Here is a 72,089-nt window from a genome sequence, read left to right on the forward strand (position 1 = left end):
ATTCAGACTGGCTCCTCCTCTGATGACTGAAGGTGAGTCTAAAGATCCAGATTATCACTAAATAAGCTCACTGGAGGTTTGACAGTGTTTTGTAAGATACTATAATAATTGCTGATTGATGGCTTTGCAACTGGGTTAAATCACATTTTAATTTTAGGATATTGTACACAAAATATATTATTTTTTGCAGTTTTGAATGTGTAAATCTTAAGGATTATTTCTTGACTCTCCTCTTCATGATGATCAAGCAGACCAAGCAAGCACTTCTATGAAGCCAAATTTGTAGCACATACAGATAGAGGCCTGGCATTTTCTGTCTGAAATAACCATGAACTTACTGTGAAAAGATGGTTTTTCATTCATTAGAGTCAGAAAAGACAGTCCTTCGCAGAGCGTGATACTCATACCCCTATGAACACTTGAGTTGACAATCCACCTCCTCACAAAAGCTCCTCAGAGAGCACTGTATTTAAAACTTGGCTGTGTCTGAAAAGACTGGAATGCTGTAAACACCGGTAGTATTTTGCGGGAGGAAGGTTAATATTTTTATAAAATGCTGTTTTTGAAATAGAGTACTGTGACTCAGTTGTAAACACATTCATTTCAAAATGCTGCCTTGTGAGACAAGAGCACAAAGTATTTTTTGCTTCAGACAGCACCAGAGTGTGAGAAACTCCCACCAGCTCTCAGGATGTAGCATTTCAGGAGAAAATCCCACAAGGTTTTGAGGAGCAGAGCTGTGCACAATTGAAAAGTGTGTGGTGGGTTCCATTCAGAATGAATCATGTAATGTGGGGACTTTAGGACTAACAATGATAAAGCACCAAAAAAATATCTATGTGGGATGTCTTGTGTCTCATTCAACAGCGGTTTGGGTTTTTTTTAAATCCTGCAATGTGAGTTAGGCTTTAGAGAGGTCACCATCAAGATGTTTACTTACCCTGAGGAGTTCATGGTTATTTTATTAAAACAACACTATGCCTGTTTCATTCATACCACACATCACAGATTCTTGTAGTTACATTTGACAAAATCTCACCATTTTCAGATATGAAAATGTACAAATTTTAAACAATAAGATGACAGCTCAGTTTTACAGCCAACTCCAGAAAAAAAAAAAACTCCTAGCTGGTTATAGAAAACAACATTTATTTGAACCTTGGTAGCAAATTGACTCACCCTAATGATTAAAAAAAAAATCAATAAATATCAGCCTTACCGCCTTGGTCATATTGCTCCAGGGAAGGATTACAAACAAAAACCTGTAAATCAAACGTTAGCAGAACAACACAGCCAAACCAAGACAAAAAGTCAAACAAAAGAAAGGATGAGCCACTTTTTAAATAACTAAGTATACATACTGATAATAAGTAAACATACTGATATGGAATACATACTTCATTCATTCATTATCTGTAACCACTTATCCAGTTCAGGTTCATGGTGGGTCCCTCCTGGAGGGGGCGCCAGTCCTTCACAGGGCGACACGCACATTCACTCACACCTACGGACATTTTTGAGTCGCCAATCAACCTACCAACGTGTGTTTTGAAAAAAGTACTTACACCTAAACCAAATGGCACTCACCCCTAACCTGTAATATTTCTAACAGTACAAATACTAAATAGAGTAACATGGCTGAGAGATTCACCATGACAGAATTGAACCAAAACCCTTCTATCAGGATTATTCTATCTCTACAAAACAGTAATCCACAGAGCATTCAAAAAAAAAAAAAAAACTTTCAAAATAAATCTGCCACATGGTGGCAGGCAACACCATGAGACAGGCCACAGGCCACTGCATCTCTGTATGGTACGGCTTTGAACATATAATTTACAAAATGTGATGCTGAAGGGGCCTGGAGGTTGTGGGTTTGTTACCTGCTATGGGTGACTGTCTGTGAGGAGTTGGTGTGTTCTCCCCGTGTCCGCGTGGGTTTCCTGTGGGTGCTCCGGTTTCCTCCCACAGTCCAAAAACACACGTTGGTAGGTGGATTAGTGACTCAAAAGTGTCCGTAGGTGTGAATGTGTGTGTGTCTGTGTTGCCCTGTGAAGGACTGGTGCTCCCTCCAGGGTGTATTCCCGCCTTGCGCCCAATGATTCCAGGTAGGCTCTGGACCCTGAATTGGATGAGCGGTTACAGATAATGAATGATGTGTGTTCTTTTGCACTTCAAAACAGATTGTCTGCTCTGATATGTCTGTGGCCCATGAAAGGTCTGACACAAACTGCATTCATTCATATAAATTTGCTTAAAGCTGTATTGTGCTTAAACCAGTCAATGTCCCTGTTTAACTAGCTAGTAAACTATTGTGGATACAGAATGGACCAGCTATAACCTAAACGTGATAACTGAAGCAGCTATATGACTTAGCACGATCAAACTGCATGGTCTTGAAATCAACCTGTCAATAAATCATATTGCTGCTTCAGTTATCATGTTTATGCAATAGCTGTGTCATTCTGTGTCCGCAGTGGGTCACTAACTGCATGTATAGCCACTGTCTCATTGGGTCTGTGTCTGACTCTTGTATTCAAACCCTGACCGGTGTTGCTCTGTACTGTCTCTGCCCTGTCTGAACCAACATTGTGGCAGCTATGACGATTGCGGTGTCAAAACAGGAAATAATATACAACTATTTCATGCAGATTACAAATTACAACACGAGTGAGTGACACACTAAACCCCGTTGTTCTGTCTAGTTGTGCTACCTTGCCTTAGCAGGCACCTAAATAAAACAATAGGTAGGATATTTCAACAGGCTAAAAGAAGCATATCAAGAATGTTCCCAACAAAAGTACAAGCAGGAGATATGCACAGCCTAAATTCCCATGAGGGAAAATTTAAGGTCATTAGGTGATGATAAATTGTTTATATACTTATCTTTTTTTTTTCATTTAATTCAGCGTGTAGAGTTTTAGAATGCTGAAGCAAATAACCATAATCTAAGATTATATAATGCACCAGAGGAAAACTGATTTATCATGAAAACATGGAAACATTAAAAACTGTGGAGCTCCTATAGGATAGGTATCACAACTAGTCAGAGCAACTGTTTACAAAGTACTTGTAAGCAGTGGGCACCCTCAGGCATCTCATTGAGTACCACCACAGCCAATACTCTGCTGTACATTAATGAAGTAAGTAAAAACTTCATTTTATGTTACTGGAGGTTATGGGGAAATATAAAGATGCTATTTAATGTAGCCTGGAATTTATGTTGCTTGATCTGTCATTTTTTCAGGTTTCCAAATGTCAGGACACCCACAGGATCACCACATGCTCTATGGTGGTCGTATGTGGGTGCTGACCTTTGAAGATCAGGGTCAAAGGGGACAAAAAAAAAATGCAGAACATCAGATGGTCTACAGTCTGTAATAGTAGAATTACAAAGTGCCCCTGTGTAATAGGAGAAACAGCACCCTCTTCCTGTCAGTTCACACACTATACACTATATCACAGCACCAGTGATAACGTTACACTGCATTACACACACTAGTCAAATTGTAGTAAAAAAAAAACAAATAACTTTTTTACACGTGAAGGTACAAACATTTCTTCTAATGCACGTTTCTGTAAAAGATATTTTATTCAAATTTATTCTGGAACATTACTATTCATCTGTTCTTCTGAGATTTCTACAAAGGGAACAATACAGCTGCTGCGTTCAAAGTCAATAACATGCAAATTATGAAAAAAATACAATTATTTATTCACTCCCTCATCCTCAGCAACATTTACATTCAAGGTCATGATGGGTCTAGAACACAACCAGAAGCACATGGCTCAAGGCAGGAACACACCCACTATCCAAGTATTTTCCAAAGAAGGTGGGGTGTGCATGGTTGAGCACTCTGCTATCCTTGTGTATTGGAGGCAGGGGGCTTGAACATATAATTTACAAAATGTGATGCTGAAGGGGCCTGGAGGTTGTGGGTTTGTTACCTGCTATGAGTGACTGTCTGTGAGGAGTTGGTGTGTTCTCCCCGTGTCCGCGTGGGTTTCCTGTGGGTGCTCCGGTTTCCTCCCACAGTCCAAAAACACACGTTGGTAGGTGGATTAGTGACTCAAAAATGTCCGTGTGTGTGTGTGTGTGTGTTGCCCTGTGAAGGACTGGCGTCCCCTCCGGGGTGTATTCCTTCCTTGCGCCTCAAGACAGACAGTGGCCACATGAAGCTCGGGCAGATGCATCATAATTAAGAGTAAATAACCTTAAACTATGAGAGCACAATAAATTAAGATCATGTTTATATTTTATCTCATAAATTATTAGACAGGCTGAATGTGTTCCTATCTGTACTATATGACTAAAATGCTACAGTTCCAAATAGGCACATTTGTTCAACAGTATGAAAACATCACAAGTTCACCTTTCTAAAAATAAGGCATTAATAATCTCAGGATTCTACCAAATATTTTAAATGTCAATCGAATTACTGAAGCTTAGAAACATAGTACATCCATTACATAAATACCAGAGCCACAGATACAGGCGAGGTTATCTCACTAACAGCTTTAAACTGAAGTCATTTGGGAAAAGTTGAAACATGTTTAGTGATGCTACATAACAATTTAAGAGTTAATGAAAAAAATATATTAAAATTCAATAACATGGCTGAAATATACCTGTACTGAGATTTTCAACCTAAATAAACACACCATTTATTTAATGGATGAATGAGTTTCTCAGATTTAACCGAAAAAAAAAAAAAAAAAAAAAAAAAACTACTTGAGCACTGGATTTGTACCTCTGCTGCTTCACACAATAATTAGCTTCTAATCAATGCACAAGTCAACAAAATATGCTGTATAAAATACATAACACAGTACTCACATGTGAGTTAAACCGATGAGACAGAAGACAGGACGAAACCGCAAAAGACAATAGCCACGCAGCCAGCACCTTATCTGTAAGTGACAGAATTAACTCATTCTCTTAAATAACAATAAAATAAACAACTGTAACATTGTGGGCATCACATATGCACTAACAAAACACATAATTAACTTACGAGTAAAATACTGCATTTAAGAGGTTGATCTAATATTAATTTTTTAATATTTCATTGCTCAACCACTGCAGTTAGCACAAGAAGAACACATTTACTCCTGCAACTTCAACTGAAAACAGAAGTAAATTTGCTTAGAATGACGTTTGCAGAAGCAGGAATATGAAGCTATGAGAGTTTAACCCTGTATGCCCCAGTGTGCTCTAATAAATAACAGTTAGCCCTTTACTGTAGTGAGTAGTTTTACTAGAGTTGTAAAATATTGTTCCCTCTTTGTGTACAGAGTGATATTACAATATAAGTAATACAGTTTTGGAAAGTAATGAATGTTGTACACAAGCTGAACGAAATCAGACACAGATCAGCTATAATATTATCATCAGTGCCTTGTTTCTACTCACTGTTACAGACTGACCTTCAGTGGTCAGGATCTCCACAGGACCTCCACTGAACAGGTGTAACTTGGTTAGTGTGTGTTTTTGGTTGGTGGAGATGTTTTAGCAGCACTGCTGTGTATGATTCACTTGTAACAGCACTGCAGCCCTGAGAATGTCCAACCACCCTGCTTTGTGGTCATCCTGACAGTCGAGGAAAAGTGTGAAATGTGGTAAACAAAGTATGTAGAGCAAACAGATGTACTATAGTCTGTAAATGTTGAAATAAAAAGTGCTGATATTCAGTGAGCATAGAGACAAGGAGGGGGTTGTAATGTTATGGTAGAATGGTGTAAGGTAAGCTTTTAAAATGCAGTGTTGTGATTTTCTGTATTTTTATTGCAAAATCATTTCTCTTGAACTTGATCTTTCTTCTGGGATGAGACGCTGCCAGTTTTGCAGCAGTGGAGGCGGCAGAGAGGTGGAGGGATTCCTGTTATTCACACACACGTGCCCAGTTCCTCATTTTTAAAATACAGGATTTAATCCCATAGTCACATTCATGAACTGTTTCTGAATTACATTTCACTTTTTCCATTTCTCAGATTGTCAAATGTACAGTTGATTTAGCCCTACGTATAAAGTCAATGTTGTTACAGGGTTATGATCTGATTTAGGGCTTTATTAATATTCTCGTATGCCTTCTCTGAAGGTAAATCTGGAAATACCAGTGAAGAGGAGGTGTTGTTCCCCTCCACTGCTGGAGTCTGCCCTGAGCCCACATCCAGGAACCATCCTTCACCTTCAAGAGCATCTGGGATGACAAAACACATGGTGCGATATGGCATTATTCCACATCAGTTCAATACCTTGTCCTATGCTAGGGGCACAAATGAACTGAGTCTAATGTCTAATGACTGAGTGAAAAAACTGGTATTTTACAGTGCCAACGTTGCTCATCTCTGTGGATGGCTTGTGTTCCAATGGGGTGATATTCATATGTTTTAAGCTTTTTGGTTAAAAGAGGGGAATTTGACCAGAATTCCTCAAAAGTCATTAGAAAAAAAAAACAAAAAAACATCTGTTTTGGTTACAATCTATTTTCTGCTGTGGTCTACACTAATACCATCTTCATAAGCATTCAGCCATGTGAGCAGATAAAAAATATTTCTGTCCATAACTAATGATGCCACTCAAGCCAGTAAGAATTTAGATTAACATTAACTCCACCAATAAAATAAATATCTGCTCAAGGGTCCACCCCCCAGACGTGTTTAAAAATGGGCAAAAATCAGTCTGACTTCATCGTTCTGCAATGTCCAAAGTCCTGTGATTTGAGGTAAGCTTCTGTAAATTTTGTTACCTGCTTTGCACATCCTCTGTTTTAGCTGTTTGAGCTTTTTCTGTCTCTTCACCTCATAAATCTGTACAGCATTGTGGTGTATGTTTGTACAGTCCTTTTGTACAGCTTTGTGTTGGCGCAGGTTTTGCTCCCCCTATTTATACAGGGACAAAAAGAATTTTGAGTAAAATAAATGTCTTAAAAGGTAAATACATACTAATTTTTACAACATCTAAAAGTGTGAGTGTATATATATATATATATAGACTGGAGTGAATCTAATGGATAAAAGAAGAAAGGCATTCATCATCAAACTGAGGGGCAATCCAAAATCACAAACCAGAAAACAGTCCAAAGTCAAGCCAAATACACAAACCAAACAGATCCAAAGGGCAAATCCAGAACAGAGATAAAGAAAGTATAAACAGGCAAAGCAATTACAAAGCTTATCAAATAACCTATATGCTAGAATAATAATAACAATCATAACTAACCCAGATATATTATACTATTTTATATTTTATACTCTCTATACTGAGTAGGAAATGAGAGACTGAGAAAGAGAGAGAGAGAGTCTGCTATATTTCATTTATAGTTAAATATTGTTGAACTTTGTTGTATTTGGTAGTGAAGTGTATCTACTTTTAATCATATATATATATATATATATATATATATATATATATATATATATATATATATATATAACATTGCTAAAATGAATCAGAAATTTCTCTCTCTCTCTCTCTCTCTCTCTCTCTCTCTCTGTTTCACACTCCAGTCTTTTTTGAAGCTCTTTATCACTTCATGCGACTGAGATTGTTTCACATTTGAAATATTGTCCATTGTCAATATTCTCATTTACAGACTGCTGTGGTGATGGCATTCGCTTTTCCTCCACTTCTTCCTCTGATCTTTCTGCTGATGATAGTAGGTGAGTCACCAGTTTGATTGATTCTACTTTCACCACTATTATTATTATTATTATTATTATTATTATTAATATTATATACCACAATTAATTCCATCACATTTACATAAATATTATAATATACCTTAACTGTATCATATTTTTTTATATATATATATGATACTGTTAATTTCAAATAGTAGTTTGCTCAGGGGAGGATGGGTCCCCTTGGGCTGTGTTTGAAATGATCCACTTGTTCACTCATTCATGGATCACTATATAGATTGTACTATGTAGAAAACTATATAGGTAAGCAGTGAGCAACACAAAAGTGGGAATTCAGACAACATTTATTCCGGAAACAAATTATCTTGATCTTTTGTCAAAAGAGAAATGTAGTTTGGCAATGTTTTTATTAATGTATCCTGTAAATAATTTTTAAAATATTTAAATATCTACTGTTTTTGTTTGTTTTTTATTACATGTAATAAAAATGTTATAAATAAAATAAATGTACGTGTCTTATTTCGGTGCTCAAGCTCTGTTTATTCAATAATCTTCATTCACACACTTTTGTATATATTATTAAACAAACATCCATTATACTTGCAGTTATGATGGTTTTAGTAAAGATTTTAGCCCTAAGATAGAGACATAGACCTGCTCTGACAAGCACTAGGGACCTAAGACAAGCTGTGTTTGTTCATCAGCGAATTCAAATGGTAAGCTGTAACTTACCGCTGTGGCCATAAGGCGATGGTCTTATTCAGAGAGGCTACAAAAGGGCTTGTCATTACAGGGGTTGGACAATGAAACTGAAACTTATTAGTATGGTGTAGGGCCACCTTTTGTGGCCAATACAGCGTCAATTCGTCTTGGGAATGACATATACAAGTCCTGCACAGTGGTCAGAGGGATTTTAAGCCATTCTTCTTGCAGGATAGTGGCCAGTTCACTACATGATGCTGGTGGAGGAAAACATTTCCTGACTCGCTCCTCCAAAACACCCCAAAGTGGCTCAATAATATTTAGATCTGGTGACTGTGCAGGCCATGGGAGATGTTCAACTTCTCTTTCATATTCATCAAACCAATCTTTCACCAGTCTTGCTGTGTGTATCTGTGCATTGTCATCCTGATACACGGCACCACCTTCAGGATACAATGTTTGAACCATTGGATGCAGATGGTCTTACTGGTGCAATGTGCAATTAATGAAGATTGGCCACCAGGCTGGTCCAATTTATCCATGAAACCCCCCACACTAAAATGACAGGTGTATCAGTTTCATTGTCCAACCCCTGTACTTCAAAACACCCAACGCTGTATATTAGCTTTATAGTTACCAAATTTGAATAAATAAAATACACTGCCTGTTTTTATCAAGTACAAATATATCTAGAATTGTGTATACTATTTTAGATACAATCTTTTGGAAAACCTATAACCTGAATGCATTTTTATTTTATTTATACTCATTTTACAGTAAGCAACAATTATTAGCTAATGTTTTATACTCAAACTAATTTAATCTCATTTACTATTACTAAAACTGTATACATACTGTTAACCTACCTTTTAAAAATAAAACTCATATCACTGTACCACAAGACAGACAGACAAACTAGAAATCTTTATATTATTAAACTGCTATGCATTTTGGGATATTAGTACAAAAGTAGTGTACATCGGTTTTCACTGGATTTACAGTGCATAGTGGGTAACTATCTAGTGTACTATATATGGAATCAGATCGCTCACTGAGAATTTGGACAACACTATAAATGGCAGACACACTAAATAGTACACTAACCAGTGAATAGGGAGTGATTTCAGGCACAGCCCAAGTTCCTCCCAAGTTTGCTCCTTCCAGCCTCGAGGGAGATTTTCCTTGCCACTGTCACCTTAGGCTCACATTGATCTGTTCTGATACTAATTCTGTAAAGCTGCTTTGTAAAAACATCAGATCTGCAATGCACTTAAATGTATAAATGCATTTTGGTTTGATTTGATCTCCACTACAGCAGAACTCTGGAGTTAGAATGTTCTGCTCACTGAATTTTGCATTAAAGATTTTTGGATAAATAACCAAACATCTTGAAGATTTTAAAGAATGAAATAGGATAACTATAGATTGTATTAATTTGAAAGAAGCCAATGTCTGCTGGTTTGAATGGAACTATTTGGACAACTGTCTAATTTTTTGTTTAACTTAAAAGTTGAGGTATAACTAGCTAAAGTATTGTGGTTTAAATTTGTGTTATTGAATGACTAAGTGCTGTTGTTGGATAATCAAGTTACTTTTTAATTATTTACAGTATTTATATGTGCAAATAAGCTATTGGAGTTTAGCTCAGGTTATGTAGTTTAAATGTTAGTTGGATAATGTTAATGGGGTGGAATTTGTTGGATAACTAGCTACATCATTATAGATTTAATTGCATTTATGGACTAACTAAACATTTGTAGTTTCAATAAAAGTTACTGGATGATTATTCAGTCTTAAAGTTTTAATTAAATTGATTGTCTAACCAACTAGATCTCATAATTTAAATTTAAGTTATTAAATATATATTTAGCCCTACAGCTTAAATAAAATGCATTTGAAAACTAAGTAAATTCTTACATTAATTATGTGCGTTATTTGAATATATATCCAGTGTATTGCTACTGAAATGAAATGTACTGTATAACTTGCAAATGTCATGTAATTGGATTAGAATTCAGAGGAACATGAACAAGAGGTATTATGATACTGTTTTAATATATTTTCTAATTCTTCCTCTTTAAATTAGTTAAATTTTAAATAAAAGAAATATTTAATAACTAGCTACAACCTTGTAGTTTGTATGGATGATAAAGGATGACCAAATGAAATTTTGAATTTTGAAAGGATTATTATTGTATAACTAGCTAATCTTACATTTATAACTTAAAACTACATACATTTTTATGATTTAAGTAGATGTAATTAGATTCCTAGCTAAAGCACTTTAGTTTGAATAGAATCTATTTGATGACTATCTTGAATCTTGTGTTTTAAATGAAAGTTATTGGATGACTATGTATTAATTTCAATACATTTTTAATTAATTAATTTTAATTGATTTTTAATGTTACATTAAATTCAACTAGCTAAATTATTGGGGAATAAATTCAAATTATTAGAGGTAAAATCATTTAGTTTGAATAAATGTTATTGAAAAACTAGCTATAAAACTATATGTTTTATAGTTTGAAATAATATATTGTATAACTAGCAAATATCAAGAACTTTGTATTAAATTAATTGAATGTCTAGATATTGTTTTGAAAGTTTTTTTAGAAATGCATTGATTAAATTGCTGAAGTACAGAATTTGGAAACACAGGCATTAAATAACTAGTTAAAACATTTTTTTAATAAAAGTTATTTATATCTATACAGTCTTGTAGTTTAAATAAAACTTAATAGTATATAATAGTAATGAAATTTTTTTGAAAACTAGATCAAATTTTGCAGTTTAAAAAAAAAGTTACATAACTAAATAATGTTCAATTTAAGAGTTCAAGAGTCTTTATTGTCATATAATCATATGTATACTATATACAGAGTACACAGTGAAAAAAAATAATGTTCCTCCAGGACCATGGTGCAACACAAAACATGAATGCAGACAGAAACACAATGTGATGTGATTTGAAAGAATATAATCTATTTGAAAAAAAAAAAAAAACTTTTAGTTTTTAGTTGTTGGATTACTATTACTCTTGTAGTTAATGAACATGATAATATAATTATTTAATATATTTTAATTCAAATGAATATGACATTTTGATTAGTTAAAATAATTCATTCATTCATTCATTCATTCATTCATTCATTCACACCAATTACCAGTCATGCCACCCCACTTCACTGTAGAATTTTGATCATCATGATAATAATCAATAAAGGGCATTCAATTTACTCAACCTAATGCTATTCCTCTACCAACTCACATGGTGCTCAGTCATGCAACAGTTTATTAAAGGCAGTTAATACATGGACCTACTAACCTCTTTTCACTCACCTAATCACGATCCAGGACCAAACCCTACACCAAACTACTTCTCAACCTGACCATTCTGTTACACTGTATGACTAGCATTCCTGTAATTATTGGGCTACGGCTTCATATGGATTTCATATGGACTTCCGAGTCCACCTCCTCATTTCAGCCTTTACAGACATGGTCTGTACTAGCAAATTAAAGTTATGTAATAACATTTTAATAAATTTATTAAAATTTTGGGAGTAGGACCATGCCCAAACTCCTCACTCCAGCTCTACATACAACCCAACTCCACCCTTTACTTGCATTTATCTATCCAACAGGGTGGTAAGGCATCATACACATTCATAAGCCATCCCGATGTCCTTCCAAAACACATCACCTCCCCGTTTCAGCATTTACGGGTGTGGACTGTACTAGCAGAATATACAATAGTGGATAAGTACAAACTTGCAGAAAAATTAAGGGTTAAGTTTTTCAAAATCATTAGTCTTCTAATGTCTAATGCTAATGTCTTATGATTTAAAAGTTAGTTATTAGATAAATATGCAAAGTGTATTTTTTGTTTAATTAAACTTATTTGATAAATAGCTAATTATAGTGATTTAAATTAAAGCTATTTGGATAGATAACTAAATGATTACAATTCAAATTGAATGTGTTGAAAAATATCTAAGTTATTTCAGTTTGAATTAAATATATATGATAATTTTCTAAAAGATGTATGGTTAAAAAACAACTACAAATTTATACTTTAACTAGTTAACATAAAGGTATTTTCACATAACATAAAATAAATAACAATGTTATTTTAGATGACAATGTTATATTTTAAATGCCATGTTAAATACTATGTTTGGATTTCAGTCTGTAATGAACTCTTTCACCAATCATGTGTTTCAGGAGCTTCTGGAATAAAGTGGAGTGTGACTTACAATCAACATGGCATATGCGCCTTACAAGGGTCCACGGTTTCTATGAACGGATCTTACAATTACCCAAGACATGTTACAGTTACAAAGGCTTATTGGACTACAGACCCAGATAAGGAATTAAATGACATGTCAAAAGAGTCTGATTTCTCAGGAAGAGTGGAGTATTTTACTGATGAGCAGAAACATTTTTCCCTCAAACTGAGTAATGTACAGAAAATGGATGAAAAGAAGTATTATTTCAGAATCATAACAAATATACACAAAGAAAGATGGGTAGGTAGACCTGGAGTTCAGCTCAAAGTTACAGGTAAGTAAAATCATCATGTTTCTGAACTCAGACAGGGTCATAATTTCATTCATAATCTATAACCACTTATCCAGTTCAGGGGTGGTGGGTCCAGAGCCTACCTGGCATCACTGGACACAAGGCATGGACACACCTTGAAATGGTTGCCAGTCCTTTGCAGGGCAACACTCACTCACATATTCATTCACATTTATGGACACTATTAAATCACCAATCCACCTGCAAACATGTCTTTTTGGACTATAGGAGGAAACCGGAGCACCCGGAGGAAATCCATGCAGACATGAGGAGAACACACCAAACTCTCAGGCAGAATCCATGGTTTCAAATTATAGGCACAGCACATTCAATGATATAAACCACCAGGAATTTCTTGCACCACCAATTTCCTTCTCTGTTATTTTACTGAGATTTCTTATCCAGTGTGAATCTACCATAAACATTACTGATGTCTTGTGGAAAAATTACATTACCCCAGCTCCCTACATAAAACTAATCCCGTCCAAATAGAGCTTTAAACATGTCTCCCCTCCCAAAGAAATTTGATTTATATATTTTCAGTAAAGATTTTGAGTTGTTTTGAATTTTAACATATTTAGCACTCACATCATTAGTACTGAAAAAGTGATATAAATTTAAAACATTTCAATAAATCTTTTTTAATAGTTCTACCAATCTTGTAGATCTTAAGGTTGTAATGCCTAAAGAAGTGATAGTGGGAGGAAGAGCAATTCTGAAATGTGAAACCACCTGCCGACTATTTCTCCCAACATTCATCTGGTACAAAAATGGACATCTGTTAACCACAAAGACCACCAACAACCAGCTCCACCTGCAGCCAGTCAGCAGTGAGGATGCAGGCCATTATAGCTGTGCTATAAATGGATATCAACACCTCCCTTCCCCTAATCAAACTCTTGTTATCAGATGTGAGTTTACAATATTTTTGAAACACACCATATACATCATGCAGAAATAGCACTTTTTTCTTTGCTCCTCATTCCCATATCAAAGTGGCTATAGTTTGTAAACAGCTCTTTCATGAATCATATATTTCAGGGGCTTTTGGAGCAGAGTGGGGTGTGAATTACAACCAACAGGAAATATGTGCTTTAAAAGGGTCCACAGTGTTTATGAATGGCTCTTACACTCGTCCAGAAAATGTTACAGTGACTGAGGCTGTTTGGATCATAGACCCAGATGCAGGTGGTGAAAATCCTGATCTGAGTAAAAAGCCAGATTACTCAGGAAGAGTGGAGTATTTTACTGATGAAAAGAATAAACACTTCTCCCTCAAACTGAGTAAAGTAGCCAAGAAGGATGAAAATGAGTATTACTTTAAGATCAGAACAAATTTAGAGAATCAGAGATGGCTGGGTAAACCTGGAGTACAGCTCAGTGTTACAGGTAAGATCATTCACCTTGTTTCTCGACTGTTGCAGAGTTCATTATTTTAAATGTGTCTTTAACCTTTTATACCAGTATTTTATCACATTAGTATTCTATATCCTTTGCTGATTAAAACTGACTGGGATTGAAGAATGTAATAGAGAAAAAAAATAAAGATAACACAATTTTATTAAAACTTAATAATAATTCTCAAATTATTTAGATCTTCAGCTAGAAGTTACCGATATAGTAATGGAAGGAGGAATAGCACTTCTAATTTGTGAAACCACGTGCAGTCTGACTGACCCAACATTCATCTGGTACAAAAATGGACGTCATTTAACCACAAAGACCACCATCAACAACCAGCTCCACCTGCAGGCAGTCAGCAGTGAGGATGCAGGCAGTTATAGCTGTGCTGTAAACGGATATCAACACCTCCCTTCCCCTAATCACACACTCATTGTCAGACGTGAGTTTACATTAAATGTTAATTTTATTCATGAAACACATTATACTCACTATGGACTTGGAAATTTCACTTATTTCTAACACCCCCTCTCCCTGCTTCATGGTTCAGTGTTGTACAGTAGCTGTGGAGTTGGAGAGAAGTGAAGCTGTAAACTATAGGAACTCTGATTGTCTTATGGGCTCCAGTCTGTAATCAGCTCTGTAATTGATCATGTGTTTCAGGGGCTTCTCTAGCAGAGTGGCGTGTGAGATACATCCAGCAGAAAATTTGTGCTTTAAAAGGGTCCACAGTGGTTATGCACGGCGATTTCACTCACCCGGGACATGCTATAGTGACAGAGGCTTATTGGACCATAGACCCAGATAATGAATTAAATGATATATCTCAGGAACCACATTATTCAGGAAGAGTGTTGATTACTATTTTAGCACAGAGAGACTTCTTCCTCAGACTGAGTAATGTAGAGAAGAGAGATGAAAAGGAGTATTTCTTCAGAATAATAACTGATATAGAAACAGAAAGATGGGTGGGTAGACCTGGAATTCACCTCCAAGTTACAGGTAAGTTAACTTACTTAACCTTAGACCCAATAATTCATGTTCATCAGGATATTATTTCACTGCTGATCTATATTCCCTAGAAATCTCCCTTCTGAAATGCATTGACATTGTTCAGCACTTGGAAAATTTATGTCTAATAAAGAATTCAGTAAAGAATAACATCAAAGGTTAAAAAGTTCCAATGTTTACACAGATTTCTTCTGTTGCTTTAGATCTTCATGTAGAATCTCCAGACAGGGTGATAGAGGGAGGAACAGCACTTATGATATGTAAAACCACCTGCAGTTTGATTGGTGCAATATTCATCTGGTACAAAAATGGACATCTTTTAACAACAAATCCTGCCACCAACAACCAGCTCCACCTGCAGCCAGTCAGCATTGAGGATGCAGGCAGTTATAGCTGTGCTTTATATGGATATCAACACGTCTCTTCCCCTAATCACACTCTCACAGTGAGATGTAAGTGTAATATTTCCAGACAATAGTACAACCCCAAATTCTTGTCAGGGATGTATAATGTACATGTGCCCATAGGTAATCAAATATGTAATCAGAGATATAAATCCTTTCACTACAGAAAAAATACAAACATATTCTACACTGTAAACTTGAATTTCTAATGAGCTAAGATGTTTACTGACATTTATATTAAATGTGGCTCCCAAAATTTGTATATCTTATATTTCTGCAGCTCCTCCATCATTTAAGTAGCAGCTGTATCTTTGACTTTAAAATCAGTAGCTCTAGATATTATAGTTTAGTTTTTTTGCAGATCCCCCAAATGCTGTGTCCATTGGTCCCTCTGGTGAAATAGTAGAGGACAGTTCAGTGACTCTGACTTGCAGCAGTGATGCTTATCCACCTGTGGAGAACTACACCTGGTTTATAGAAGGTGGAGTCTCACCTGTAGGATCTGGACACAGTTACAGTCCTCTACAGAGTGGATCCTACTACTGCGAGGCTCGTAACGAACATGGAGCTCAGAGATCAGCTCCATTCCTTTTCAGAGGTAGGAGACATAATTGTAGCTGTTGACATGGTCTTTATTGTGCTTGATTCCTAACACATTACTGAATATTGCTTGTTCTTGTGTTGTTTTTAGCCAAAGGCTCTGTTACTGTGTATGTAGTTGTAGCTGTTGTAGCTGGAATTATTGCGGTTCTTCTTGTCCTTGTCTGGATGAGGTGAGAATATTTATGTTGACTAAATTAATGCAGCACTACATTACATCTCACTAGTACCTATAGGAATAAACTATCTTTCCCTAACGCCTGTAAATAATTACATAACAGCATTGTTACTGATCATGTCCACTTTGGATTACACTTGACTCTTTGTTATTTCTTGGTAGAAGAAGAAAGAAGCAACAGAGAAATACAGATGAAGGCTATGTGGTAAGCTCTAACAGAACTGTATATATCAGTCAGTCAGTGTTGGGGCCTGTATTTTCTCATGTTGATGGTTGAGAGAATTTTTTAACAGGTTCTATTCTGGTAAATCTCTCTTCCACAGAATATTTATGTCAGTCAACGTTTTTCTGAAGATGATACATCCAATCCTCCTGACTACAAAAATCTAGAAGTACCTGTTTTAATGTTGTATTAGAATTGTGTAAGGTTTAAACTAGCAAACAAGAAGGCCTTTTCAAACAAGAAGCTCTTTCTGCAGCAATATGACAACAGAGGGAGTATTATATTATAGTGTAATGTAGTACAGTATTGTAGTGCATATTACAATTTTTATTTTTGTTTGTGTATTTGTTACCTTTGCTAACTAACATAGCTAACCCATATTCTAACTCTCTGTTCTTGAGGACAATAACGTCCATCCTCTTGATGATGATGGTGATGATGATGCTGGTGTTGTTCCTTTCTATGAAGATTAAGCAGTGTGTATGAATAAGCCTTTAACATTCTTAATCCAGCCCACAAAAATCCAGTACTGAAACAGATCTTAAGATAAACTCAATTATTACCTTGTTCTGGTCATTTCTTTACTAGCTGCAGGAACTCACCAAATCTCACAATAAATATAATACTGCAAACCCATTTCATTAATTATAATTTGTAATTATTTTGAAGTTTTTTTTTTTTTTTAAACAAAATTACAAAAAATCCCAATGTTTTCACTAACCAAATTGACTGTGTTTTATTGTATACAGTTGTCTTAAAATTATCTGGTTCTGGGGTTGTGGGTTCAAGCACTGCTCTGGGTGACTGTCCATGAGGTGTATTCTCTCTGTGTACCGGTCCCCGTGTCCTATGCTCTGGTTTCCACTCACGGTCCAAAAACACACGTTGGTACACTGTCAGAAAATGTGTCATTGGCATGGTACCCTCAAGGATGTTGATAAGCCTGAATAAATATTTGAGTGTGTGTCGCTCCAGACCCACTGTTGCCCTGAACTAAATAAGCGGTTACATATAATGAATGAATATTTCCACACATGATACTGATAAAAAGGAAATAAAGATGTGTCATTATCAGATTACTATTTCTGCTATAAAACTTAAATCTAACGAGAAGTCAGTGTTTATGAGCGTAAATGAATTATCAGATAACAGCTGAAATCTGAAAAAAGATGGTATTAATGTTGTGAATTTTAACACACTACAGTGACTGCACGTACAGAGGTGAATCAGAAGTGTGTCAGTTTAATGGAGTGAGAGAGAGAGAGAGAGAGAGAGAGAGAGAGAGAGAAATAGATTGAGAACAGATTCTGTTGATGTCACTTACTTTTTTGAGGTGTTCTTCATTCCCTGTTGCTGTGTTGTCTTTTTATTGTCTAAACCATTTAATGGGTCTGTGAAGAGGGTCCTGCACCCCTCCTCCAGTGAAAGTGTATATAATAAAATAAATCAAAAACCTAAAACTCTGCAGATTTGAAAAAGGACAGCTGTTGGTCCCCACCATGTGAATGTGATTGTGAACAGACTGGTCCCACAATATGATACATTTCTGGGGTATACACATATTTAAAAAAAAGTGCTCTGTGTTTCTTTGTTCATTTTCTACTATCTTGGCAAGTATTTGCATGACATGTTAAAATGTTTCTTTGAGGTTTTATGGCATTAGGCCACATAACCAACAACAATACAAGGTTGGGTGAACAAGGAACACAGTTCCTCTGCTTCAGAGGTTAATGTTGTCAGGCTTTACCTTCCTCTAATCCAGTGGGTCTTAAACTGGGAAAAATGTTATCTTAACAAAACCCATTTAATACATGTACTATATGACAGTAAATCTGTGTCGCAGTCACACAGCTCCAGGGGCCTGGAGGTTGTGGGTTCGATTCCCGCTTCGGGTGACTGTCTGTGAGGAGTTGGTGTGTTCTCCCCGTGTCCATGTGGGTTTCCTCCGGGTGCTCCGGTATCCATCCAAGGTTATTACAGTGACACAAGGAGCCAGGCATTTCTCCCATGTACCGGTCCTAGAAGCATAGAGGATCAGAATAGCAAAACAATAGTAAAAACTAAACAGCGACTGGTGACAAAGTAACCTAGAGCAATGGGGGGAAAAAAAACAAGACAAGGTTAGCCTATATCCCATTGCTTCTCCGATGCAGAGTTAGGCTCTCACACATGCTCACAAACCCCTCCATTACCTTCGACCACTCAGAGGTAAACCTACAAAGTTTTCACTGGGGCTGGTCTGCTATGCATCCCTCCGCAAAATCCCTGAATCTACTAAAAACACAAATCATACTGACATAAATAACCCTACACTTTACCACAATTAAGTGCTTAAAATTTCCAAGTACTAATTAAAATAACTCCTGGACCAGACTTCAGCTTTATTATTATTGCACAATAAACATCCATTAAAACATTAAACCATTACTACAACACTGACCCAGTCTTTAAAGTCCCACGTCACTATTTGGGCTCCTCAGCACACAATACCTCTTGCTGTCACACCACACCAACCACACGCCGTACATCTGAAGGTCACAGGCACTACCTTGGATCTATAAAGTGTTAAACTCGTGGGTCAGATACCTATGCATAACTTCAATATGCTACGAAATCACTAAGCTTACACTTACACCGCGGAAATCCCAACGCGCTGCCCGACCTATGCAACTGGTGTCCACGATACCAAACAAACACCAGTGTGCAAGACCGGTTAAATATGATTACCCAGCCAATCGGTGCGTTACACCACCATCGCTATACTACACAAACCCAAATCAATGATGTCGCCTTAGCGGTGAGCACTTCACTCTGCCTCACTGGTGCCACCATAATAAAGGGTCAGACAGGAAACCAAACAGGGGTCAACAGGTCCTACCTGTCACATCAGGAAAACAATAAAACATTATGTAGTTTACACATTAATATTTTTCAGTTTCAGATTTGTAGTTAGGGGCGGCACGGTGGCGCAGCAGGTAGTGTCGCAGTCACACAGCTCCAGGGGCCTGGAGGTTGTGGGTTCGATTCCCGCTCCGGGTGACTGTCTGTGAGGAGTTGGTGTGTTCTCCCCGTGTCCGCGTGGGTTTCCTCCGGGTGCTCCGGTTTCCTCCCACAGTCCAAAAACACACGTTGCAGGTGGATTGGCGACTCGAAAGTGTCCGTAGGTGTGAGTGTGTGAGTGAATGTGAATGTGTGTGTGTGTCTGTGTTGCCCTGTGAAGGACTGGCGTCCCCTCCAGGGTGTATTCCTGCCTTGCGCCCGATGATTCCAGGTAGGCTCTGGACCCCCCGCGACCCTAAATTGGATAAGCGGTTACAGATAATGGATGGATGGATGGATTTGTAGTTATTAATTATTATTATTTTAATTAAGTAGTCATTTTTATGAGGTCACCTGGCATACCACCACTTGCTGCTTCATGTACCACTAGTGGCACTCATACCACAGTTTGAGAACCACTGATTTAATTGATTAAATATAGAGGAGTTTAGCACAATTACACTTAACTGAAAAAAAAACAAAAAAAAAAAAAAAAACATTGAGATCTGGACCTGTACGTCTACCTTCTCACACAATACCAGCCTCTACTCAGTGCACAAGTCAACAAAAATTGCTTCATGAAGTACTTAACAAAGTACTCACATGTACAACGCAGTTAAAATGATATGACGACAATGATGAGACAGAAGACTCCTGCAACTTCAACTGAAAACAGAAGTAAATTTGCTTCGAATGATGTTTGCAGAAGCAGGAATATGAAGCTATGAGAGTTTAACCCTGTATGCCCCAGTGTGCTCTAATACATAACAGTTAGCCCTTTATGAATGAATGTTGTATACAAGCTGAGCAAAATCAGACACAAATCAGCTATAATATTATCATCAGTGCCTTGTTTCTACTCACTGTCCATGTTACAGACTGACCTTCAGTGGTCAGGATCTCCACAGGACCTCCACTGAGCAGATGTAACTTGGTTAGTGTGTGTTTTTGGTTGGTGGAGATGTTTTAGCAGCACTGCTGTGTATGATCCACCCTGCTTTGTGGTCATCCTGACAGTCGAGGAAAAGGGTGAAATGTGGTAAACAAAGTATGTAGAGCAAACAGATGTACTATAGTCTGTAAATGTTGAAATAAAAAGTGCTGATATTCAGTGATAGAGACAAGGAGGGGGTTGTAATGTTATGGTAGAATGGTGTAAGGTAAGCTTTTAAAATGCAGTGTTGAGATTTTCTGTATTTTTATTGCAAAATCATTTCTCTTGAACTTGATCTTTCTTCTGGGATGAGACGCTGCCAGTTTTGCAGCAGTGGAGGGGGCAGAGAGGTGGAGGGATTCCTGTTATTCACTCACACGTGCCCAGTTCCTCATTTTTAAAATACAGGATTTAATCCCATAGTCACATTCATGAACTGTTTCTGAATTACATTTCACTTTTTCCATTTCTCAGATTGTCAAATGTACAGTTGATTTAGTCCTATGTATAAAGTCAATGTTGTTACAGGGTTATGATCTGATTTAGGGCTTTTTTAATCTTCTCGTATGTCTTTTATATCTCTGAAAGCAAATCTGGCAATACAACCTTGGGATGCCCAGTGAAGGGAAGATGTTTTCCCCACCCCCCACTGCTGCAGTCTGCCCTGGGCCCACATCCAGGAACCATCCTTCACCTACAAGAGCATCTGGGATGACAAATCACATGGTGCGATATGGCATTAATCCACATCAGTTTAATACATTGTTCTATACTAGGGGCACAAATGAAATGTCTAATGACTGAGTGAAGAAATTATGGTATTTTTATGGTAATTTTAATTGTGGTATTTTTCAATGCCAATGTTGCTCAAGGAGGGATCAAGTTGGGTAGGAGGGGGTTCAGGCATAACCAGTGTGGTGTCCTCTCTGACAGGACAATCCTAGAGAGATGGACTTCTGTTGGGTTAGATGAACATAGCCGAGGCCTAGTCTCTGAGGATGGATTGAGTTCCATTGGGGTGGTATTCATACGTTTCAAACTTTTTGGAGAAAAGAGAAGAAGAATTCCTCAAAAGTCATTTGATGATCTTCATTTACAGTTAAAAAAAATAAATAAATAAAAAATAAACAAAAAACTCACAGAACTGCAGCTGTTTTGGTTAACATATTTTCTGCTGTGGTTAGCATAAATCTACACACATTCAATCTTTATTCAGCTATGTCAGCAGATAAAAATGTTTCTGTCCATAAGAAATGATGCCACTCAAGCCAATAAGAAATAAGATTAACATTAACTCCACCTATTAAATCATCAATCTGCTGAAGGGTCCACCCACAGACGTGTTTAAAAATGGGCAAGAATCAGTGACTTCAGCTTCCTGCAATATCCAACCCCCTGTGACTTGAGGTAAGTCATTAAAACTGTGTTACCTACTAAGTCTTGTTTATTCGATATATATATATATATATATATATATATATATATATGTGTGTGTGTGTGTGTGTGTGTGTGTGTGTGTGTGTGTGTGATTTTAGCATGAACTCGTATACAATAAATCAACGTCAAATATTTGTTGGCATAATATATGAAACTCTGTTATACCACGTAACAGCTTCATGCATGACAGATTCATTCTCCATGCCATCAGAGGGAGATTAAGTGACCAGTCAGTAATAAGTGGCAACTGGCTCGATGTGCGTTATAACTGTATAAATATTAAACTTGGGGGTTATTAGTTTTTATGCTTTGTTTTGTATAATGTGATTTTTTTTTTAATCAACTGATGTGGGCAAAGCATTACGCACTGTCAGGAAGACTGGGGTGATGGCACATAAGGGCTCTGCCAATTTTTATTTAATTTTATTTAATTTTTATAAACTAGTCCCAAATACTTCATGTTTTGGCATGTAAGGTGAGGGAAAAGTTAAACCAATATAGGGGATTATCCTTTCATCGCACAATACTGGGAACAAGAAATATTATTGCCCAACCACACACTCACTTAAGCACCCAAAAAGATGGTGAATTACTCAAATACAACCAAAACAATTCAAAATACTCAACTAAAAGCTACAAATTAATTATACATAAAATCCAATCAACAATAATTAGCAACAAAATAACGTCAATTGATTTGGATTTCCACAATGCTCCAAACGTGACACTAGAACTCAAGGTGCTGTCTTCACATAATATACACAATATATATATATATATATATATATATATATATATATATATATATATATATATATATATATATATATTAATAAGGGTGCACTTATTTCCCACCCTAGTTTCTAAGTATAACTTTACTTTTTGAAAATCAAGGATACATATTAAAATATTTTGTTGTTGTTTGAGTTTGTATATTTATAGATGTTGATGAAAAGTTTTTGCAGGCCCTGATAGATAAAAATAGACTTGAAACAGGGTTTACTTTCCTTTCGATTTACAAATATATATATATATTCATTCATTCATTCATTGAGTCATCTGTAACCGCTTATCCAGTTCAGGGTTGCGGTGGGTCCAGAGCCTACCTGGAATCATTGGGCACAAGGTGGGAATACACCCTGGAGGGGGCGCCAGTCCTTCACAGGGCAACACACACATTCACTCACACATTCACACCTACGGACACTTTTGACTGTGGGAGGAAACTGGAGCAAATATTCAAAAGGAAAATAAACCCTGTTTCAAGTCTGTATTTTCCCGTCAGGGCCTGCAAAAATACTTCATCAACATCCTTGTTTTTCTGCACCCTTATTATTTTGTTATTTATTATTATTTATTATTTTGCCCCAAATCTTTAGTGAACCCACAACCCATTGACCCTTGAGCCGTGTGTCAATTACACAACCAGACACTATGCTACCCTTCTTTAATAAATGTATGACAGAATTAATTATTAAGAAGAATGACTAATTTTGAGCAGAGATTGTCTGTTCAGTGTTCTAGAGCTCTAAATTAATTTATGCCAAGACGATAATGCATCAGCTGTGACGAAAGAGAAGACATTAGTAAAGAAGAAGTCAAGGTGTTGAAATTATTCAGTCAGTCACAATTCTATCCAACTCAGTTGAAAAACGGTGTCCTCTAATTTTAATAAACTGATGCTATGCTACATAGACGACTGGGCAATTTTTTTTTTTTTTCAATAAAGTGAGTCTGATAAACAGTTACTATTTTTATTAATTTTTATTACTAATTTTATTATTCAAATAAATAAGAACATAGAAATAAAGAAGGGTGTAGGTACTTATCCCAAGGCTACAGTTTACCACACATGACCCTTTAGAGTTCCCTATGATTCATTTTCCAGGCTATAACAGGCTATAAGTATATTCATCGAATTTGGTAATATTCCTGGAACCTCTTTCCAGGCCATTTCAATTAATATAGATGTTAATTTAATGTTACCAAAAACAAACAAACAAAAAACCTAATGTACACGTTTAATCTCTTCAAATTTGGTGACTGTAATATGAAGCATTTTCTCTCTCTCTCTCTCTCTCTCTCTCTCTCTCTCTCTCTCTCTCTCGCGCTAAAAATTTACAGCCTGCTGTGATGATGTCATTCGCATTTCCTCCACTTCTTCCTCTGATCTTTCTGCTGATGATAGTAGGTGAGTCAACAGTTTGATTGATGACACTATCACTATAATTCTGATTATTATTATGATTTTTATTATTATAAACCCCAATTAATTCCATCACTCTTACAGTTCTCTAATATATATTAACTCTAGCATAATGACAGGCTTTTTTAGTGATACTGTATGCTTTAAACAAAGAATAGTGGTTAAGAACAAATATGCAGATGAAATTTAAGTTATAAACAAGGGAAGTCAAGATAATGTCTTCTGGTTTAAAGATATCATAAATACCTGAAGTGTAATTTATATTTTAAACTTATTTGATAACTAGCTAAATCTAGTCTTTAATTTGAATTAAAGTTATTTGGATAGATAACTAAACAAAATATCATTGAAACAGAACATGTTGAAAAATGATCTAAGTTACTGCAGTTTGAATTAAATATATTATCATTTCCTAAATTTTGTGTGGTTAAAAAATAAACTAAAATGTTATAATGTAACTAGTAAACATAATGACATTTTCACTATTTTAGATGACTATCTGTTATTTTAAATGCTCATAAATTTAAATATATTATTTTTTAATGAAATGTATGGCATAACACGAAATGAAAGTTACTGGTTATTGCCAAGGATGAGTTTTAGGTCCCTAAAAGTTCAGAGCTGCACTCAACTTATCAATCCTGCTGCATTCTCACACCACTCCCCCAATCCTGCAAAGGTTACAGACTCTTCTCTCTTTGTGTTTTCTGTCAGAATCAGCTCAGTGTTGTACAGTAGCTGCTGGAGTTGGAGAGAAGAGAATCTGTAAACTAAACAAACTCTGACTGTCTCATGGGCTCCAGTCTGTAATCAGCTCTTTCATCAATCATGTGTTTCAGGTGCTTCTGGAGCAAAGTGGAGTGTGAAATACAACCAACAGAGAATATGTGCTTTAAAAGGGTCCATGGTTTCTATGAATGGTTCTTACACTCACCCAGATGGTCATACGGTCAAGACTTTTTGGATCATAGACCCCATTGAGGGTGTGGAGAAACCTGATCTGAGTAAAGAGTCAGATTACTCAGGAAGAGTGGAGTATTTTACTGATGAACAGAAACACTTCTCCCTCAAACTGAGTAATGTAGAGAAGAACGATGAAAATGAGTATTACTTCAGAATCATAACAAATATAGAAAAGGAAAAATGGATGGGTAAACCTGGAGTTCAGCTTAAAGTTACAGGTAAGAAAAATCATTGTGTTTCTGAACTCAGGCAGAGTCCATGCTTTCAAATTATAGCCACAGCACATTCTATGCTTTAACATAGGATTTTCTTGCACCACAGTTAAATATCCTCAACTTATCCCCTCTCAATGAATTTTTATTTATTAATTTACTTTCATTTATCTGACGATTTTTGCTTTGATTTGAATTTTAACTTATTCAGGACTCTTATTATTCAGTACTGTAAGGTGACATGTATTTATAAAATTAAATAATATGATATTTTTAAAAGTATTAAATAGTTCTACCAATCTTGTAGATCTTAAGGTTGTAATGCCTAAAGAAGTGATAGTGGGAGGAAGAGCAATTCTGAAATGTGAAACCACCTGCAGACTACTTCTTCCAACATTCATCTGGTACAAAAATGGACATCTGTTAACCACAAAGACCACCAACAACCAGCTCCACCTGCAGCCAGTCAGCAGTGAGGATGCAGGCAATTATAGCTGTGCCGTAAACGGATATCAACACCTCCCTTCCCCTGCTCAAACTCTTGGAGTCAGATGTGAGTTTACAATATTTTTTTTTAAATACACCATGCACATCATGTAGAATTAGCACTTTTTAATTTACTCCTCATCCCCCTTCCCATGGGTTCCAGTGTGTAATCAGCTTATTCATTAATCATATATTTCAGGGGCTTTTGGAGCAGAGTGGGGTGTGAACTACAACCAACAGGAAATATGTGCTTTAAAAGGCTCAACAGTGTTTATGAACGGCTCTTACACTCGTCCAGAAAATGTTACAGTGACTGAGGCTGTTTGGATCATAGACCCAGATGCAGGTGGTGAAAATCCTGATCTGAGTAAAAAGCCAGATTACTCAGGAAGAGTGGAGTATTTTACTGATGAACAGAAGAAACACTTCTCCCTCAAACTGAGTAAAGTAGTAAAGAAGGATGAAAATGAGTATTACTTCAAGATCAGAACAAATTTGGAGAATGAGAGATGGCTGGGTAAACCTGGAGTACAGCTCAGTGTTACAGGTAAGATCATTCAACGTGTTTCTCGACTGTTGCACCGTTCATGATTTTAACTTTGTCATAGTACTGTCTATAACATTTTATACCAGTATTATATAACATGTGCTGATAAATATCTCCATTCTACAGCATTTTAGATCATCTTAATTTTGAGTGCTTCTTGATACAGATCTTACATTTGTTTTAGCATTTAAACTGTCCAGGACAGAATAATGTAATATAGAGAAAAGTAACATAATTTATTAAGACTTAATAATTCTCAAATTATTTTAGATATTCAACTAGAAGCTCCTGATGTAGTGATGGAAGGAGGAATGGCACTTCTAATTTGTGTAACCACGTGCAGTCTGACTGACCCAACATTCATCTGGTACAAAAATGGACGTCCTTTAACCACAAAGACCACCATCCACAACCAGCTCCACCTGCAGCCAGTCAGCAGTGAGGATGCAGGCAGTTATAGCTGTGCTGTAAACGGATATCAACACCTTCCTTCCCCTAATCACACTCTCATTGTCAGACGTGAGTTTACATTAAATGTTGTTAACTTTATTCATGAAACACTTTATATTCACTATGTTGATTTGGCGATTTACACTTATTTCTAACGGCCCCCTTCCCTGCTTCTTGGTTCTTTTGGGCTCCAGTCTGTAATCAGCTCTTTCATCGATCATGTGTTTCAGGGGCTTCTGGACCAGAGTGGAGTGTGAAATACAACCAATGGAAAATATGTGCTTTAAAAGGGTCCACAGTGTTCATGAATGGCTCTTACACTCACCCAGATCACGTTAGAGTGGCAGAGACATTTTGGATCATAGACCCATTTGAGGGTGTGGAGAATCCTGATCTGAGAAAAGAGTCAGATTACTCAGGAAGAGTGGAGTATTTTACCGATGAACAGAAACACTTCTCCCTCAAACTGAGTAATGTAGAGAAGAGCGATGAAAATGAGTATTGCCTCAGAATCATAACAAATATAGAAGAAGAAAGATGGGTGGGTAGACCTGGAGTTCACCTCCAAGTTACAGGTAAGATAACTTAGTGTGTTGTTTCAATTTAACCATAGACCCCATAATTCATGTTCATCAGGATATAATCGCACTGCTAATCTATATTCTCTATATATCTCCCTTCTGAAATGCATTGACATTGCTCAGCACTTGGAAAATTTAATTCTGATAAAGACATTTAAGATTTAATATGTTCCAAATATTTCCACTGAATAAATAGCTGTCTTCTTGCTTTAGATCTTCACATAGAATCTCCAGACAGAGTGATAGAGGGAGGAATGACACTTATGATATGTAAAACCTCATGCAGTCTGAATACTGCAACATTCATCTGGTACAAAAATGGACATCCTTTAACCACAAAGACCACCATCAAAAACCAGCTCCACCTGCAGCCAGTCAGCAGTGAGGATGCAGGCATTTATAGCTGTGCTGTATATGGATATCAACACCTCCCTTCCCCTAATCACACTCTCACAGTCAGATGTGAGTATGGCATTTCCAGAAAGTAGTACAACCCCACATTCTTGTCAGGAATGTATAAAAGCTGAATAATATCATAGGGTGTCTTAGTATAAATGTCATTTTCATGTGTGCCCATTTTATGTAATCACATATGTAATCAGATGACAAGAGCATAATCCCTTAACTACAGTAACAATATAAACCTATTCTACACTGTAAACTTGGATTTCTAATTAGCTATGATGTTTACTGACATTTAAATTAAACGTGGCTCCAAAAATACTTATATGTTTTATTTCTTCAGATCCTTCATCATTTAAGTTGCAGCTGTATCATACACTTCAAAATTAGTAGCTCTTGATATCATAGTTTAGTACTTATATTTTTTGCAGATCCCCCAAATGATGTGTCCATTGGTCCCTCTGGTGAAATAGTAGAGGACAGTTCAGTGACTCTGACTTGCAGCAGTGATGCTTATCCACCTGTGGAGAACTACACCTGGTTTATAGAAGGTGGAGTCTCACCTGTAGGATCTGGACACAGTTACAGTCCTCAACAGAGTGGATCCTACTACTGTGAGGCTCGTAACGAACATGGAGCTCAGAGATCAGCTCCTTTCCTTTTCAGAGGTAGGAGACATAATTGTAGCTGTTGACATGGTCTTTGTTGTGCTTGATTCCTATCACATTACTGAATGTTGCCTGTTTTTGTGTTATTTTTAGCCAAAGGCTCTGTTACTGTGTATGTAGTTGTAGCTGTTGTAGCTGGAATTATTGCGGTTCTTCTTGTCATTGTCTGGATGAGGTGAGAATATATATGTTGACTAAATCAATGCAGCACTACATTACATCTCACTTACCAATAGTACCTATAGGAATTAACAATATTTTCCTATCGCCTGTAAATTATTATATAACAACAATATTACTGATCATGTCCTCTTTGGATTAAAGTTGACTATTTGTAATTCCTTGGTAGAAGAAGAAAGAAGCAGAAGAGAAATATGGACGAAGGCTATGTGGTAAGCTCTAACAGAACTGTTCATGTCAGTCAGTGATGGGACCTGTGTTTTCTCATGTTGACTGTTGAGTGAATGTTTTTTTTAACAGGTTCTATTCTGGTAAATCTCTCTTCCACAGAATATTTATGTCAGTCAACGTTTTTCTGAAGATGATACATCCAATCCTCCTGACTACAAAAATCTAGAAGTAAGTACCTGTTTTAATGTTGTATTAGAATTGTGTAAGGTTTAAACTAGCAAGCAAGAAGGCCTTCTCAAACAAAAAGAAGCTCTTTCTGCAGCAATATGACAACAGATGGAGTATTATATTATAGTGTAATGTAGTACAGTATTGTAGTGCACATTACAGTTTTCATTTTTGTTAGTGTAATTGTTACCTTTGCTAACTAACATAGCTAACCCGTGTTCTAACTCTCTGTTCTTTAGGACAATAACGTCCATCCTCTTGATGATGATGGTGGTGTTACCTTCTATGAAGATTAAATAGTGTGTATTTACAAGAACCACATGAATCCAGTGCTGAAACAGATCTTATTTCATTAAGATAAACTCTGTAATAACCTTGTTCTGCTGGAAATGCTTACAATAAAACAAAACTACAATACAATAACTTCAGAAATCAATAACTTCAGAAAGGCAGAATTGGCAACAATGTGTTCCATGACTTTACAATCTCTCGCAGCACTGCTTAGCATCTTGCCAATGAACTCACCAAATCTCACAATAAATATAATACTGCAAAACTATTTAATTAATTAAAATCTGATGATTCCTTTCAAGTTTTTTTTTTAATAATAATTAAAAAAATGATGTCACTGACCAAATTGACTATGTTCTGTTGTATACAGTTGTCTTCTAACATTTATCTGTAAATAAATGAATTTTGTTGACTTCATATGCCTTGTTTCATCTCCAGGACTTCCATTACATTTTTTTTAGTTCTATACAGTTCTATAATGAAAGAGATAATGTAGAAGAGAATGTAATGTTAATGTACCTGTAGTATGTATATTTCTTGTTATTTTCTAAATAATTTATGGGTCTGTGAAGAGGGTCCTGCACCCCTCCTCCAGTGAAAGTGTATATAATAAAATAAATCAAATTCCTAAAACTCTGCAGATATGAAGAATGATAGCTGTTGGTAGCCCACAGTATGATACATTTCTGGTATTTCTACTCTCTTGGCCATTATTTGCATGACATGTTGAAATGTTTCTCTCAGGATTTTATGGCATTAGGCCACATAACTAACAACGATACAAGGTTTGATGAACAAAGAACACAGTTCCTCTGCTTCAGAGGTTAATGTTGTCAGGCTTTACCTTCCTCTAGTTCAGCCTTAAACTTAAAAAGTGATAGATTTAAATGTTAAAAATTTTATCTTTAAAAAATCCCATTTAATACATTCTGACAGAAAATCAGCTTGTGACTTGTTCTGTCAGAATATATTACACATAATGTATTAAATGAATGCAATACCTGCTGCTCTTGTGTGTGTCATGCATACAGAACCCTCTTCAATTTTATAATATTAAGGTTAATAGCACTGTTGTACCACACTTATTTTTGCTTCTAATTCCAACACCTGTATCCTCTGTATGCTCTATTGTTTGTTATTTTTGTATGTCTTCTCTTTTGCACAATGTACCGTACTGTGTAAAGTGTTATCTTATCTTAAAATTGAAAAGTTTGAGAACAACTGCCATAGATGGTGAAATCTATCTATTTATATTTATGTTGAGAAATTATACTCTAAATGTGTCCATAGAGTCTTTCACACAGTGGTGAATCCCTCTGAATCTTTACTTCTGAAAGGTTCAGCCTTATTAAGATGCTCTTTTTAAACCTACTCATGTAACTGACCTCTTCCCAATTAACCCATTTGATTAATTAATAAACTATTTTTATTAATTAGCTGTTATAACACCTGAAATATTGTATTTGTACTATTTTCAATTAAATACAGGGTTTAACTGATTTACACATCATTGCATTCTGTTTTTATTTACAATGTGCACCACATCCCATCTTTTCTGGAAATGGTGTTTATATGGTATTTAAATGATTAATAGTATAAGAGCTCAGTGTTGTACTGTAGCTGCTGGAGTTGGATAGAATTGAAGCTGTAAGCTAAAGTAAAACGGACTGTCTTATGGTTCCAGTTTGTAATCAGTTCTTTCATCAATCGCGTTTTAGTGGCTTTTCTGAAATGTGAAGCCACCTGCAGTCTGACTGAACCAACATCCAGCTGGTACAAAAATGGACATCCTTTAATCACAACGACCACCATCAACAACCAACTCCTCCTGTAGCCAGTCAGCATTGAGGACGCAAGCAGTTATAACTGTGCTGTAAACAGACATCTACGGCTATCAACACCTCCCAGCAACAACCAACTCCTCCTGTAGCCAGTCAGCATTGAGGACGCAAGCAGTTATAACTGTGCTGTAAACAGACATCTACGGCTATCAACACTCTCCCTGTCAGATGAATGTGATATTTTCTGACAGCAGTACACCAACACATGTTGTTCATTTCAGTACAGTTCAGGGTGTTTTTATAAATAATGCATATCCATGATTAAAATGGCAGATAAAACATTTAACTCCACAGTGCAAATATACAACTTGTATAGGTTTTCTGTGTACATAGGTGTCTGTACATTATAACAGACCACTCACAAATTCAAAGTGTTATTTCATTATATCCTGTTCTGTTCCTAAAGAATTGAAAAATGATACTGAGTTTAATCAAGTGAATGCAGAGTTAAAATAGAGGCTGTAACATTTTTCCAGGTTGTTAATGTAAATAAGATAATATAAATAAAATACAATGTGGGGAAATAAACTGTGATCACTGATTTATATTAAATGCAGTTACTGAAGCATTTATATCTCACTTTTCTCCTGATACTCCAAAGAATGTCTCAGTGCCCATCAGTCCCCCTGGTGAAGTATTGGCGGGCAGTTCAGAAAGAGTTTCCAAATTCCCAACATAAGTTCTGAGGACAGTGGAGAATACACATGCCAGAGTAAGAATCATCTGAGTGTAAAGGTCTCCTGCTGTGGTTTTAAAAGTTCAGTGTGAGTTAGTAGCATTTTATTTTTCACATCATGGACCAAACAATCATACATACAATATCTGTAACCGCTTATCCAGTTCAGGGTCATTGTGGGTCCGGAGCCCACCCAGAAATATTGGGTGCAAGGCAGGAACACACCCTGAAGGGGGAGCAAGTCCTTCACAGGGTGACAAACACACACACACACACACACACACATTCACTCACACACTCTCACATACTGACACATTTGAGTCACCAATCCATCTACCAGTTTGTGTTTTTGGATCGTGGGAGGAAACCGGAGCACCTGGAGGAACCCCACGTGTACACAGGGAGAACACAACAAACTCCTCACAAACAGACAAGCATAGCGAGACTTGAACCCACAACATTAATTGACCTGTGGAGAACTACACCTGGGTGGAGTCTCATTTGTAGGATCTGGACACAGTTACAGTCCTCTTCACAATGGATACAGTGAGGTTTGTAATTAACATGGAGCGTAAATATCAGCTCCATTCTTTATCAGAGGTAGAAAACTTGACTGTAACTGTTGATCTGGTTCCTGTCTGCTTGATTCAAATTCATAATTAAAACCTTTTTTGGTCTGTGTGTTATTTTGTGCAGGACTTTTTTAGTTGTGCTTGAAGCTTTGTTGACTTAGTGGAATCACAGCTCATCTCACTGTCATTTGATGAGGTGAGACTGCTTATAAATTAAAGACTCAATTGGGCACATGGCATGAACACCCACTTGATAAGACATCAGTATATCACAGGGCATCACTTGCACACACACTCACTCTCACACTCATACTTGTGGACATTTCAGAACAGTCACTGTGCACACCAATGTCTTTGGACTTTGTGCAGAAAATGGAGCGCTCAGAATAAATGCTGTTGCCATCCTTTATATATATATATATATATATATATAACCATGCACATTATACAAGTACAAAAAATAAGATGTGATGTAGACACAAAAATGTAAACATCTTTATATATATTCAGTCTTTATATTACTTATTTTATTTATATTCAATCCTAGCAGAGACAGGAAGACAGTGAAGACCATGGAGGATTGGTGTTATGTGCTCGTGTTTCTGTACTCTTAACAGGATCCATGCAGCACTGTTCTGAACATACTGTAGTCTCTGAAGATTCTTGTTCAGAATCCCAACAAGAAATGCATTACAGTGATCTGACCTACAGGAAACAAAAGTGTGAACCAACTTCTCAGCATCTGAAATGGTGAGGGTAGGACAAGGTTTGGCAATGTTTCTGAGGTGATAAAAGCAATCTTACAGAGATGTTTGACATGAGCTTCAAAAGTGAGCTGGGGGTCCAATCTTACACCAAGATTAGTAACTGTTGAGAAGAGAGGAGTAGTGTGACCTGACAGTGTGATACTGGTTATAGTGGGGTGACTGGATCTGATGTGGTGTGCCAATCAACATCACTTCAGTTTTGCACCATTCAGCTGAAGAAAATTGTGTTTCATCCAAATATTAATCTCCTCTAAGCAGGCAGTGATTACTGAAAAAGATGAGGAGGAGGATGATGAACCAACAAAATGGGAAGAAGTGATATCAGTTTTCATGTATAATTAGTGGTGGCAGCATCATGCTATGCGGATGTTTTTCAGCAGCAGGGAAACTGGTCTGAGTCTAGGGGAAGATGGACGGTGCTAAATACAGAGATATTCTTGAGCAGTTTTGGCCTGTCCTTGATTTCAGACTGGGATGGACGTTTACCTTCCAACAGGACAATGGCCCAAAGCATACTGTTAAAACAACACTCAAGTGGTTTAAGGGGAAATGTGTAAATATATTGGAATTGTCTGGTCAAAGCCTAGACCTTAGTCCAATTGAGAATCTGTGGTCAGATTTGAAGATTGCTGTTCACCAGCGGAAACCATCTAACTTCAAGGAGCTGGAGCAGTTTTGCCTTGAGGACAATGGACAAAAATCCCAGTGGCCAGATGTAATCGCAAAATGTGGCTCTACAAAGTGCTGACTTTATGGGGGTGAATAGTTATGCACCCTGAAGTTTTATGTTATTTTGTCCTATTGGTTATTTTCTTCACAATAAAAAGAAAATCACATGTTCAATGTTGTAGGCGTGTTCTATAAATGAAATAATGCAAATCCTCAAATAACTCATTTTAATTCAAGGTTGTGAGGTAGCAAAACACGAAAACGACCAAAGGGTTGAATACTTTCGCAAATCAGTGTATTTACTCCTGCAACTTCAACAGGAAATAGAAGTGAATTTTCTTAGAATTATTGCATAAGCAGGAAGCATGAAGCAATGAGAGTTTAACTCTGAATGTCTGAGTGCTGTCTAGTAAATGACAGTTAGGCCTTTCCTGCAGTGGGCAGTTTTATTAGAGTTGCAATATGTTGTTCCCCGCTTTGAGATGAGTCATGTAGTATATCGAGTAATATTATTTTGGAAAATAATGGATGTTGTATACAAGTTAAACAAAATACGGATCAGCTATAACATTATCACCAGTACCTTATATCCACTCTCTGTCCATGCTGCAGACTTTTTCTCTGCCCTCTGTTCTTCAGTGGTCAGGATCTCCACAAAACCTCCACTGAGCAGGTATAGTGTGCAAATGAGTGGTTGGTGGACAATTCTCAGTCCAGTATTGACACTGAGGGTTTTAGAAACACTGCTGTGCCTGATCCTCTCGTAACAGCACTGCAGCCCTGAGAATGATCCACCACCCGGCTTTGTGGTCGTCCTGACAGTTGAAGAATAGGGTGAAATGTGGCAAAGAAAGTGCAGAGCAAACAGATAGACTACAGTCTGTAATTGTAGGAATACAAAGTTCTCCTGTAAATTCAGTGAGCATAGGGACAAGGACGTGGATGCTGTGGTGGAGAAAATAAGTACAAGTGTTAAGAATTGAAATCTGACAGAGCATATGCAATCAGAAAGTTGTTTATTTATATTGATAGAGATTAATCTCAAAAATAATTTACAAATGTGTAAATGTTAATCCACAAATTAAACACAAGTCACAAATATGTTTCACTGTTCATAAATGAATGCATCCCAATCTGTGTCTCAGTCTGCAACTTGTACAAATAAAGTTACATTCATAAATACATGTTTTTGGTTATCATAGATATATCAAATATTTATGCGAAAATAAATGTATTTGTTTAATTTGTTTAATACATTGCATATATTTGTAAAATCGAAGTCTCGAATTTAACATTTATTTGTAAATTATTGAATCTGCGTTTGTGGATCAAGTCACTCACGTGTTTTCCGTGACGTGCATTTGTTAATTTCCTCTCGCGGGTTTTTGGATTTTGAGACTTTCTTTCGCATTTCACCCGATCCAACTACAAATGCACCCTGATCCACAAATGCGGCCAGCAGGCGAACAAGCCACCGCTGGGTGGCACTGTTGTTCTCCCTAGTGTCTCATGACTGACCTATTGCTGTCAGGGCGGCAGCAAAACAACCCCCTGTGGGCGGGACTATGACTCCATTGGCTGCCGCAGTAAATGATAGACAGCTAACTCTGGCTGCTGATTGGCTAAATAAAAGTGATGACCAATGAGAAGCGCGATATTTGTCTCCATTTAAGTTGGCCCCTCACGTCCTAAAACAACAGTGCCTGTTCTGCTTGTTCACCTGCTGGCCGCATTTGTGGATCAGGCTGCATTAGTATGTGGATCGGGTGAAATGCGAAAGAAAGTCTCAAAATCCAAAAACCCGCGAGAGGAAATTAACAAGTACACGTCACGAAAAACACGTGAGTGACTTGATCCACAAACGCAGATTCAACAATTTACAAATACATTTTAAATTCGAGACTTCGACTTTACAAATATATGCAATGTCAATTTAAACAAATGTGTTTATTTTCGCATAAAATTATATCTATGAAAACCAAAAACATGTATTTATGAATGTAACTGTGTTTGTACAAATTGCAGACTGTGAGACACAGATTGGGATGTATTCATGTGTGAACAGAGAAACATATTTGTGACTTGTGTTTAATTTGTGGATTAACATTTACACATTTGTAAATTATTTTTGAGACTAATCTCTCTCCATATATTTAACCTTAAGGTGGTCAACAGACCACAGAAGATGTTTTCACAGAGAGATTATATAGGTAGTTTATATGTCATAACCATAAGATAATCACTCAATGTTTCTGCAAGCTTAGTTTTTTAGAGACATCCCAGTGTGATATACAAGATGAGGATAAAGTTGCTCTGATAAAGCACTGACCTCAAACTGATCTGACCTACACTTAATTTGTGGGTTCTGTTGATGATTAGAAATTAATATACAGACAAAACAAGCAGACAAGATCTTTCAAAAGAGACATCTAAAAATTACCATTGCCATTGTAATGTTTTGCGTGAATGGTGTAAGGTATGCTTGGTTTTACAATGTAGTGTTTAAATGTTCTGCATTTTATTTAAAAAAACATTTCTCCTGAACTTAATCACTTTTCTTGGATGAGACGCTGCGAGTGTTGCAGCAGTGGAGGGGGCAGAGGAGGGGCGAGGTATTCGCACACACATGCTCAGTTCCTCATTTTTAAAATGCAGGAATTTATCCCATCGTCACATTCATGAACTGTTTCTGAATTACATTTCAATTCATTGCAGTTGAATGAACTTTTTTATAAAGTCAATGTTGTTACAGGGTTATGACTTGATTTGGGCCTTTTTTTTACTCTTCTCGTATGTCTTGTATATCTCTGAACACATATAGCTGGCAGTATCACCTTGGGATGCCCAGTGAAGAGGTGATGTTGTTCCCCACTCACTGCTGGACTCAGCCCTGGTCCCACATCCAGGAATCATCCTCCACCTCCAAAAGCATCTGGGATGACAAATCACATGGTGCAATATGGCATTATTCCACATCAGTTCAATACCTTGTCCTATGCTAGGTGAGAAAATGACCCGTCTAATGACTGAGTTAAGAAACTATGTTGTATTTCACAAAGCCTATGGATTCAAACGTAACAAGTGCAGTGTCCTCTTTGACAGGGCAATCCCAGAGAAATGGACTTCTGTTGGGTTAGATGCCAATAGCTGAGGCCTAGTCTCTGTGGATGGAATTTGACCAGAGTTCCTCATTTGATGTTCCTCATTTATAGGGGAAAAAAAACATAGATCAGGGTTTTGGTTAAAACATATTTTCTGCTGTGGTTAGCATAAATCTACACTTATACGCTTTTTATTTCATAATCTTTCAGCTATGTCAGCAGATAAAAATGTTTCTGTCCATAACTAATGATGCCACTCAAGCCAATAAGAATTTAGATTAACATTAACTCCACCAATAAAATAAATATCTGCTCAAGGGTCCACCCACAGACGTGTTTAAAAATGGGCAAGAATCAGTGACTTCAGCTTCCTGCAATGTCCAATCTTCTGTGACTTGAGGTAAGTCATTAAAATTGTGTGTCTCTTCACCACACAAGTCAGCATTGTGGTGTATGGGGTTAATTGTTTGTACAGTCCTGTACAGTCCTACTCAAAGACATTTGAGTAAAATAAATCTATTAAACGGTAATATATATTTATCTTTTACAACCCATAATAGTATATATATATATATATATATATATATATATATATATATATACTGATGTTACAAAGTGGTAAGGATGTAGGAAGGCATATTATCAGATTGAAGGGCAATCAAAAACCACAAACCAGAGAGTAGTTCAAAGTCAAGCCAAATACACAGTAAAAGCAAACAGATGTAAAAGGCAAATCCAAAACAGAGATAAAGAAACGATAAACTGACAAAGAGATTACAAAATAGCTTTAGTCAATGGAAACATTTTATATGCACATGTAGAGTAATATAACAATCCTAACTAACCCAGAGTTTTTATACTCTCTATAGTGAGCAGCAGGTGTGTTCAACCAGCCTGGAACTTTGAAGTGTTTTCTGATTCGTCTGAGGATTCTGGGAATTGGAGTTCACAAGTGAAGCAGACTGAGAGAGAGAGAGAGAGATTATCACATTATATTTCTGTTGCATGAGGGACAGTGCTTAACAGAAAAGTCATCTGAAATGTCAGTTAGCCATAAAATTCCTTAGTAAAGAAAGAATAACCAGATTGTAAACATTTAATTTGGTAGTTATTTGGACAATGTGCATATTTTGTAATGTACAGTTTCAGATGTAGAACTTGAGATTCATAAAATGTTCATGTTTCTTTTTAAAAATACTTATGGTTAAAGGTTTAACCATGTTTGGTATGTAATTATTTATAAGCTGTGAACTGAACAAAATTAAATTGAATATTTTTATTATACTCAATATAATCAAAATGTTGTAATTCAGTGAAGGGACCTGGAGGTTGTGGGTTTGATTCCCGCTCCGGGTGACAGTCTGCGAGGAGTTGGTGTGTTCTCCCCGTGTCCACGTGGGTTTCCTCCTGGTGCTCCGGTTTCCTCCCACGGTCCAAAAACACACGTTGGTAGGTGGGTTGGACACTCAAAATTGTCCTTAGGTGCGAGTGAAAGTGTGAGTGTGTGTCACCGTGTGAAGGACTGGTGCCCCCTCTGGGGTGTGTTCCTGCCTTGCACCCAGTGATTCCAGGTAGGCTCCGGACACACCGCGACCCTAAATTGGAAAAGCAGTTACAGACAATGAATGAATTAATTAATATATTCGTGTGTGTGTGTGTTTTATACCAAGTCATACATTTCTCATACATACATTAGCATGCATTTGTCTAAAATAGGGCAGTATGGTGGCGCAGCAGGTAGTGTTGCATTCACACAGCTCCAGGGACCTGGAGGTTGTGGGTTCAATTCCCGCTCCGGGTGACTGTCTGTGAGGAGTTGATGTGTTCTCCCTGTGTCCACGTGGGTTTCTTCCGGATGCTCCAGTTTCCTCCCACAATCCAAAACCACACGTTGGTAGGTGGATTGGTGACTCAAAAGTGTCTGTAGGTGTGAGTGAGTGAGTGAATGTGTGTGTGTTGCCCTGTCAAGGACTGGCGCCCCCTCCAGGGTGTATTCTCGCCTTGCGCCCAATGATTTCGTGTGGGCTCTGGACCCACTGTGACCCTGAACTGGATAAGCGGTTACAGATAATGAATGAATGAATGGTTTAAAATAGATCAATATCAAATATTTGTTGGCAAAACATTTTAATATTCATCCTTGTTTTTCAAAAAGTAGAGTTACATTTAGATACAAGGCTGGGAAAGAAGAATGACTAATTTTGAGCAGAGATTCTGGCAGTTCAGCCCTACATTCTTTTAAGCTGAGAACAAAATGCATAAGCTGTGACCAAAGAGAAGGCATTATTTAATTTAAGGTGTTGAAATGATTTAAATAGTCATACTTCGATCCAACTGAGTTGGGAACGAGTGTCCTCTAATTATAATAAACTGATGTTATGCTACTTAGTTGATAGGGCAAAACATTTTTTTTTTTATTATAATTAATGTCATTAAAAACCACAGTTATTTGTTTGATTATAGCAAGATATTTAGGACCACAATCTTTTTGATGGATAAATAAGAACATAGAATTATAGCAGGGTGTTGTTATCTCATGACTATAGCTTACCACACATGATCCCCCTATGATTTATTTATTTTTTTTATTTAACTGAAAATATATTCATGAAATTTGGTAATATACATTAAACATCTTTCTAGGCAATTTAGATTAACATTAAGTAAATTTAACAAAAAGGAAAAAAAACACCCTAATAATGTACTTCATTCATTCATTATCTGTAAGCGCTTATCCAGTTCAGGGTCGTGGTGGGTCCAGAGCCTACTTGGAATCATTGGGCGCAAGGCGGGAATACACCCTGGAGGGGGCGCCAGTCCTTCACAGGGCAACACAGACACACACACACACACACACCTACGGACACTTTTGAGTCGCCAATCCACCTACCAACGTGTGTTTTTGGACTGTGGGAGGAAACCGGAGCACCCGGAGGAAACCCACATGGACACGGGGAGAACACACCAACTCCTCACAGACAGTCACCCGGAGCGGGAATCGAACCCACAACCTCCAGGCCCCCTGAAGCTGTGTGACTGCGACACTACCTGCTGCAGCATTACTAACAGGAAGCAGAAGCATTCTCTCTCAGTCATTCTCTAATCTCTTACTATTTCTTCATCACTACATGTGACTAAAATATTGTTTCATGTTTTAAATATTAAAGGTTGTAATAAATTGCTGTACTAAAAATTTCCAGTTGGCTGTGCTGATGGCATTCACATTTCCTCCACATCTTCCTTTGATCTTTCTGCTGATGATAATAGGTGAGTTATTATTATTATTATTATTATTATGTACCCCAATTACTTCCATCACTCCTACATCAGTACTCAAATATACCTTAAATGTAGCATAATGACAGACTTATTTAGTGAGCTAAAGGTAAAGGCTTGTAGTTTGGATGAAATATATTGAATAAAATGTTATAATATCATTGTTTGAATTAAAGGAGCAATCTGTAATACTGACACTAAATGTTTAATATTGGAACTATAATACAGTTCCAAAACTGGAGAGAGCCGTCTGCCTCCTCATCCTCCTCCCCAGACGTGAAGCTTGAGCAGGTTGTCAGTTTGAGGAAAACTGAACGAGCAAGCAAGAGGCGAGCAAAAGAACTTCGGAACAAAATAGCTAAGAAGAATGTGCCACAATCAACACATTTACACAGAAAAGTGTTAATCATTTCACTAAAATATCTACCTATGCAAGAGAATGACAAACAAATTGAACAAGCAGCTGCCATTTCCCTGCATTCACTAGCCTTTACTGTCCAAATCAACATTAAATATTTCGACTAGACAAGGCTGGTATTACTTATCGATTTTCCCTAACACCATAAATGTCATTTAGGAGGCAGAACTTTGCTTCTTGTTCACAATTTTCATAATCAAACATTTTGTTCCACCTTACAGGTGTCTGTTTTCTAGTCTTATTGGCATTATTCCTTTTGAAGCATCTGTTATTCCATTTTATCCTTTTAAAACACTCAAACCAATTGTATGTAATTTCACTAAACACTAAAAATGGAAAGAGCCAACGCTGCTTTCCCTGCATTTACAATAATGTAATATTTTAGACTACACAAGGCAAGATTTTTAGACAAATAAACAAAGTATTTGTTTTTAAAGAAAGAAATAGGATAACAATAGAGTTTATTTTGAATTAGTTTGAATGAAGCCAACATCTGCTTGTTTGAACTGATTTATTTGGGCAACTGTCTAAAATCTTTTAGTTTAAATTAAAGTTCACGTAAAACCAGCTACAGTGACCCTGAAATGGATAAAGTGGCAAAGATGATGATGATGATGATGTATAACCAGCAAAATGTTGCGGTTTAAATGGATGTTATTGAATGACTGAAAGTGCTGTTGTTGGATAATCAGCTTACTGTATAATTAAATACAATATTTTTTGTGCAAATAAATTATTGGAAATAGGCTTAATTTATGTAGTTTAAATGTTAGTATTGTGATTGAAGTTGTTGGAGACCTAACTGCACAATTATAGATTGAATTGCATTAATTGTCTAACTAAAAGTTTGTAGTTTAAATGAACATTACTTGATAACTACCTAGTCTTAATATTTTAATTAAATGGATTGTCTAACCTGCTACATCTCAATTTAAATGAAACATAGTGAATATATACTTATGCTTACAGCTTAAATATCCATTCAGAAACTAAGTAAATTCCTATGCTATTATTAACATTTTTCGAATAACTATCCAGTGTATTGCTATTTAATTAAATCCACTAAATAACCTAAAATCATGTAATTGATTTATTGTAATTGTACAAGTACTTGATTATAATTCAATGGCTAATTAAGCTACTATGTTATTATTATTATTATTTATTAAATTCTTCTTGTTTGAATCAGTTAAAGATAATATAACTCTATAATTTAAATGAAAAATTTTAAATAAGTACCTACAATGGATTTTGTAAGTTTGCCCACTGACAAATATATGAACAGAGTCTATAATTTTAATATAGTATAGTTAATTTAACAGTGAAAGATAGAATATCTAAAAGAAAATCCAGAAAATTACATTGTATAAAATATAGAAGTGTATTTGCATTTTGCAGAGAGAAATAAGTATTTGATCCCCTACCAAACATTAAGAGTTCAGGCTCCTATAGACCAGTTAGATGCTCCTAATCAACTCATTATCTGCATTAAAGACAGCTGTCTTAAACTGTCACCTGTATAAAAGACACCTGTACACAGACTCATTTAATCAGTCAGACTCTTCTCCAACATGGGCAAGACCAAAGAGCTTTCTAAGGATGTCAGGGACAAAATCATAGACCTGCACAAGGCTGGAATGGGCTATAAAACCATAAGTAAGACGCAGTGTGAGAAGGAGACAACTGTTGGTGTATTAAAAGAAAATGGAAGAAATACAAAATGAGTGTCAATCGACCTCGATCTCAGGCTCCATGCAAAATCATGCCTCGTGGGGTATCCTTGATCATGAGGATGGTGAGAAATCAGCCTAAAACTACACAGTGTCACGCCCTCGTCCTGTCATCTCTGTTTTCCCCGCCATGTGCTCTCTCAGCACACGGCTCTGTTTGTTGTTACCCTAGTCCCGCCTTTCTTCCGCCTCCTCGTCTGTGTCTCATTTGTTACCCTGCCCTCTCATTATCTGTTCCAGGTGTATCTTGTCTGTGTCTGATATTTAAGTTCTCTTGTGTCTCTCCCGTTTGTCGGTCATTGCGACATTGTACTGTTTTGGTCCACGTTGTTACTTCTGTCATGTTATCAAGTCTGTCTGTCTCCACTGTTTCTTCATCATTCTTTTCCACGTCGTCGTTTCGTTTCCTCCATTGTGATTTGTCTCTCAGTCATCGTGTTTCCTTTCTTTCGAAGTCTATCTGTTTTGTTATTTTCTGTAAATATAGTTTGTTGTGTTTTAGCGGGTGCGTCCGCTTCCGTCATCCCAGTGTGATATACAAGATGAGGATAAAGTTGCTCTGATAAAGCACTGACCTCAAACTGATCTGACCTACACTTAATTTGTGGGTTCTGTTGATGATTAGAAATTTATATACAGACAAAACAAGCAGACAAGATCTTTCAAAAGAGACATCTAAAAATTACCATTGCCATTGTAATGTTTTGCATGAATGGTGTAAGGTATGCTTGGTTTTACAATGTAGTGTTTAAATGTTCTGCATTTTATTTAAAAAAACATTTCTCCTGAACTTAATCACTTTTCTTGGATGAGACGCTGCGAGTGTTGCAGCAGTGGAGGGGGCAGAGGAGGGGCGAGGTATTCGCACACACATGCTCAGTTCCTCATTTTTAAAATGCAGGAATTTATCCCATCGTCACATTCATGAACTGTTTCTGAATTACATTTCAATTCATTGCAGTTGAATGAACTTTTTTATAAAGTCAATGTTGTTACAGGGTTATGACTTGATTTGGGCCTTTTTTTTACTCTTCTCGTATGTCTTGTATATCTCTGAACACATATAGCTGGCAGTATCACCTTGGGATGCCCAGTGAAGAGGTGATGTTGTTCCCCACTCACTGCTGGACTCAGCCCTGGTCCCACATCCAGGAATCATCCTCCACCTCCAAAAGCATCTGGGATGACAAATCACATGGTGCAATATGGCATTATTCCACATCAGTTCAATACCTTGTCCTATGCTAGGTGAGAAAATGACCCGTCTAATGACTGAGTTAAGAAACTATGTTGTATTTCACAAAGCCTATGGATTCAAACGTAACAAGTGCAGTGTCCTCTTTGACAGGGCAATCCCAGAGAAATGGACTTCTGTTGGGTTAGATGCCAATAGCTGAGGCCTAGTCTCTGTGGATGGAATTTGACCAGAGTTCCTCATTTGATGTTCCTCATTTATAGGGGAAAAAAAACATAGATCAGGGTTTTGGTTAAAACATATTTTCTGCTGTGGTTAGCATAAATCTACACTTATACGCTTTTTATTTCATAATCTTTCAGCTATGTCAGCAGATAAAAATGTTTCTGTCCATAACTAATGATGCCACTCAAGCCAATAAGAATTTAGATTAACATTAACTCCACCAATAAAATAAATATCTGCTCAAGGGTCCACCCACAGACGTGTTTAAAAATGGGCAAGAATCAGTGACTTCAGCTTCCTGCAATGTCCAATCTTCTGTGACTTGAGGTAAGTCATTAAAATTGTGTGTCTCTTCACCACACAAGTCAGCATTGTGGTGTATGGGGTTAATTGTTTGTACAGTCCTGTACAGTCCTACTCAAAGACATTTGAGTAAAATAAATCTATTAAACGGTAATATATATTTATCTTTTACAACCCATAATAGTATATATATATATATATATATATATATATATATATATATATATATATATATATATATATACTGATGTTACAAAGTGGTAAGGATGTAGGAAGGCATATTATCAGATTGAAGGGCAATCAAAAACCACAAACCAGAGAGTAGTTCAAAGTCAAGCCAAATACACAGTAAAAGCAAACAGATGTAAAAGGCAAATCCAAAACAGAGATAAAGAAACGATAAACTGACAAAGAGATTACAAAATAGCTTTAGTCAATGGAAACATTTTATATGCACATGTAGAGTAATATAACAATCCTAACTAACCCAGAGTTTTTATACTCTCTATAGTGAGCAGCAGGTGTGTTCAACCAGCCTGGAACTTTGAAGTGTTTTCTGATTCGTCTGAGGATTCTGGGAATTGGAGTTCACAAGTGAAGCAGACTGAGAGAGAGAGAGAGAGAGATTATCACATTATATTTCTGTTGCATGAGGGACAGTGCTTAACAGAAAAGTCATCTGAAATGTCAGTTAGCCATAAAATTCCTTAGTAAAGAAAGAATAACCAGATTGTAAACATTTAATTTGGTAGTTATTTGGACAATGTGCATATTTTGTAATGTACAGTTTCAGATGTAGAACTTGAGATTCATAAAATGTTCATGTTTCTTTTTAAAAATACTTATGGTTAAAGGTTTAACCATGTTTGGTATGTAATTATTTATAAGCTGTGAACTGAACAAAATTAAATTGAATATTTTTATTATACTCAATATAATCAAAATGTTGTAATTCAGTGAAGGGACCTGGAGGTTGTGGGTTTGATTCCCGCTCCGGGTGACAGTCTGCGAGGAGTTGGTGTGTTCTCCCCGTGTCCACGTGGGTTTCCTCCTGGTGCTCCGGTTTCCTCCCACGGTCCAAAAACACACGTTGGTAGGTGGGTTGGACACTCAAAATTGTCCTTAGGTGCGAGTGAAAGTGTGAGTGTGTGTCACCGTGTGAAGGACTGGTGCCCCCTCTGGGGTGTGTTCCTGCCTTGCACCCAGTGATTCCAGGTAGGCTCCGGACACACCGCGACCCTAAATTGGAAAAGCAGTTACAGACAATGAATGAATTAATTAATATATTCGTGTGTGTGTGTGTTTTATACCAAGTCATACATTTCTCATACATACATTAGCATGCATTTGTCTAAAATAGGGCAGTATGGTGGCGCAGCAGGTAGTGTTGCATTCACACAGCTCCAGGGACCTGGAGGTTGTGGGTTCAATTCCCGCTCCGGGTGACTGTCTGTGAGGAGTTGATGTGTTCTCCCTGTGTCCACGTGGGTTTCTTCCGGATGCTCCAGTTTCCTCCCACAATCCAAAACCACACGTTGGTAGGTGGATTGGTGACTCAAAAGTGTCTGTAGGTGTGAGTGAGTGAGTGAATGTGTGTGTGTTGCCCTGTCAAGGACTGGCGCCCCCTCCAGGGTGTATTCTCGCCTTGCGCCCAATGATTTCGTGTGGGCTCTGGACCCACTGTGACCCTGAACTGGATAAGCGGTTACAGATAATGAATGAATGAATGGTTTAAAATAGATCAATATCAAATATTTGTTGGCAAAACATTTTAATATTCATCCTTGTTTTTCAAAAAGTAGAGTTACATTTAGATACAAGGCTGGGAAAGAAGAATGACTAATTTTGAGCAGAGATTCTGGCAGTTCAGCCCTACATTCTTTTAAGCTGAGAACAAAATGCATAAGCTGTGACCAAAGAGAAGGCATTATTTAATTTAAGGTGTTGAAATGATTTAAATAGTCATACTTCGATCCAACTGAGTTGGGAACGAGTGTCCTCTAATTATAATAAACTGATGTTATGCTACTTAGTTGATAGGGCAAAACATTTTTTTTTTTATTATAATTAATGTCATTAAAAACCACAGTTATTTGTTTGATTATAGCAAGATATTTAGGACCACAATCTTTTTGATGGATAAATAAGAACATAGAATTATAGCAGGGTGTTGTTATCTCATGACTATAGCTTACCACACATGATCCCCCTATGATTTATTTATTTTTTTTATTTAACTGAAAATATATTCATGAAATTTGGTAATATACATTAAACATCTTTCTAGGCAATTTAGATTAACATTAAGTAAATTTAACAAAAAGGAAAAAAAACACCCTAATAATGTACTTCATTCATTCATTATCTGTAAGCGCTTATCCAGTTCAGGGTCGTGGTGGGTCCAGAGCCTACTTGGAATCATTGGGCGCAAGGCGGGAATACACCCTGGAGGGGGCGCCAGTCCTTCACAGGGCAACACAGACACACACACACACACACACCTACGGACACTTTTGAGTCGCCAATCCACCTACCAACGTGTGTTTTTGGACTGTGGGAGGAAACCGGAGCACCCGGAGGAAACCCACATGGACACGGGGAGAACACACCAACTCCTCACAGACAGTCACCCGGAGCGGGAATCGAACCCACAACCTCCAGGCCCCCTGAAGCTGTGTGACTGCGACACTACCTGCTGCAGCATTACTAACAGGAAGCAGAAGCATTCTCTCTCAGTCATTCTCTAATCTCTTACTATTTCTTCATCACTACATGTGACTAAAATATTGTTTCATGTTTTAAATATTAAAGGTTGTAATAAATTGCTGTACTAAAAATTTCCAGTTGGCTGTGCTGATGGCATTCACATTTCCTCCACATCTTCCTTTGATCTTTCTGCTGATGATAATAGGTGAGTTATTATTATTATTATTATTATTATGTACCCCAATTACTTCCATCACTCCTACATCAGTACTCAAATATACCTTAAATGTAGCATAATGACAGACTTATTTAGTGAGCTAAAGGTAAAGGCTTGTAGTTTGGATGAAATATATTGAATAAAATGTTATAATATCATTGTTTGAATTAAAGGAGCAATCTGTAATACTGACACTAAATGTTTAATATTGGAACTATAATACAGTTCCAAAACTGGAGAGAGCCGTCTGCCTCCTCATCCTCCTCCCCAGACGTGAAGCTTGAGCAGGTTGTCAGTTTGAGGAAAACTGAACGAGCAAGCAAGAGGCGAGCAAAAGAACTTCGGAACAAAATAGCTAAGAAGAATGTGCCACAATCAACACATTTACACAGAAAAGTGTTAATCATTTCACTAAAATATCTACCTATGCAAGAGAATGACAAACAAATTGAACAAGCAGCTGCCATTTCCCTGCATTCACTAGCCTTTACTGTCCAAATCAACATTAAATATTTCGACTAGACAAGGCTGGTATTACTTATCGATTTTCCCTAACACCATAAATGTCATTTAGGAGGCAGAACTTTGCTTCTTGTTCACAATTTTCATAATCAAACATTTTGTTCCACCTTACAGGTGTCTGTTTTCTAGTCTTATTGGCATTATTCTTTTTGAAGCAACTGTTATTCCATTTTATCCTTTTAAAACACTCAAACCAATTGTATGTAATTTCACTAAACACTAAAAATGGAAAGAGCCAACGCTGCTTTCCCTGCATTTACAATAATGTAATATTTTAGACTACACAAGGCAAGATTTTTAGACAAATAAACAAAGTATTTGTTTTTAAAGAAAGAAATAGGATAACAATAGAGTTTATTTTGAATTAGTTTGAATGAAGCCAACATCTGCTTGTTTGAACTGATTTATTTGGGCAACTGTCTAAAATCTTTTAGTTTAAATTAAAGTTCACGTAAAACCAGCTACAGTGACCCTGAAATGGATAAAGTGGCAAAGATGATGATGATGATGATGTATAACCAGCAAAATGTTGCGGTTTAAATGGATGTTATTGAATGACTGAAAGTGCTGTTGTTGGATAATCAGCTTACTGTATAATTAAATACAATATTTTTTGTGCAAATAAATTATTGGAAATAGGCTTAATTTATGTAGTTTAAATGTTAGTATTGTGATTGAAGTTGTTGGAGACCTAACTGCACAATTATAGATTGAATTGCATTAATTGTCTAACTAAAAGTTTGTAGTTTAAATGAACATTACTTGATAACTACCTAGTCTTAATATTTTAATTAAATGGATTGTCTAACCTGCTACATCTCAATTTAAATGAAACATAGTGAATATATACTTATGCTTACAGCTTAAATATCCATTCAGAAACTAAGTAAATTCCTATGCTATTATTAACATTTTTCGAATAACTATCCAGTGTATTGCTATTTAATTAAATCCACTAAATAACCTAAAATCATGTAATTGATTTATTGTAATTGTACAAGTACTTGATTATAATTCAATGGCTAATTAAGCTACTATGTTATTATTATTATTATTTATTAAATTCTTCTTGTTTGAATCAGTTAAAGATAATATAACTCTATAATTTAAATGAAAAATTTTAAATAAGTACCTACAATGGATTTTGTAAGTTTGCCCACTGACAAATATATGAACAGAGTCTATAATTTTAATATAGTATAGTTAATTTAACAGTGAAAGATAGAATATCTAAAAGAAAATCCAGAAAATTACATTGTATAAAATATAGAAGTGTATTTGCATTTTGCAGAGAGAAATAAGTATTTGATCCCCTACCAAACATTAAGAGTTCAGGCTCCTATAGACCAGTTAGATGCTCCTAATCAACTCATTACCTGCATTAAAGACAGCTGTCTTAAACTGTCACCTGTATAAAAGACACCTGTACACAGACTCATTTAATCAGTCAGACTCTTCTCCAACATGGGCAAGACCAAAGAGCTTTCTAAGGATGTCAGGGACAAAATCATAGACCTGCACAAGGCTGGAATGGGCTATAAAACCATAAGTAAGACGCAGTGTGAGAAGGAGACAACTGTTGGTGTATTAAAAGAAAATGGAAGAAATACAAAATGAGTGTCAATCGACCTCGATCTCAGGCTCCATGCAAAATCATGCCTCGTGGGGTATCCTTGATCATGAGGATGGTGAGAAATCAGCCTAAAACTACACAGTGTCACGCCCTCGTCCTGTCATCTCTGTTTTCCCCGCCATGTGCTCTCTCAGCACACGGCTCTGTTTGTTGTTACCCTAGTCCCGCCTTTCTTCCGCCTCCTCGTCTGTGTCTCATTTGTTACCCTGCCCTCTCATTATCTGTTCCAGGTGTATCTTGTCTGTGTCTGATATTTAAGTTCTCTTGTGTCTCTCCCGTTTGTCGGTCATTGCGACATTGTACTGTTTTGGTCCACGTTGTTACTTCTGTCATGTTATCAAGTCTGTCTGTCTCCACTGTTTCTTCATCATTCTTTTCCACGTCGTCGTTTCGTTTCCTCCATTGTGATTTGTCTCTCAGTCATCGTGTTTCCTTTCTTTCGAAGTCTATCTGTTTTGTTATTTTCTGTAAATATAGTTTGTTGTGTTTTAGCGGGTGCGTCCGCTTCCGTCAGTCCGCCCCGCGATCCTGACACACGGGGAACTTGTTAATGATCTTAAGGCAGCTGTGACCACAGTCACCAAGAAAACCATTGGTAACACATTATGCCGTAATGGATTAAAATCCTGCAGTGCCCGCAAGTCCCCCTGCTCAAGAAGACCCATCTGAATTTTGCCAATGAACACCTGGATGATTCTGAGAGTGATTGGGAGAAGGTGCTGTGGTCAGATGAGATACAAATGGAGACTTTTGGCATTAACTCAACTCACAGTGTTTGGAGGAAGAGAAATTCTTACTATGACCCAAAGAACACCTTCCTTACTGTCAAGCATGGAGGTGGAAACATTATGATTTGGGGGTGTTTCTCTGCTAAGGGCACAGGACTACTTCAAGGCATCAATGGGAGAATGTATGGAGCCATGTACCATAAAATCCTGAGTGACAACCTACTTCCCCTCTGCCAGGATATTAAAAATGGGTCGTGGCTGGGTCTTCTAGCACGACAATGAACCAAAACATACAGCCAAGGCAACAGAGGAGTGGCTCAAAAAGAAGCACATTAAGGTCATGGAGTAGCCTAGCCAGTCTCCAGACCTTAACACCATAGAAAACTTATGGAGGGAGTAGAAGGTCCGAGTTGCCAAGCGACAGCCTAAAAATCTTAATGATTTAAAAATGATCTGCAAAGAGGAGTGGACCAAAATTCCTCCTTACATGTGCGCAAACCTCATCATCAACTACAAAAGACGTCTGACTGCCATGCTTGCCACCAAGTATTAAGTTTTGCTTTCTAGAGGGATCAAATATTATTTCTCTCTGCAAAATGCAAATAAATGTATATATTTTATACAATGTAATTTTCTGGATTTTCTTTTAGATATTCTATCTCTCACTGTTAAACTAAACCTACCCTTAAAATTATAGACTGTTCATATATTTGTTAGTGGGCAAACTTACAAAATCAGCAAGGGATCAAATAATTATTTCCTCCACAGTAAAACCCTATATATTTTATTGATTATACAAGATGACCAAATTAAATTTTGTATTTTAAAGGAAATATTATTTTATAAATAGCTCATTTAAAATTTTTATGAATTATTGTTGAACTATCCATATATTTGTGTTTAAGTAAATGTAATTAGATTCCTAGCTAAAGCCTTGTAGTTTGAATAGAATTAAATGGATTACTATTGGGTGGCAGTTTTCAGTGTTACATTAAATTTAACTAGCTACATTATTGGGGACTGTTTTTTATGTTGAATAAACATTATTGAATAATTAGCTAAAGTTTTATAGTTTGAAATCTATAACTAGCAAAAATCATGAAGTTTGAATTAATTGGATGTCTATATAACATGCATTGATTAAAATGCTGAAGTATTACATTTTGAAACTGTCACGCGGGGAACGTGAGGAGTAGATTTACGGGAGGCGGACACACTCGCTATAAAACAGACAGTTTTAATGAAGAGATAACGAAACAAACTTGAAGAGAAATACGAGATAACATTAACGAGCAGGAAACAAAACTACAAGACTGGGGCGTGAAACAGGCAGGAGACAGAACTAGGCACGAGAAACGAGAAAACAAGCTAGAGAAACAAACACTACAAAATACAAACGAACTAGAGGGTCATGAAAGGAGTAAGATAGCGAACGAGGAACGAGGAACGAGAAACAAGAAACAAACGACAACGAAAACAAACAAACAAACAAAATGACCGATAACAGGAAGTGAGGGAAGAGGGCTTAAATAACAGAACAAACTAGACACACCTGACACGGATAACGAGGAAAAAGAAGGCGGGACAAAGGCGGAGAATGAACATAAACAAAACCATGTGCGGAGATAGGAAAACAAACAAGAAAGTGCCAGGATGTGACAGAAACACAGGCATTATACTGTATATCTAGTTAATATATTGTAGCTTAAACAAAGGTTATAAGATAACTATATACAGTCTTGTGGTTTGAATTACATTTATTAGAATACTAGTTAAAATCTAGCAGCAGGTAGTGTCACAGTCTCACAGCTCCAGGGACCTGGAGGTTGTGGGTTCGAGTCCTGCTCCAGGTGACTATCTCTAAGGAGTTTGGTGTGTTCTCCCCATGTCTGCATGGGTTTCCTCTGGGTGCTCTGGTTTCCTCCCACGGTCCAAAAACACACGCCGTTAGGTGGATTGGCAACTCAAAACTTTCCATGGGTGTGACTGTGTGTGTCACCCTGCGGAGGACTGGCGCCCCCTCTAGGATGTGTTCCGGTCTTGTGCCCAGTAAATTTAGGTTGGCTCTGGACCAACCATGATCCTGAACTTGATAAGGGTTACAGACAATGAATGAATGATTTGAAAAAATATAATCTATAAGAAATAATCTGAAAATTATAATAATTTAAAGAAATAGTCTTTTAGTTTATAGTTTTTGGATAACTATTACATTCATTCATTATCTGTAACCGCTTATCCATTTTAGGGTCGCGGGGGGTCCAGAGCCTACCTGGAATCATTGGGCGCAAGGCGGGAATACACCCTGGAGGGGACGCCAGTCCTTCACAGGGCAACACAGACACAGACATTCACTCACACCCACGGACACCCCCGAGTCGCCAATCCACCTGCAACGTGTGTTTTTGGACTGTGGGAGGAAACCGGAGCACCCGGAGGAAACCCACGCAGACACGGGGAGAACACACCAACTCCTCACAGACAGTCCCGGAGCGGGAATCGAACCCACAACCTCCAGGTCCCTGGAGCCGTGTGACTGCGACACTACCTGCTGCGCCACCGTGCCGCCCATAACTATTACACTTGTAGTTTAATGAAAGTTATTGGAAAAATTAGCTAATACATTTTTTATTAAAATGAATATGACCTCTTAAGTAGTTAAATTGTTAACAGTTAAATTAAAGTAATTTAATGATTAATTTAATGAATTTAAAGTTTATGTTGGTAGCTATAATGAAAATCCTGGGATACTATTTAAAGTTTTGTAGTTAGTTATTGAATATCCACCTAAAACTTGTAATTTATAGTAATAATTAGTTATAAATAAAGAATAGTGGAAGTATGTCACACTTTTGTGTTTTTGTTTGGTTCTGTGCTGTGTTCTGTTCAGTTTTGGTTCCTGGTTGTTCCCTTTTTGTGTGATTTCCCTGCCCTCATGTTTCCCTAGTCATGTGATTACTCCTCCTTCGTGTTTCTAGTGTCACGTGTCTTGATTAGTTCCCCAGTGTTTCTTGTCTGTGGTGTCCTTGTATAGCCCGTGTCTGTGTTCCTTGGTGGTAGGTCATTGTTTGCTGTTGTCTGTCCTTCCCCTGTGCCTGCACGTTCCAGTTTCCATGATTCTCTGTGTGTCATCCTTAGTTCTGTCTTGAGGTTTCTGGTTGCCTGCCTTTGCTCTGTGTTTAGTCTTCGCTCTGTATTTAGCTTCTGTGTTTAGTGTTTACCTGTGTTATGTGTTTAGCCTCTAGCTTCTGTGTTCAGTGTTTCGATCCTATCTCAGTCCATTGTGTTTAGTCTCTCTGTTCCTCGTTTAGCCCCTTTGCTTTGTGTTTAGTCTCTTGGCTTAGTTTAGTTCTTGTTCTGTGTTTAGCATCCTGGTCTTGTGTTTATCAATAAAGTTTACCTCCATCCCTGCTTGTACCTTGTCCTTCACCACCCCTACACCCGCACCATGACAGAGTACAAATTTGCAGATGAAAGCTATTATCTAGGATTAGTCTAGCTAATGTTGTCTGTTTTAAAACATATTTGATAAATAAATATGTAAAGTGTAAATTTTTAATTACACTTATTTGATAACTAGCTAAATTTAGTCATTTGAATTAAAGTTATATGGATAATTATAATTTAAATAGAATGTGTTGAATATTATTATTAGTTATTAGTATATCAGTTATTGTTATTTCAGTTTGAAATAAATAAATATGATGTTTAAATAAATTTTTTGTGTTTAAAAATTAACTAAAAAGTTATACATTAACTAGTAAACAATGACATTTTCACTATTTTAGATGACTATGTTGTATTTTAAATGCTGATAAATTAATATTTATTATTTTTTAATGAAATGTATGGGATAACCATCTAAATTTAACATTTTTATATAACTAGAAAAGTTGTTTATTTTAACATTTAGTTTGTGGATAACTATGTAAAGACTTAGAGTGTGTATAAAATGCATAGCATAACATATACTACATAACAAAGCATGACATGAAAAGAAAGTTACCGGTTATTGTCAAGGATGATTTTTAGTTCCCCAAAATTTCAGAACACATCATATGGACTGGGCTGAGTTTATCAATCCTGCTGTATTCTGACACCACTCCCCCAATCCTACAAGGCTTACAGGCTCTTTTTTCTTTGTGCTATCTCTCACAATCAGCTCAGTGTTGTACAGTAGCTGCTGGAGTTGGAGAGAAGTGAAACTGTAAACTACAGTAACTCTTATGGGCTCCAGTCTGTAATCAGCTCTTTCATCAATCATGTGTTTCAGGGGCTTTTGGAGCACAGTGGAGTGTGACTTACAACCAACAGGAAATATGTGTTTTAAAAGGGTCCATGGTTTCTATGAACGGCTCTTACACTCACCCAGGACACACTACAGTTACAGAGACGTATTGGACTATAGACCCAGATGAAGAAATTAAAGACATATCTAAAAAGCAAGATTTCTCAGGAAGAGTGGAGTATTTTACTGATGAACAGAAACTATTCTCCCTCAAACTGAGTAATGTAGAGAACATGGATGAAAAGAAGTATTATTTCAGAATCATAACAGATATACAGAAAGAAAGATGGATCGGTAGACCTGGAGTTCAGCTCAAAGTTACAGGTAAGTGAAATCATCATGTTTCTGAACTCAAGCAGAGTCCATGCTTTCAAATTACAGCCACAACACATTCTATGCTTTAAGTCCAGGACTTTCTTGTAATTCTTATTAAATATCCTCGACTTAAAAAACACTCTCCTCTCAATGAATTTTAATTGACTTATTTTCAATTATCTGATAATTTTCCTTTGATTTAATTTGAACTTATTCAGGACTCACATAATTTAGTACTGAAAAATGACATAAATTGCAAAAATTGGATAGCATGGTTTTTAAATTATATAATACTTCTACCAATCTTTTAGATCTTAAGGTTGTAATGCCTAAAGAAGTGATAGTGGGAGGAAGAGCAATTCTGAAATGTGAAACCACCTGCAGACTACTTCTTCCAACATTCATCTGGTACAAAAATGGACATCTGTTAACCACAAAGACCACCAACAACCAGCTCCACCTGCAGCCAGTCAGCAGTGAGGATGCAGGCAGTTATAGCTGTGCCGTAAACGGATATCAACACCTCCCTTCCCCTGCTCAAACTCTTGGAGTCAGATGTGAGTTTACAGTATTTTTTTTAAATACACCATATATATCATGTAGAACTTGCACCTTTTTTTTTTTTTGCTCCTGAACCCCCATTTCAACAGGCTGTAGTCTGTAATCAGCTCTTTCATTAATCATGTTTTTCAGGGGCTTTTGGGGCACAGTGGGGTGTGAATTACAACCAACAGGAAATATGTGCTTTAAAAGGGTCCACAGTGTTTATGAACGGCTCTTACACTCGTCCAGAAAATGTTACAGTGACTGAGGCTGTTTGGATCATAGACCCAGATGCAGGTGGTGAAAATCCTGATCTGAGTAAAAAGCCAGATTACTCAGGAAGAGTGGAGTATTTTACTGATGAACAGAAGAAACACTTCTCCCTCAAACTGAGTAAAGTAGCCAAGAAGGATGAAAATGAGTATTACTTCAAGATCAGAACAAATTTAGAGAATGAGAGATGGCTGGGTAAACCTGGAGTACAGCTCAGTGTTACAGGTAAGATCATTCACCATTTTTCCAAACAGTTGCAGAGTTCATGATTTTAAATTTGTCATAGTACTGTCTATAACCTTTGTGAGGCTCTAGACGGTGGCGATGGACCACAGGAGAACATAAGTCAGAGTTCAGCACTCAGCCGTTACTTTAATGCTCAACAACAAAAATCTCAGGCGCTCAAAAAACTACGTGCAACGAGCGCCGACGCCATGGAATATGGCTGGGCTTCTCCTTCTCGAGGACAGCGGGGCGGCGACCGGCTGCACGTCCACGCCAGGTCAGTCTGCTCCAGAGAAGAGAAACAAGAAACAACGGGGAGAGACGAGAGGGAAATGATTACACAGATCAGCACAACTCAATCTCCCGTGTTGACCAGTAGTTATCCATTTTCTCTCTCTCCCTCTCTGCGGTCCCTCGGCGGTCTTTTATGTCGTCGCTTCCGCCCTGGGAAGTAGGAGGAGCCGGGCCACGTAACCGCCAGGCGCGGGTGGTTTCTCACCCCGCCCTGAGAGGCCGATGGCCGGCGTGGCATGGAGCTGCTGGATTGATGAGACGGCCCTCGGCCACACCTTTTATACCAGTATTATATAACCTGTGCTGATAAATATCTCCCTTCTAACAGCATTTTATATCATCTAAATTAAGAGGCTTCTTGATACAGATCTTATACTTCTTTTAGCATTAAAACTGTTTGGGACTGAATAATGCAATATAGAGAAAAGAAACATTATTAAGACTTAATGATTCTCAAATTATTTTAGATCTTCAGCTAGAAGCTCCTGATGTAGTGATGGAAGGAGGAACAGCACTTCTAATTTGTGTAACCACCTGCAGTCTGACTGACCCAACATTCATCTGGTACAAAAATGGACGTCCTTTAACCACAAAGACCACCATCCACAACCAGCTCCACCTGCAGCCAGTCAGCAGTGAGGATGCAGGCAGTTATAGCTGTGCTGTAGATGGATATCAACACCTCCCTTCCCCTGATCACACTCTCACAGTCAGATGTGAGTTTACATGAAATGTTGTTAACTTTATTCATGAGACACTTTATAGTCACTATGTTGAGTTGGTGATTAACACTTATTTATAACCCTCTCTCCCCGGCCCATGGTTCATTGTTGTAAAGTAGCTGCTGGAGTTGGAGAGAAGAGAAGCTGTAAACTACAGTAATTCTGACTGTCTTATGGGCTCCAGTCTGTAATCAGCTCTTTCATCAATTATGTGTTTCAGGGGCTTCTGGAGCAAAGTGGAATTTGAAATACAACCAACAGAAAATATGTGCTTAAAAAGGGTCCACAGTGTTTATGAACGGCTCTTACACTCACCCAGGACCTGTTACAATGACACAGACTTTTTGGATTCAGTTCAGGGTGTGGAGAGACCTGATCTGAGTAAAGATCCCGATTACTCAGGAAGAGTGGAGTATTTTACTGAACAGGAAAACTCCTCCCTCAAACTGAGTAATGTAGAGAAGAAGGATGAACACCATTACCACTTCAGAATCATAACAGATAAAGAACGAGTGATGGGTTATCCTGGAGTTAACCTGAAAGTTACAGGTTAGTAAAATTTTCATGTACAGGTATTGAAAAATGGCTGGGTAAACCTGGGGTTCCAGGCAAGTTAACTTGGATGTTTTTCAACTAAGTCACAGGCCATTGTTTGAGGATTAGTCATAGCCAATTTTTATGAATCAGTGTTTATAGCCATGTTTATAAATGACTTTTACACCCAGGACATGCTATAGTGACAGAGGCTTATTGGTCCATAGACCCAGATAAGGAAATAAATTATATGCTCAAGGACTTGATTACTCAGGAAGAGTAGAATGTATTACTTTATAACAGAAATGCTTCTTCCTCAAACTGAGTAATGTAGAGAAGAGAGATTAAAATGAGTATTGCTTCGGAATCATAACATATAGAAAAGGAAAGATGGCTGGGAAGACCTGCAGTTCACCTCCAAGTTATAGGTAAGATGGCCATAGACCCACATGCTTTTTCACCAGGATTTAATTGCATCGCAGATGTATATTATCTAGATATCTCTTTTTCTGAAATGCATTCACATTTTCAGCACTTGGAGAATTTAATTCTGATAAAGAATTTAGTAAAGAATAACATGAAATATTTCAAATGTTCCAATATTTACTCTGATTTAATAGTTGTCTTGTTGCTTTAGATCTTCATGTAGAATCTCCAGACAGGGTGATAGAAGGAGGAACAGCACTTATGATATGTAAAACCACCTGCAGTTTGAATGCTGCAACATTCATCTGGTACAAAAATGGACATCTTTTAACAACAAATCCCACCATCAACAACAACAAACTCCACCTGCAGCCAGTCAGCAGTGAGGATGCAGGCAGTTATAGCTGTGCTGTATATGGATATCAACACCTCCCTTCACCTTCTCAAAATCTCACTGTCAGATGTGAGTGTAATATTTCCAGACAGTAGTATAATCCCACATTCTTGTCAGAAATGTATAAAAGCAGAATACTGTTGTAGAGTGTCTCAGTATAATCCCATTCGAGGTAAGACCATAGCTAAATCCTTTAACTACAGTAACAATATAAACATATTCTACACTGTAAAATTGGCTTTCTAATAAGATGTGTACTGATATTAATATTAAATGTTGCTCCCAAAATATTTATATTTTATATTACACTATCATTTTTGTTGGAGCTGTAATCATGGACTTCAAAATCAGTAGCTTTAGATCTAATAGTTTAGTACTTATTTTCTTTGTAGATACCCCAACAAATGTTTCAGTTTCCATCAGTCCCTCTGGTGAAATAGTAGAGGACAGTTCAGTGACTCTGACCTGCAGCAGTGATGGTCATCCACCTGTGGAGAACTACACCTGGTTTATAGAAGGTAGAGTCTCACCTGTAGGATCTGGACACAGTTACAGTCCTCTACAGAGTGGATCCTACTACTGCGAGGCTCGTAACGAACATGGAGCTCAGAGATCAGCTCCATTCCTTTTCAGAGGTAGGAGACATAATTGTAGCTGTTGGCATGGTCTTTATTATGCTTGATTCCTAACACATTACTGAACTTAGCTTGTTCTTGTGTTGTTTTTAGCCAAAGGCTCTGTTACTGTGTATGTAGTTGTAGCTGTTGTAGCTGGAATTATTGTCGTTCTTGTCCTTATCTGGATGAGGTGAGAATATTTATGTTGACTAATTTAATGTAGCGTTAAATTACATTACACTGTAAATTTTTATATAACAACAATATTACTGATCATGTCCATTTTGGATTACACTTGACTATTTGTTATTCCTTGGTAGAAGAAGAAAGAAGCAGAAGAGAAATGCGGACGAAGGCTATGTGGTGAGCTCTAACAGAACTGTATATCTGTCAGTCGGGACCTGTATTTTCTCATTTTGACTGTTGAGTGATTGTTTTTTTAACAGGTTCTATTCTGGTAACACTCTCTTCCACAGAATTTTTTTGCCAGTCACCACATTTCTGAAGACGATACATCCAATCCTCCTGACTACAAAAATCTAGAAGTAAGTGCCTGTTTTAATGTTGTATTAGAATTGTATAGGATTTACTCTGACAAAAAAGGAGGCTTTCTCAAAAGCTCTTTCTGTTGCAATATGACAAGACACACTCAGCCAAAATTTCATAAGAGTGTTTTATCCATCTAGTTATTTTAGCACAGTGTAATTGAGTATTATATGTAGTGTTTTGTTTATATATATATTTTTATTGTATTTGTGATCTTTGCTAACTTACATAACTCTGTAAATATTTTCACCTGTTTTCTAAATCTCTGTTTTTTAGGAGATTAATGTAAATCCTCTTGACAATGATGGTTGTGTTCCTTTCTACGAAGATTCTGTGAAGCAGTGTGCATTAATAAGCCTTTAACAATCTGAATCCTGCCCACAGAAATCCAGTACTGTAACAGAACCTATTTCTGTAGGATGATCTCCTTTATTAACTTGTTCTGGTCATTTCTTTACTAGCTGCAGAAAATTGCAAAAATTAATCTGGATTTGTTGGGGTATTTCAATATCAGTGGAACTATGGAGGGTGTTTATCTTCACATATTTAAATGATAACATCAGAAAGGCAGGATTTCAACAATGTGTTCCATGACTTTACAGTCTCTTGCAGCACTGCTTAGCAACTTGTCAAGTTTTTTTTTTTTTTTAATTAAACAATCCCAACATAGTCACTGACCAAACTGACTGTGTTTTATTTTGTTTGACTGTGTTAAATTTTGCTATTTCAATAACATTTGAAACCTATATCACCCTCTAAAAGACTCTGGGACAGAGGCATGATTATTACTGTTTCATCACCTTGCCCAATGCTGGGGGTCTTCATATCCCTATAGCCAATGATGGCATTGCTTTCCACTGGAATTGATACCATCTCTTCTTCCAAAATGAGTGCACCATAAATATCTAAGTTAAGTTCATTGACATTTGGATGTGTTGTGTATTTACCTGCTACATTTGAATCATTCAATAATATGATCCAGACCTCTAATATAGAGCTGCATGGTTTTCTGTAGAATATATGTTCAGTTGTAAATGTCTGCATTGTGCATTTGTCTTGGAGCTGTAAAGAGAGTCCTGAATCTCTCGTCCAGTTGGGTGTATATAGCTCTAATGTTTACAAACAGAAGATTCCCCAGAAAATGATATGGTTAGAATCTCGCAGCAGTGAAACATGAGATTCATTCAAACCAATGATGTCTGCAAATGGCTACAAGTCATGTGACTTTTAAGGCCATTTAATTGTGAAAAAAAAAACAGCCAAGCTCAGTGTATCAAAGACAAAATAAAGAAGAGTAAAAACAGTGTTTTTATGTGTTTATTACTTTCACTCAGTTTTTGCTGGCACCTGTTTTTTCAGTTTAAGAAAATATATAATTTGACCAGGTCACTATAAATTAAGCAGGTATATATTATATCTGTGATATTCTTTTTCAGTTTTGGTGTAGGAGCAAAACGTATTACTTTTATTATTATTATTTTATTATTATTATTATTTGTGAAACTGCCTTCTTTTTTTTTATTATTATTTTACTAAAAAATGGCAGAATTTAGACATCATCTCGAACAGTGGTTCCCACTTGTTAAGTATATGAGTATTTCTGCATTTCTACATTAGTGTGGCTGGTTGGATCTGGTTGTCAGAGACTGCAGTCTTCTTGATCCTCCTTTAAAGATAATTTCTAGATTTGTCTTTAATTATAAAACTGATATATAACTTGACATGCCTGTGATCTGGTGTGTTATCCCTGTGTGGGTTTCCACCAGGTGCTCTGTTTCCCTCCCACAGTCCAAAAACACATGCTGGTAGGTGGTATACTCATTGTGTATGGTACAGTATTGTGGGCAGTGTGAAACGGTCTACAGGTGTCAGTGACTGAGTGAGTGTGGATTTGTCCACAGGTGTGTCTAGTGTAACTGAAACATTGAACTGGTCATTTATTCATTTTCTGTAACTGCTTACACTGGACATGACACCACACACTCACTTATTCACTCACACATATGCACACCTTAGTAGGTCAGCAGGACTAGTGTAAAGGGATAATGGTGTATTATTAGCAATGAAAACACAATTTCACCATTAAGTCTAAAATGGCACAACAGTAAAATTTTAATTATATCAGCAACAATCTGGAAATAAGGCTTTGGAGTACCAATGAATATATGTGTGTGTGTACCAGTGGCGATTGCTCTAATACTGCAAGGGAAGCTCAGCTTCCCCTAAAATGTAAAAAATAAGTGATCAAATATATATTGTTGTGTGTACATGTCACTGAATAAATATGCGCTACAACATGCTCAACTTTTGTTCAGAATCAGCTTCTTATCACTGGTAAAGACGCGGCTTTCCTGCAGTTTCACGGTGCTTTAAACAGTGAGGACGCTGAGCGTCCACAGAGTTCAATAGCGAAGCAGCGAAGTGCAGCGAAACGAGACGAGTCATTGGATAAATGCTAGGCTTTGTCCCGCCCATCGGACGCTCAGTGTCTCTGGGGGTCTATGGGGCAGTGGGCTGGCCTCGGCTGGCCCGGACACTCAGCTTCTGCATGATGATTGGATGATCTGTCTGAGGCTGTATCCCTTTTTGATTGACAGCGAAATGAGCGAATCAGCGATGCTTTGGTGTAAAGATCCGTGGGAGCATTACATTTTCATTCTGTTCTGAGTTGAACCAGACTTTCTTAAACCTCTTAGCGGCATTTTCTTTGTTAAAAACGACTAGCGACAAATCGAGCTTCTGTTTCTGGTGGGTTTTTTGTAGCTGCTTGTGTTTGGAGACTGACTTCTATCACTCTTTCTGACTTCTATCGCAGTTTCTGTCCAGCGGGTGCTGCTGAGCCCCTCCACCGTCACAAAGCACTCACAGGCGGACACACTTCACATGGGCCAAGGCCGTTTAAGCAGCCTAGCTCTGCTGGCCATTGAGAGGACACTAGTCAAGTCCCTGGAAAAGACCCTTGTTGGTACGACAGGGTCACAGATCATTTTCTTGAAAAGGAACGGAGGGTAGAATTTACGTATAAATAAACCGACACATTTTATGATGTAGGCCGGAATTGAGCTTCCCCTCCTTGAAAGACCAGCATCCGCCACTGGTGTGTACATATGTCATCTGTATCTGGAAAGTAGAGTGTATATTTTCTCATCATTGGGCTTTCATTTTCCAGATAATGGACTTAGATTTGGTTAATATAGCGGGCTGTGCTACACTGTAGCTTACACTGACATTTTATATAAAATTCACAAGCTGGTTTATAACACGCAAACAAAAATTTTAATTTCAACATTCAACAATCGCTGCTTGCCATTGTCAAAGTACTTCATCTCATTCATTAATTTCAGTGCCATCAACCAGGCAAACTGCATGTGCTTCCTATCTGAAGAGGAGAGGGTTTGGGCAAATAACTTTCTCTGGTGTGTTGAATTTGGATTGTGGTAGTCAATGAAAAAGCTTGCTGTCAGTATTATATATTGCTCCTTTAAAATTCTTAAACAAGCTGATTACAACCAAAACTGAACAAATATAAAAGGTACTTTATTACCTTCTGATACTTTAAATAAGCTGTGTCCAGATATAAGCCAATCTATGTTTTTAAATTGTCCAGAAGTTGGGGTTGAGGGGTTATTTCATTTTACAACAGTGCTGTAAAATTGAATTACATAGTGCAACACTATGCTAAGACCAGGAGCAATGATACCAAATCTTAACCCTCCAACATACTGATTTCAAACACCCACTCCTCTCTTTCCTCTCTTCCTCTCACTCTTCACTCTTTTCTCAACTTCTCACTCCTCATTTGTCTAGCTCTTATTCATATTGTAAAATACTGTCATTTGTTTAAACATCTTCAAGCATGACTTCCACACACCCACCCACACCTTCATAATTCTCTCTCTCTCTCTCTCTCTCTCTCTCTCTCTCTCTCTCTCTCTCTCTCTCTCTCTCTCTTGCACAAACATCTCTCTTCTCTCACTCTTTCACTCCTCAATCTTTTCTCTACTTATCACTCCTTGTCTTTGCCTTTCCCTCTCAGCCCTCACACATTTTATGATTCTCTCAAACATTTTCAGCCAACCCTGCCATACACACACTTTCAGCTAATTTTTAACTCTATGTATTTTCTTTTAGATAATGAGAATCTGGTATTTACTGTATAATACAATCATCTAGAAATAAATACTTAATCAGAAACATTTCATTTTCATGGTGACATTAATAGTCATTTCATTTTCCAAGAGAGAAGAAGATCTAAAAACAATCAGCTTAATATCAGTGTGAAATCCAACAGGAAGTCTAGATGATGTCACGCACACTGGCTTCTCCACTTTCTATTGTCTTCCTGCTGATGACTGTAGGTAAGTAGAAGATCCAAAATAGTGATTCTCAATTCAAGGGATGGATTCTCTGAAGGATGGGGTCTATGGTTGTCTGTCCTTCAAAGGCTGTTGCACTCTAAAAAGAACCAACTTAATTGAATTGCTTCAATTGGTAACAAGTAATTCAATTAAGTTTATCCAACTTAATTTTTTAAGTTTTTGAAGGTTGAACTTAAAAAATTAAGTTGGATAAACTTAATTGAATTACTTGTTACCAATTGAAGCAATTCAATTAAGTTGGTTCAACTCTTCTCTTTTTAGAGTGTGAGTGTACTTTGAAGACTAAACATAAATGGGACAGTTTACACTGTAGTAGATTTCCTGTTTGACTACTTTTACTCTCACTAATAGCTGCTCTGTGTTTCTGGTCCCTTGTCTCCCCCTTAGCTCCACCCTCTTGTTAGTGTTTTCACCCATGCCTCCGTTCTTATCCTGACCTCTTGTTATGGCTTCCAGGTATGCTCCTTGTGTATATATAGTCCCCTGTTTTCAGTGTTCCCTTGTCTGGTCTTGTGTGTAGATGTGTTTTTCTGTTTTTTGTATTTTACGTATGTCCACACCAGATCATAGCTGTTTTCTGTTTATTCCTGCCCTGCTCAATTTATTCTAGTTTGAGTTTTTGCTTCCCTGCTTGTTTGTTTTCACTGTTGGTTTTGTTTCCTTTTTGTAAATAAAAGTTATTCCTTGAACGTACGTCTGCCTCCACATCTCTGTTCAGCTGTGACAATAGACCTCTGATTCTGTGAAAGTTACACTTGTTAAGGCTTGTAATTATCTGCAACATTTACCAGCTCTTTAATTACTGTCTATGCATTATGGAGTTTAATTTCTTATGACACTTTATTATTATTATTATTATTATTATTATATGGCACTTTTCAAGAAAGTGTTTAAAAAGTAAATGAATTGTAAATGAATATATTACAGTGAGATTAAATAGACAAAAATAATCTATGTAAAAATGCATTTCTTTATAAATCACAATTTCTGTGTGAGATGTTATGTATGCAAGTTTCAGACTTGTTTTTGTGTGTATGCACCCTTTATAAATGAGGCCCCTGATTTCACCCCCACTGGGAGCCAGCTTGTGGCATCCAAAACGAGTGCTATGGTACATTTTCACTGCGTGGGATTGTCTTGACTCGACTTGGCTTGGCTAGGCTCATTTTAGCTTGTCAATTTTCTACTAGCACAGCTCTTCTGAGAAATGGAGCCAGTAATGTCGCAAACCCTTGTCTTTAAAAAGTACAGCAATGCCAGCAGTAAAGTAGGCGCTGTTTATTATTTGAGTATTTGAGTGCTGTTTTTGTTTCTTTTATTTTTTTGGACTGAGCGTGACTCCATGCCCCAGTGCTCACAGATCCTCATTGCAGGTTCAGACTTCACTGGAGATTTCTGTAGGCCATTGTCTCAAGGAGTGTTTAAACCTCTTCAAAACACTTCGAGGTAGTGTTACGAACTGCTGCTGAGAGTTGGATAAAAATAAATGATATTACAAGCGACAAGTTTGTGCTGGTGCTCTGGATTTTGTGGTGACTGACAAGTCTCTCTTGCCAGTCTGCACCCTATAAGGTTTACACATCACATTTTAGTACCTACTTGACATGGTCGAAACCATATCCAAGGAAATAAAGATCCAGGGATGAGATACCAGATTTGGCTAGTGGAATGGCAAAAGAGCTGAGCTGAGTCAAGTCATATATGTTCCATGCAGTCTAAAGGTGCCATTGGATATCTCAAGGCACAAACAGCCCAGACACTTGTCAAAATCATGTGGAATATGTTCCCAAAATAGTGGAGGCTCTTAGAGTTACATATTAATGTCCATGATTTATAGTATCTCTTACTGTCTTATGGGCTCCAGTCTGTAATCCGCTCTTTCATCAATCATGTGTTTCAGGGGCTTCTGGAGCAGAATGGAGTGTGAAATACAAACAAAGGAAAATATGTGCTTTAAAAGGGTCCACAGTGTTTATGAACGGCTCTTACACTCACCCAGATCATCTTACAGTGATAGACTCTTACTGGTCCTTAAATATATTTCTAAACTTGTTTCTAGAACCGACTGATCTTTATAAAGACCCAGATTACTCAGGAAGAGTGGAGTATTTTATTGATGAACAGAAGAAACACCCCTCCCTTAAACTGAGTAATTTAGAGAAGAAGGATCTTCTTCAGAATCATAACAAATCTAGACTCTCAGAATTGGCTGGGTGAACCTGGAGTCCATCTGAAAGTTACAGGTGAGGGATGTCATATTCTCCATCAGTGAAACATAGTTCAACATAGTTCATCACAGTGGAGTCAGAAAATTGCCCCTGATCAGTTACTAATGAGTTCCTGCTGAACAGTCAGAACATGTGTTCCAAACCTAGGATGCAGCAGAGCTCAAATGCATTTTTTGGCTGCTATGTCACAGGTGACTAATTCAATGTGAAGGATCCTTCTTGTACAGCCTGGAAATTTGGAGGGTGCAAACATATTCTTCATAGTCCCTAGAGACCCACAATTCTCTGTGCATATATAGAATGTGAACAAAATGAACAACAACAAAAAAAGGTTGGGTACCTTGTAAAGTGTAAAATCAATGATTAATTAAAATATTTGTATCTATAACATATTTATATGAATATTTATTTGTATGAAAGTGTATATTTTATTTGGTACTATTTTATTTTTAATCCCAGTAGAAATTTAAATGTTTACAGTTGATGTTTGAATGTTTATGGTATGAATGAGGGTATGAATTTTAATTCATTTTTAAAAACATTTTTAAATAGTTTTATCTAGCTGGATAATATTAATAAGCAAATACATTCTAATTTAACTTACAATTATGTTTGGGCTTTGAGGCAGGTAAGACCTTTTCTAGTGGCCTAGGTTACTAAGAAGTAGTCTTCTTAGGACAGTCCCACTGAGGACATGTCCTACCTTGGCCACAGCCTTGGCTTTTGAACAAACGTGTTTGCCTTCCACTGCAGTGCATGTTGCTTAATGTTCTGATTTCCCCTGTTTGAATAAACCTGACTTTGTTTATCCTCTGATTCCCTTTGTGATCTGATCTGTTTCACAGTGTAGAACATATGAACCTGAGCAGCTACAGCTTTACACTTTCTCTTTCCTGATTTGATCTACTCTCATTGTCTTAGAGCTCAGTGTAGAAACTCCTGGAGCAGTGACAGAGGGAAGAGCAGCAGTTCTGAAATGTGTAACCACCTGCAGTCTGACTGACCCAACATTCATCTGGTACAAAAATGGACGTCCTTCAACAACCAGCTCCACCTGCAGCCAGTCAGCAGTGAGGATGTAGGCACTTATAGCTGTGCTGTAAACGAATATCAACACCTTCCTTCCCCTGATCACACTCTCACAGTCAGATGTGAGTTCAGTTTGCTTTTTCACTTCTTCTTAAAAGGCCTTTCTTATACAATATATTACTTAGAGAAACAGGGGAATAAAATTCATTATGGCCCCCTATTGGCCACAAATACTGACTTCCCAAGATTAAATTTCATAGTAACAACAGCTATTAATATAATCTATTTCCAGATCCACCAAAGAATGTTTCAGTATCCATCAGTTCCTCTGGTGAAATAGTGGAGGGCAGTTCAGTGACTCTGACCTGCAGCAGTGATGCTAATCCACCTGTGGAGATCTACTCCTGGTTTTGGAACAATCAAGAAGTATCAAGAGGAAAAGGAAATATCTACACTATCACCAAAATCAGATCCAAACTCAGTGGGGAATATAATTGCAGAGCCATCAATAAATATGGAACTAACCATTCTTTAACTCTACAACTGAATGTGTTGTGTAAGTAGATGTAACTCAGTAGTTAATTACAATCAGTGTAATTCCATCATTTGAAAACTACAGAGTCCTTTGAAAGCTAATTAATATTCTTCTTGTAGATTCTCCAAAGAATGTCTCAGTATCCATCAGTTCCTCTGGTGAAATAATGGAGGGCAGTTCAGTGACTCTGACCTGCAGTAGTGATGCTAATCCACCTGCAGCATCCACTTGGTTTACAGGATCAGAGTTTATTGCAACAGGAAAGATTATCACAATTCACAATATCAGCTCTGAGGACAGTAGAGAATACACATGCCAGATTCATAATAAACATGGAGAGGGAAGATCTCATGCTATGTATATAAATGTTCTGTGTATGTTCATCATATTTTTGGCTTATATTAATGGTATAATGGCGTTTTGATTAGAAGCTAATTGATCAATTCTGTATGTTTCAGACCCTCCAAAAACCGTTACAATGTCCATCACTTCTTCTGGAATAATAGTTGAGGGGAGTTCTGTGACTCTGACGTGCAGCAGTGATGCTAATCCACCTGTGGAAATCTACATCTGGTTTAAGGAAGATGGCTCTTCGCCTGTAGGATCTGGACACAGTTACAGTATCATCAGTATCACTCATAATAACAGTGGAATCTACTACTGTGAGGCTCATAATAAACTTGGAACTCAGAGATCAGCTCCAGTTCCTTTGTTATTATAGGGAGAATCGACAGGTAATTTTTCAACTCTGATGTATTATCTACATCACACCATTAACACATTCATCTCTTCACTGATCCATTCATTATTAAATAGCTTCATATTTGTTTTCAGTGGTTTCAATGACTCTCTCTCACCCTTTCTTCCTCTCCGTTTGTGCGTTTCAGCAAGTTGCTCTGTTATCCTGTACCTAGTCGTTGGTGTCAGTCTCTGTGTCAATGCAGTACTGCTTACTGTAGTGTTCTGCAGAAGGTGAGGGTGGTATTGTCCAGTGTCCAGTTGTTCATGATTCAGATCCAGAGAGTTGTAGCGTGTGTAGTTTACTGTAAAACAGCAGATGTCTAAAACATAAAGAATCCAATCTCATTTTACTTTTGGGAAGTAAATAATGCCTATTTCTTTCAGAGGCAAGAGGCAAAACAGAAAACAAGACAGGGCTGAGAATATGGTGAGTATTGCTCTGGTTGATGATGTCTATGATTACAAGTTTTACTATATATATAGAAGTGTAACAATAAGGAATATGTGATGTTGCTGTGAAAAGGTGAGAGTGTTGACCAAGGTGCTGTAAGAACTGAATTGGAAAGATACCAATTTTGATCAGTAAATCATTATTAACGTGAGGGAAGCCCTGGACCTCTATAAGTTGATCTATTGGGATAATATTTTGAGCTGACGTTCATGGGTAAAAATGCAGCCCAAAGCCTTGGTTATCCAGTTATTCATATTCTGCAGTTAACCATCTGTTCATGAAGCTGGAAAACTGCACTTCTTGGGATTTTTGTGTCCGATATCTGGCAGAAATCAGGCCCATGGTGTATTGGCCATGTTCAAGGTTTATGTGGTTATTCCAAGGCTTCCTGGGGTTTGCTATTATTTTCCTTCATAACTCCTTCATAATTTTAGCAATGTTGCCCTAACCTGTCTGAAAACAAATGCATTAGGGTTGTACATGTGGCTCACAGAGGTCTACAATGTGATTTCCTAGGTCAAACAATGGTTAACGATGGCCCCGTCACCCATTTCTGGATGTTTATTTGCCATTCGTGTATGATGTGGATACCCCTGAAGTAGGGGTGGGTGCATTCTAATCCCAGTATTTGGTATCAATCCAAAACTTTACTCCTGTGCCATATTTTTCACACTGCAACACCCCAACCAAACAAAACTGTGGGTGACCAAGAACTGCTAACCATGAAGCGAGCCCTCAAGTAATGTAGACACAGGCTGGAGGGGATTAAACACCCTTTTCTGCTCTAGATGAGTCACAAAAATTGCATGTACACTCAACATGTGAAAGACCTTAACTCCCAGCAGGCCAGGTGTATTCCACTCAGGGCAGCAGGTTTCATTACTAAAATACCAGCCATTTGGTTTGAAATCTGAGAAATATATTTTGGACACATAGTATCTTCAGGCAGGATTGCAATACAGGTCTTGGAATGTTTGTGTTGGTTCCTCGGTGGGGGAGTCCAACACCTGCTGATTGTAACATCCTGGCACTTTCTTGTTTGTTTTCCCCTTCCATGTGGCTCTGTCTGTCTGTCATTGTTCATATCTCCGCCCTCGTTCCACCCTAGCTCCACCTTTGTTCCGCCTCCTCGTCATTTTCCCTCTTTATCTGTGTCAGGTGTCTCTTGTTAGTTCGTGTATTTAAGTCCTCTTCCCTCACTTCCTGTTATCGGTCATTTGTATTTCTTGTTGTCACTTTGTATTGTTTCCTTGCTTCTCCCTGTAAAGTCTTGCCATAGTCATTCCTACTCAGTTGTTATTGTTGTTTTGTTTCTCTAACTCGTGTCTCGTTCTCGTTCAGTCTCTTGTCTGTTTCATGCCCCAGTCCTTTAGTGTTATTTTCGTGTTTCTCGTCTAGTTCGTTTGTTTTGTTATTTCATTAATAAATTCTGTGTTGTAGCGAGTGTGTCCGCCTCCGTAAGTCCACCCATCACATCCCTGTGACACTGATAAATAAACCTGGAAGACCAACCAGTCCACCATTGGATTTCCAGAGAAGGGAGCTATATCTGACTTTTCTTTTCTCACTTTCTTGTGTATTGGGAAACACTTCATTTAATAATATACTGTATCTGCCTTAGTAAGTGATGAGGCAATTAGTGTTCACTATAGCATTCTTTGTTTCCCCCCCACTCAAAAATTTCATGTAGGTTGTCTAGTAAATCAGGAGTCATGAGTTCATATCCTTAGCAAGGTGGCAACCGTTACAGTTTACAGTTGGTGTAATTGTTTGTGTTTGAAATTTATATGTAAACATGTATTGTATACACAAATATTTATAGACTTCAGTCTACTCACTACATTTCCACTAATTGTCATCTGTACAGAACACAGCTCCTAGTGATCAGAATGATACATACTCAGGTCTCCAGCTTAAAGACCAGTCCTCTGATGATGTTTACCATACATTATTTAGCAACAGTAAGAGCTTATCCATTTGGCATTCAGTAATACATAGTGTGTGTTTGTGTGTAAAAATAAGCTTATCTCATTAAATCTTTTTTTTTGTTTTTAGACTCTGAAGAACCAAAATTGACATTAGCTTTCCCCATGTTGAAAAAGAAAGAAACTTGTATGTGTATCTCCAGTGTTTGATTTGTATAAAATGCTAGATGCTAAAGACTTTTGTAGTATAAACCTTGTGAAGACATTCTTCTTTTAGTTAATTAGGTGATACCAATCTGTTATATTCCCATTTTGTATTCTAAAGCTACACTCATATATTCCTGTTTGTTTCTGAGTAGATGAGTTCGAAGAGAATAAAATATCTACATATATCTGGTAAAGTGTTTATAAAAAGCTCAGTTTCTCAGTATCTCCATCATCTGTTTTATTCTGCAGGAGCATTTCACATTGGATTTAATTGTAAAAAGCTTAAATAAATTAATGAATAAAGAAAGAAATATCATTCATTATCTGTAACCACTTATCCAATTCAGGGTCGCGGTGGGTCCAGAGCCTACCTGGAATCATTGGGCGCAAGGCGGGAATACACCCTGGAGGGGGTGCCAGTCCTTCACAGACACACACACACCTACGGACACTTTGGAGTCACCAATCCACCTACCAACGTGTGTTTTTGGACTGTGGGAGGAAACCGGAGCACCCGGAGGAAACCCACAAGGACACGGGGAGAACACACCATCTCCTCACAGACAGTCACCCGGAGCGGGAATCGAACCCTCAACCTCCAGGCCCCTGGAGCTGTGTGACTGCGACACTACCTGCTGCGCCAGATGTTTCTCTGCTGGAATATAAGCTCAGTGAGCCATATCTTTGTTATTATAATAATCAGTGCTATAAATTGCTGTGGTTCCCTCTGAATTCTATTGAGAACAAACATCTGACCACACACAGAAGTTCAAATATCTGAAAACACTCAAAACAAAACACACACACACAAATTAAACATGAGTGTGAGCTTTGGCACAGATTTCAAGACCTCACAATCAATGATGTAAGACCTGTAAAACCTGCCTATATTGCATTTTCCAAACCAGTTACTCTCCTCTTTGTTTAGACAGTCATGAATACATGGAGGTACCCAGCTCCTGCCAATTAGGGCATACATGAATGGCATGACAAAGTTGACAACTACTCACCCATGTACCCTACAATTATTTTAAAATGGTAATTTTACAATGCCAAGGATAAATGTTAAAACCTCTAAGCTTAGAGGTGTCACTTGTGAAAGGAAAACTATGTTTGCAATACCGGGAAAGGTGATACCATCTATACTGGAGAAACCAGTCAAGAGTTTAGGTAGATGGCATAGTGCAGCACTTATCTACAATTTGGTTTACTGCCTCAGCTAATGTGGCCACAGTTTATGAGGGTTTGATTACTGATGGTAGAGGAGTCAGCTATAATTAATTATTTGATTATTTT

General features: G+C 37.2%; 3 protein-coding genes and 2 long non-coding RNA genes across 8 annotated transcripts; all 5 read left to right on the forward strand.

Annotated features, from left to right (window-relative positions):
• Positions 1–6,702: 6,702 nt before the first annotated feature.
• On the forward strand, positions 6,703–18,198 carry LOC136686681 (B-cell receptor CD22-like). 3 transcript variants are annotated; one of them, XM_066660605.1, is made up of 12 exons: positions 6,703–6,725; positions 7,596–7,662; positions 12,574–12,912; positions 13,596–13,841; positions 13,972–14,319; positions 14,525–14,773; positions 14,995–15,333; positions 15,546–15,794; positions 16,108–16,344; positions 16,438–16,519; positions 16,687–16,729; positions 16,848–18,198. In XM_066660605.1, exons 2-12 carry the CDS (start codon positions 7,608–7,610, stop codon positions 16,938–16,940), a joined length of 2,280 nt encoding a protein of 759 aa, XP_066516702.1. In that variant the 5' UTR covers positions 6,703–6,725; positions 7,596–7,607; the 3' UTR covers positions 16,941–18,198. The 3 variants fall into 3 exon arrangements, with proteins under 3 accessions (XP_066516702.1, XP_066516704.1, XP_066516703.1); XM_066660607.1 differs by having other exon boundaries at positions 17,216–18,198; XM_066660606.1 differs by having other exon boundaries at positions 16,690–16,729.
• Positions 18,199–21,389: 3,191 nt separating this feature from the next.
• LOC136686680 (B-cell receptor CD22-like) lies at positions 21,390–29,902 on the forward strand. Its single transcript, XM_066660604.1, has 14 exons — positions 21,390–21,446; positions 22,046–22,127; positions 24,282–24,348; positions 25,203–25,544; positions 25,846–26,091; positions 26,224–26,571; positions 26,842–27,090; positions 27,252–27,596; positions 27,816–28,064; positions 28,436–28,672; positions 28,766–28,847; positions 29,022–29,064; positions 29,183–29,251; positions 29,491–29,902. The coding sequence occupies exons 3-14, from the start codon at positions 24,291–24,293 to the stop codon at positions 29,545–29,547; spliced, it is 2,325 nt and encodes a 774-aa protein (XP_066516701.1). The 5' UTR covers positions 21,390–21,446; positions 22,046–22,127; positions 24,282–24,290; the 3' UTR covers positions 29,548–29,902.
• A 5,892-nt stretch (positions 29,903–35,794) lies between these two features.
• Positions 35,795–38,225, forward strand: LOC136686694 (uncharacterized). Its single transcript, XR_010800358.1, has 4 exons — positions 35,795–35,908; positions 36,889–37,069; positions 37,487–37,568; positions 38,038–38,225. It is a non-coding gene; the product is annotated as an uncharacterized lncRNA (long non-coding RNA).
• Positions 38,226–43,610: 5,385 nt separating this feature from the next.
• On the forward strand, positions 43,611–44,961 carry LOC136686697 (uncharacterized). Its single transcript, XR_010800361.1, has 3 exons — positions 43,611–43,840; positions 44,258–44,339; positions 44,827–44,961. It is a non-coding gene; the product is annotated as an uncharacterized lncRNA (long non-coding RNA).
• Positions 44,962–55,056: 10,095 nt separating this feature from the next.
• LOC136686684 (B-cell receptor CD22-like) lies at positions 55,057–60,552 on the forward strand. 2 transcript variants are annotated; one of them, XM_066660612.1, is made up of 11 exons: positions 55,057–55,281; positions 55,418–55,765; positions 56,527–56,775; positions 57,002–57,330; positions 57,696–57,743; positions 57,953–58,204; positions 58,528–58,770; positions 58,864–58,942; positions 59,073–59,115; positions 59,229–59,297; positions 59,575–60,552. In XM_066660612.1, coding segments are annotated over exons 3-11 (1,152 nt in total). In that variant the 5' UTR covers positions 55,057–55,281; positions 55,418–55,765; positions 56,527–56,773; the 3' UTR covers positions 59,662–60,552. The 2 variants fall into 2 exon arrangements, with proteins under 2 accessions (XP_066516709.1, XP_066516710.1); XM_066660613.1 differs by lacking the exon at positions 57,696–57,743.
• Positions 60,553–72,089: the final 11,537 nt, after the last annotated feature.

The sequence above is a fragment of the Hoplias malabaricus genome, chromosome 2 (assembly GCF_029633855.1).
Source record: "Hoplias malabaricus isolate fHopMal1 chromosome 2, fHopMal1.hap1, whole genome shotgun sequence".
NCBI classification, from domain to species: Eukaryota; Metazoa; Chordata; class Actinopteri; order Characiformes; family Erythrinidae; genus Hoplias; species Hoplias malabaricus.

What these genes read in the sequence shown, in the direction of transcription:
- LOC136686680 (XM_066660604.1), top strand. Translation starts at nt 24,291, where the DNA reads ATGATGTCATTCGCATTTCCTCCACTTCTTCCTCTGATCTTTCTGCTG. An exon ending in AGCTCCTTTCCTTTTCAGAG is followed by an intron (nt 28,673 to 28,765) that starts GTAGGAGACATA and finishes TGTTATTTTTAG; the next exon opens with CCAAAGGCTCTGTTACTGTG. An exon ending in CTTGTCATTGTCTGGATGAG is followed by an intron (nt 28,848 to 29,021) that starts GTGAGAATATAT and finishes ATTCCTTGGTAG; the next exon opens with AAGAAGAAAGAAGCAGAAGA.
- LOC136686684 (XM_066660612.1), top strand. An exon ending in ATGCGGACGAAGGCTATGTG is followed by an intron (nt 59,116 to 59,228) that starts GTGAGCTCTAAC and finishes TCTCTTCCACAG; the next exon opens with AATTTTTTTGCCAGTCACCA. An exon ending in CTGACTACAAAAATCTAGAA is followed by an intron (nt 59,298 to 59,574) that starts GTAAGTGCCTGT and finishes TCTGTTTTTTAG; the next exon opens with GAGATTAATGTAAATCCTCT.
- LOC136686681 (XM_066660605.1), top strand. Translation starts at nt 7,608, where the DNA reads ATGGCATTCGCTTTTCCTCCACTTCTTCCTCTGATCTTTCTGCTGATG. An exon ending in AGTACAGCTCAGTGTTACAG is followed by an intron (nt 14,320 to 14,524) that starts GTAAGATCATTC and finishes CAAATTATTTAG; the next exon opens with ATCTTCAGCTAGAAGTTACC. An exon ending in AATTCACCTCCAAGTTACAG is followed by an intron (nt 15,334 to 15,545) that starts GTAAGTTAACTT and finishes CTGTTGCTTTAG; the next exon opens with ATCTTCATGTAGAATCTCCA.